The 72089-nt window shown below is 41.0% G+C and overlaps 3 protein-coding genes across 5 annotated transcripts in view; 2 read left to right on the top strand and 1 right to left on the bottom strand.

Moving 5' to 3' along the window:
* The window catches only part of FUCA2 (alpha-L-fucosidase 2), a 14120-nt gene extending 103 nt beyond the window's left edge, over positions 1-14017 (top strand). Inside the window, exons 1-7 of one of the 2 annotated variants that reach the window (XM_075267886.1) lie at positions 1-98; positions 6836-7023; positions 7983-8322; positions 8590-8800; positions 9384-9574; positions 11224-11332; positions 13806-14017. The exon at positions 1-98 is cut by the window's left edge and continues 103 nt beyond it. In XM_075267886.1, the coding sequence (XP_075123987.1) occupies positions 1-98; positions 6836-7023; positions 7983-8322; positions 8590-8800; positions 9384-9574; positions 11224-11332; positions 13806-13982 (1314 nt within the window). In that variant the 3' untranslated portion in view covers positions 13983-14017. Of the gene's footprint in view, positions 99-6835; positions 7024-7982; positions 8334-8589; positions 8801-9383; positions 9575-11223; positions 11333-13805 lie in introns of both variants that reach the window. The other variant, XM_075267887.1, reaches the window with a different exon arrangement.
* A 6817-nt stretch (positions 14018-20834) lies between these two features.
* Positions 20835-57195, bottom strand: PEX3 (peroxisomal biogenesis factor 3). Of its 2 annotated transcripts, none has more exons than XM_075267890.1 (13): positions 57089-57195; positions 55121-55208; positions 44443-44574; positions 40720-40801; positions 38627-38670; positions 37559-37683; positions 33373-33439; positions 33219-33273; positions 32234-32402; positions 29668-29738; positions 28309-28431; positions 24833-24929; positions 20835-20989 (listed from the first exon to the last, which is right to left on the bottom strand). In XM_075267890.1, exons 2-13 carry the CDS (start codon positions 55188-55190, stop codon positions 20906-20908), a joined length of 1119 nt encoding a protein of 372 aa, XP_075123991.1. In that variant the 5' UTR covers positions 55191-55208; positions 57089-57195; the 3' UTR covers positions 20835-20905. The 2 variants fall into 2 exon arrangements, with proteins under 2 accessions (XP_075123991.1, XP_075123993.1); XM_075267892.1 differs by lacking the exon at positions 57089-57195 and adding an exon at positions 55869-55951.
* Positions 57196-57199: 4 nt separating this feature from the next.
* ADAT2 (adenosine deaminase tRNA specific 2) lies at positions 57200-68536 on the top strand. Its single transcript, XM_075267897.1, has 8 exons — positions 57200-57227; positions 58638-58712; positions 59623-59700; positions 62018-62122; positions 63549-63699; positions 65436-65542; positions 68291-68363; positions 68452-68536. Exons 3-8 carry the CDS (start codon positions 59641-59643, stop codon positions 68481-68483), a joined length of 528 nt encoding a protein of 175 aa, XP_075123998.1. The 5' UTR covers positions 57200-57227; positions 58638-58712; positions 59623-59640; the 3' UTR covers positions 68484-68536.
* The last annotated feature ends 3553 nt before the right edge of the window (positions 68537-72089 follow it).

The following is a 72089-nucleotide window of genomic DNA, read 5'->3' as shown; positions in this document are numbered from 1 at the left end:
TCCAGGCCCATTCCTGACTGGTTCGATGACGTGAAGTTCGGCATCTTCATCCACTGGGGAGTATTCTCAGTCCCCAGCTTCGGCAGCGAGTGGTTCTGGTGAGGCGGGGAGTGGTGATGGCAGGGGTAAGGTTAGGTCCCTGTGCCTGCTGGAGTGTGCACTGGTCAGAGCTCTAGTGTACATGTGGGAGGAGCCTGACTCATTACATATATGATATTGCATATTACAGCCAGGTCAGCTTTCTGGAGAAAATGTTCACATGATTATTTATTTGCTGATATGTTTTAACATAATCCACAGCGAAAATCTAAAGTACTGCTGCGCCAGGCTGTCAGGCAGAGCCCAGTTCTATATGGGATCATACGTATCACAACGGTTTTGGTCCATATGCTTACTGTTATTATGGATCCAATAAGGGCTAAAATACATTTAAGCAGGTTCATAAAAAACTGGAAAAGCGGAAACCTGTGGTCCCAGGACTTTTCCTACATGTTACAGAGGACCTTTCACCACCTGGGGCACATGCGGTTTTATATACCGCTAGAAAGCCTACAGTGCGGTTAATTCAGCGCACTATTGGCTTTCACGTTCTGTGCCCCTGGTGAAGAGCTATCGGATATGGTGCGGTAGCTCTTCACTGTCAGAAGGGCGTTCTGACAGTGAGATGCTGGGGTGTAGTTTCCAAAACGGGCCACTTTTGGAGAGTTTTCATTGTATTGGTACTCTAGGGGCTCTGCAAATGAGACATGGTAATTGAAAACATCATCTGCTTTTCAAATGCCAAGTTTCGCTCCTTCCCTTGTCTGCACTGCTGTGTGCTCAAACATCAGTTTACACCCACATTGCAAACTGTGAGATACAATTTTTACTTTAAGGGCCCCTTCACACGGAGTATACGCTCGCTGATTCTGAATATGTAACACGTTCTGAATCAGCGCCGTTAAAACAGATCCCATTGCTTTCTATGGGAGCCGGCAAACGTGCGCTCCCCATAAAAATGAATGGGCTGCTTTTTTCCTTATTGCTTTCAATGTGATGCGCTTTCTATGTCGGCATGTCAAAAGTTTGCCACGGGGCCCCGCTATTCCTAGTTATGTCACTGATGTCATCCATATGCTGTCCATGCTTCCGTGGGGCCAGTGAGCATGGTCCGCAAAACTGACAAAAATAAAACTTTTCTTGAGTTTTACTCACGGCCCCATACATGAGACTGAAAATATATAGCTGTGTGTTTGAGGCCTTACAAATTAATGAGTCAGAGTGATAGCCATGAAAAACACAGCTAGCACACTGACTGTGCACAAGGTCATGTGCATGATGTCTCTGCCTAAGGGCTAGTTCACACGTGGGCAAAGGGGCGGATCTTGACAGCGGATTTCGCTTCAAAATCCGCCCCTTTACAATGGTGGTCTATGCAGACCGCCAGACTTCTTTTCTCCGCTAGCGGCGGGCTGCTGCTAGCGGAGAAAAGAAGCGACCTGCCCTATCTTCAGGCGGAAGCCTCCTATGTCGGCTCATTCATTTGAGCCGACAGCGGAGGGGAAAGCCACAACCGCGATGGTCGCGGCAGGCGGGTTTTGACCAGAGAGAGACGCGTCTCGCCGCGTCTCTCTTGGTGTCAAAACCTGTGCGGGCAGTTCACGTAAGAACTAGCCCTAAGGCTGGATTTAGGCATCATGCACATGACCATGTATAACCAGCAGTGTGCAAAATACAGCTCCATGTTCAGTTTTTGTGATCAGTACGTCATCAATGCTGTATGTCCGCATATGCGGTCAGTATTATATTAGTGTGTCATCCGTATTTGCAGATCTACAAAAATTAATCCATGGGTAGCAAGGTAACTGAAGATTATTGTACTGTTTTCTGTTTCCCAGAGGCTTCTATTGGCTAATCCTTGCTGCTAACACTGAGCAGAATAAGACATGCTCTGAATTTTGTGACACAGACTTGTGACCCACACAAGGACCCATGGGATACACAGTAATGTGTATGGGTCCATTAAAAAAGGAAAAACCAGGATAGCACCTGGTCGTATGCATGAGGCCTTAGGTGACATGCACACAACCATGTGCATGTCGCTGGCCCATGATTGAGAAGCATGTACAGCACACTGATATAATTAATGGTTGTATGACCTAGTTAGACTATTGTTTCCTACTGATGGACGTTTGTGCCTTTAGTTCTGAGTGATTATAACTTTAGTTGCACTATTGCTACATTTAGAATAAGAATGTCCCAAGCTCTCAATTATTAAAAACATAATAAATCTCTATATCCATGACTGCTTTTATTTTAGAGCGATGTTCTAAACCTAGAACTTCTTGGCAGCCTGTACTAGTTTGCATTGGTGGCACCAGACAACTCATTACTTAACATACTGTCAGTATTGTCAGAACCATAGAGTAAGGCTACAGCAAGTCTTTCTGTTTTTCGCAGCTAGCACACTGACTGATTCATTTCTATGGCCAAATACACATGCTGTGTATGAGGCAGTGAGCCACTTTGAGATCTGTCCATTTTGGGGCCCAAGCTCAGTGAGAACTGGGAATGGGCCTGTGGAGTCATGGACAGCAGTCGGATGTCATCCATATGCCGTCTGTGCTGTTCAACCATGGTCTGGCTACATGGATACAAGGTTTGTGGTTGGACGGCACAAAGATAACATTCATGTTCCTCCTGTGGCTCCAGAGCTCTATTCACTGCTCTGTGAACCCGAGCCGCAAACCTGATAGGATTAGGACCTGTCCTGATTTATGCCCTGGACTTGCGCTCTCATAAACGGTTGTGTGTGGTTCCATAGACATTAATTGGTCAGTGTGCTAGCCGTGAAAAATACAGCGAACATACTGACAATACACATGGTTGTGTGCAAGAGCCCTAAAGTTGTGAGAGAATGAGGGGGTCAATATGATTGGTGAGGATCAGGAAAATAAACTATGCAAATCTCCATGAAGAATGGCCATTTTTCATGCCCAATTACACTAATGGGACACAAATACATGTACTGTTTGTCATGGAATACAAATATAATATTTTTCTTCCACAGTATCACAGTAGCTTCCAACAACTGTGTGAAATGTACGGTTGTCTTTTAACACAAATAAACCTGGAATGTGTCCTAGATGTGAATGCGGTATCTTAATTTAGAAGTTTCTATTGGTAACAAGAAATCTATATTTAGATGAACAGATTATTTTCTGTTACTAGGCTACATTATAAAGGAAAATTGTCACCAGGAAACTCGATATGAATCCAACCTCAGTGGATTGCAGAGGATGTAATGCTGAGCACCATTATACTTTAGCTTGTCCAGTGTGCACAATTTCCTTGAAAAACTCATTCTTAGAAATATGCAAATGCACCTCGAATGCATTGGGTGCCATATTTTCAAACCTGACTTAAAGGCTCTTTCTTTAACCCCTTCTGACGCAGCCATTTTTCAATTTCAATTTTTTTACTTCCCCTCTTCCAAAACATTTGACTTTTTAAAAAAAAAAAAAAAATTCTGTCCATAGAGTCATATGATGGCTTTATTTTTGTGGGACAAATTGTACTTAAAGAGGACCTTTCATCAGATTGGGCAAGGCCGTTCCATATACTGCTGAAAAGCCGACAGTGCACTGAATTCATCTGTGCCTCGGGTAAAGCGCTATCAGTCCCGGTACCGTAGCGCTTTAAAGTCAGAAGGGCGTTCTGACAGTCAGTCAGGTACGTCCTCCTTCACAGCAGTGTCTATCGCTCTGTATAGTGTGAGCGGGGAGGAACGCCCCCTCTCTCTGCTCACACAGCTCGTACATAGATGAGTATTATCGGGAGGGGAGGGGGCGTTCCTCCCCGCTCAAACTATACAGCGCAATAGGCGCTGCTATGGAGAAGGACATTCCTGACTGACTGTCAGATATGCCCTTCTGACTGTAAAGTGCTATGGTACCAGGACCGATAGCGCTTTACACTGGGCACAGATCGGGAAAGCCGATAGTGCGCTGAATTCAGCGCACTGTCGGCTTTCCAGCAGTATATGGAACTGCCTGTGCCCAATCTGATGAAAGGTCCTCTTCAATAATGGTAACATTTAATAGTCTGCACAATGTACTGGAAAAAAAAATTCTGAATGGTGTAGAACAGGGGTAGGCAACCTTTTTAGTTCAGCGTGCTGATTTAAATTTAAAAATTGAAAGATAAGGTAAGGCTAACAACCCCTACACTATAGTCATATAGCACAAGCCATAACACAGTGGTGATGTCATACTGTGCTCCCGACACATGCCTTTACTGCTGTTTACCTTTACACACCTGTACTTTTCCATTAGAAGCAATGTAAGTACATTTGTAACCCACAATTAGTGGTAAATATATATGACTGGTAGAAGAGCGAGGTAACACCTGTAGAGAGCTGACACGCTTTGTACCTGGATGCTGTATCTAGTCCCTGTCCCAGGGACTTTCACTTATCTGTAAACGCAGATCAATTTTGGCCACTTTTGAATGCAAAACCCAAGCCAGGAATTAATGAGTGTCACACTTACCCCAAAGTGACAGCACTGGTGCCCGGGAACTAGATTTGGCTATAGCCTACCTGGGTACACAGTGTGTTACCACCCAAAAAGAAACACCCTAAGGCTAAGACCCACATTGCGGAAACGCAGCTTCTTTTGTTGCAGATTTTGCTGTGGTTTTTTTTTTTGAGCCAAAGCCAAGAGTGACTACAGATGGAATTGGAAATCTCTTATACTTCTAACTTCTGCTGAATCTAGTCCTGGCTTTGGCTCAAAAAAACAGCAGAAAAATCAGTAACAAAAAAAGATGCGTTTCCGCAACGTGGGGCCCCAGCCTAAGGCTCCACGTTGCGGAAACACAGCTTTTTTTTGTTGCAGATTTAGCTGCGTTTTTCTGAGCCAATGCCAGGAGTAGATTGATTAGAAGGGAGATGTATAAGAAGCTTCCTAGGTATTTTCCATTCCTTCTGTAGCCATTCTTGGCTTTGGCTCGAAAACCGCAGCAAAATCTGCAATAAAAATTCTGCTTTTCTGCAACGTGAGGCGTCAGCCTTAGGTCTCCTGCACACAAATGGCACGGATGTGGTTTTCACTGATCTCAACATTAAAAATGAATTGATAGGGCCGCAAATGCAGACAGATATAGGGCAGGTATAGGACACATATAAGACCTGCTCCATAATTTTCAGCTCTTCAATTTGGCCAGGACACAAGGCTGCAAAACCGACGGCATCTATGTGTATAGGCTCATTGAAACCCCATATGTCTCATATTAATAGCAGTTAACCCCATCATGTCCCTCACATTAACACCTGTGTGCCTCACATAAGACTTATTGATATGTAAGGCATATGGAGGTAATTAGGTATCTCCATTATTAAGGTCTTTTATTACTTCCATATATCTAACATATATTAGTAACCCTTATTAGGCGCACGGGGGTTAATGTGATGGACATGATGTGGTTAATTGCTATTAATGTGAGGCACATGGAGTTACTAAAACTAAATTAATAATCCCAAATGCCTGACATTACTAGGAATAGTAAGCCTAACATGTACCTGGTGTGTTTTCTTTTCAATTTGCTGTATGGAGCTCTCCGCTCTTCCTCGTCTTTGCAAGAGCTCATCACTGTAGCAGGCAGGGTCCTCGTGCCGCACAGTGTGAGCTCCGCCTCCTGGGCTTTCCTCTCTCTAGCAAGAGAAGGGGGAGCGTCCTATATCACTGCTGTAGCAAAGCACTAAAGGATGCTCCCTCTTCTCTTAATATATGCAAGTCTGGTGCTAGCTGACGTGCCAGCAAAATATGCTATGTGTTGCCGACCTCTGGTGTAGAATTAGAGAAAAACTGCGTTTGTGCAACTTTCTTTTTTTTTAATGTAGATTGTGACCCCCATGTAGGGATCACAATGTACATTTATTTTCCTATCAGTAGGTCTTTGTAGAATGGGAGGAAATCCATACAAACAGTGGGAGAACATACAAACTCCTTGCAGATGTTGTTCCTGACGGGATTCAAACCCAGGACTCCAGCGCTGCAAAGCTGCAGTGCCAACCACTGAGCCACCGTGTTGCCCCTATCGTTTGTGCAACTTTCTTATGGGCATTGTTATTACGGCGTTGACTGTAGCTAAAATGACATGTCCCCCATATTCTATGGTTCGCATAAGGTTATTTAATTTTCCCATTGTAGGGTGCATTCACACTGAGTAAACGCTAGCTTATTCTGAACGTAAAACACGTTCAGAATAAGCGGCGTCTAAAGCAGCTCCATTCATTTCTATGGGAGCGGGGATACGAGCGCTCCCCATAGAAATGAATGGGCTGCTTCTTTCACTCCGTGCAGTCCCATTGAAGTGAATGGGGAGTGCCGGCGTATACGGCAAGCTCTGCTCATGCCGGAGCGTACACACCGGCACTCCCCATTCACTTCAATGGGACTGCACGGAGTGAAAGAAGCAGCCCATTCATTTCTATGGGGAGCGCTCGTATCCCCGCTCCCATAGAAATGAATGGAGCTGCTTTAGACGCCGCTTATTCTGAACGTGTTTTACGTTCAGAATAAGCTAGCGTTTACTCAGTGTGAATGCACCCGTAGTGTGGATTCGCATTGAAAATCTAGCTTGCTTGGTTTTTTTTTTTGTCCTCTTTAACCATTCTGATGTCACATATTAATCTTCTACTGTAGTAGCCATTAGCTGTACTTTTGTGTGTGTGTTTGTTGTCAGTTCTCCCTAAATTCGGTGGTTATATATATATATATATATATATATATATATATATATATATATATATATATATATATATATAGCTAAATTATTTATTTTTCTTTGTAAGGTGGTATTGGGAAGGATGTAAGTCGGAGGCATATGTCAACTTTATGTCAAAGAATTACCCCCCTGGTTTCCGCTATGAAGACTTTGGGCCTCAATTTACTGCTGAATTCTACGATCCAAAGCAATGGGCAGAAATTTTACAAGAGTCCGGTGCCAAGTATGTTGTCCTGACTTCAAAACACCATGAAGGTAAAATATTGACGGTTTATGATTTTTGCTGCAATTTTATTGCCAATTTGCTACAGACTCCTTGCTTAAAACAGTTCAAAGCACTTACAGATAATAAAGATTTATATTATTTTGGATATTGTTTTATTTACATTTTTTTTACTGAGTAGGAAAAATAAAGATTACATCAGAATGTTTCCCTTGAACAGTTGCAGTAGATTATTTTAACAAATTATTGGTACACTGAAAAAGTTCAAGAGGACACTTTCACCAAAGCACATGTAAAAGTATTTCAGAGTTACATATTACAATAGAACAATTAGCATATTCTAAGTGATACAATAAAATGAGCAATGCTCAAGGTAATACTTCCAGATCTAGATCTCGTCACAAACAAATTCAGACAGATACAAAAAGGAAGATTAGACAAGACAAACGTAGAAGGCCATGTTGATCGAAATTTTTACTGTTGCCTCCACCATTTTTGACTAGTCTGAAATCTCAAGCACCATGCCCTTGTCGTCTTCCCACCTTAGCATATAAAACAGTTTTCTTGGCAGGGATCAACAAAGTCCCATATATATTAGAAATGGTGTCCCCAAATCATAGACCACTGAAGACATAAGGATTAAAAAGTTGAGGATATACTAAGGACTCCCTTATCTGTCTTAAGACTGTTAATAAAAAGAGTGATTTACTAAAGGCAGATATTGTATTCTTATGATGATTTATTTATTTTATGATTTTGCTGCAGATGGAAACAGTAAAATCAAAAGTGGAAATCTGCTGAAAATCACCATTTTACGTAAACCATTTTATTGAAGATCTGCAATTTTTTTTTTTTTACCATTTGTTCTATTATGCTTTGTAGATTTTCATTGCAACATATCTACAATCGTGCATCTAAGTATAGCCTTTTGTGTTTGTTTTTTTTCCTCCTAAATTTTAGAAATGAGTATAATTTCTTATTTTCTTTAAAGGTTACACCTTATGGGGCTCCAAATTTTCTTGGAACTGGAACTCCTTGGATGTTGGATCAAAGCGTGACCTAGTTGGTGAGCTGGCAAATGCCATTCGGCAGAGTACAGATTTGCACTTTGGACTTTACCACTCCCTTTTTGAGTGGTTCAATCCTCTTTTTCTGACTGATAAACAGAATGCTTTCCAGACATGCTATTTTCCAAATAGTAAGTCATTACCTGAATTATATGAAATTGTAATAAAATATAAGCCAGAAATTCTTTGGTCAGATGGAGATGGTGATGCCCCAAGTACCTACTGGAACAGCACTGGATTCCTTGCTTGGCTCTATAATGAAAGGCAAGTTAACGGTCTTTATAGTCCCTATAAAGATTTGTTTGGAGTGTAAATTAGATGTGATCTTTGGAGATTCAAAAGCTTAGACTTCCACTCTTCCTATGAACAATGGATATGTTGTGGTGTATACATCGTCACTTTCCATTGATATTGATTAAATATAGGGAAAAAGCAGAGATGATGCAATTTATTTCATGTTTTTTTTTGGCATTAATAAATTGAAATTGTAGCTAATTTTACCCATATCTTTATATTTTTCACCCATTATAGCCCAGTTAAAGATGTCGTAGTAACTAATGACCGTTGGGGATCTGGCTGCATCTGTAAGCATGGTGGCTATTACACATGTAGTGACCGCTATAATCCTGGCCACCTACTGCCTCACAAATGGGAGAACTGTATGACCATTGATAAGCGCTCCTGGGGATATAGGAGGAATGCATTAATATCAGAATTATTGACAATTGAAGAACTGGTACAGGTAGGTCTAAGTCTGAACACATGCAAAACCTAACATGATTGACAGCACATGTAAACTTATATAAATATCAGGGTCTATAATATTGATAGCCTTTCCTGACCATAGATAAGAAAGATCATCAATATCAGAATCTCCACTTATCTGTATGTACTGACTTGTTTATTATTTCAGGGAAAAATGCTTTAATTTATGCTTACACTAGGTTCACTCTAGCGACGGCTCTCCGTCATTCAGGTCCTTCCGGGGACTCAAACAAGGGAAAGTGGACCATTAAAACAGATGGAGCCACGAGGACTCCATTAACTATAATGGAGTCAATTGGTAGTCCGTCGTGTTGAAACTGAAAGCAGGGAGGAAGAAAGTCTTCTGTGCAGGACTTTTTTTTTTTTTCTGCCAATCTTTAGTGGTCCCGCTACAAACAGAGACTCCACCGCAAATGTGAACCCAGCTTTATTTCTCTTTCTTGCCAGTTTTCTTTTTGTTGCTTCTTAAGTATTTTGAAAATGTTTTTAATGGGTTTAGAGTTTGTAGAGTTTTTTTTGTTGTACTGCTAAGCAATAACATGCTACTTGTATTTTAACAGGCGTTAGTTGAAACTGTATCATGTGGTGGAAACCTACTAATGAATATTGGCCCCACTCATGATGGTCGAATTCCTGTTATATTTGAAGAGCGTTTGAAACAGATGGGGAAATGGCTTAAAGTTAATGGAGAAGCCATTTATAGTACAAAGCCTTGGAGAGCACAAAATGATTCAGTGACACCAGGAATTTGGTAGGAGCCATGTTTTCTGAAAATGCTTTCAAATACTTTGGCTATAATTTGCTTAGCTCACCTTTTAAGCACCTTCAGTTTACTTTGTAACCCTGTACGGTACTGTCACAAAGTCATTTTTTGGTTTGCTCATTCTGCAGTAACCCTTTGGAGGCAATCCAGAGAATAAGTGTAATTGTTGTCAGCAATGGCCAAAACACTCAACCAATGCCTACACACCTCCTGAGTTGGTGCACTTTTGAGGGGGTTTGCAGGTACCTGATGGTGTTGGTAGTAGTTCCTCCAGTTTACTTCCAGTTCTAGTTAGTCTTCAGTCTTACTAAGCCAGGTGATGATATTCGGAAGGGACCATGGTGGTAGGTGCCGTAATTAGTTCATAAGATGATGGAACAGCAAACCATACAGCTTTCAGACAAATGGAGAAGTATAATGGGAGTTCCATTGTAGGAAGGGAATGAGCTAGGTAATGGTTCTAGCCAGGGATGCCCAGTCCACATATCTAGTGTCAGATAGCTCTAACTCCACTTTATCTAACTCTCTATAGAGCTGTAATCAGCTATACTCAGAATAACCCTTCTTATCGTGTAGGAGGCTTGGCCTATGGCCTGGGGTTCTGACAGACCTCAGATTTTTTTTCCCATAATGGCATGTGTAGTTTTCCACACCTCTCTAAAAGCAGCATACACTTTATCCCTGTCTCAGGGTTGTAGCAACATGGGCTAGGCACAGTGGCACAAACAGTATGCAACATAAGTAGAAATATTTAAGTGTCCACTGGAATTCTCTAGTTATATTAATTTTCTGCTGTTTATGGTGTGACTAAAACTCATTAGTTTTTTTAGGGCATAATAAGGCTCTGTATACCTGCAGTATTTTCTACATTTTTTTCCCCTCTCGTTGCATTCATGGTTACTGCACATTAAAGGGGTTTTCCCTTAGGAGGATGGATAATATATTTGGTAATGAAACCGTAGCATTCATTTGTGGCCACAACTCCATTCATTTCACTTTGTACTTGGCTATCTTTGTCAGACCTAGAGAAGTGAATGTAGCAGTGACTTGGACACAATACAGAGCATGTACACAATACAACTCCATTCACACAGGGTCCCATGTCTCAGTGAATAAACCCCGGCAATCAGACAGAAATCCTTTATCCTTGCGATACGTGCAAATACGAAAATCCTGTTAATGACCATAGTGGAGACAAAAACAAGCTAGCTGTTTTCTTATATGTATAGACTATAATGGAGAGTGACTGTACATGTGCCGCCAACCTAGTGTAGTTGTTTATTAAAAAACAAAACATAAATATTTTTTTTTCTCTTTCCACTTCCCTACAGTTTGTGCAAGAGATAAGATCAAAGTCATTGAGGTCTGTGGAGGAGAGCAATTTATAAGGAGATGTGCCTGTAGCTTGATAGTAAGAAATAATCAGCTCTGTGGTGAGATCATACTGATCTGACTTTTCTCTATGCTTTCTGCCTTTGCCTTCTCCTCCTCCTCGACAGGCTTGAATGAGCTATGGTTTTCTCCGTGTATGGACATATTCAGAAACAGTGAGGGATAGGGGAGGGATGTAACACAATAAAGAATAATTTTTCTTTAGGTATACTTTGAGAAATACTAAAACAGTGTTTATTTAAAAGGTATACATACAAATCGCAAGAGCAGGCTGTGTACGCAATATTCCTGAAGTGGCCGACCAATTGGAAAATAATCCTTGGAGAACCCAGATCGTCTATTGGGAAAACAGAGGTCAGTAATTGTTTTGGGTTATATGTCCGCTGAGAGGCAGAAGGGCATACTATAGGTGGCTGAATTTTATTTAAAAAAAAAAAAAAAAGGAAGCAAATGTATATAAGTTGACCGTTTAGAAAGATGGAAAGGTACACTTAGACTTTTCCAAAAAACTAATCAGTATTCTGATAACCACCAGATACTGTGAACCATTCCAGTATCTGATGTAAACTGTCTCAGTATCTTTTAACATTAGGAAGTTTGTTAAGGGGTTCCGCTAAATTGCTGCCGCACCAGCACCTCCCACGGCAAGATCAGGGGGTTCTGGTATCCGTATTCTGCAGCCTGGGGTTTGGCCAGTGACCTCAGGCTGCCTGAAGAACCCATTATCTGGTTGATCCTGCCGGGACTAGAAAAAGTCAGCCTATTTCCATCAAATTTCCACATTTTTTAAAAATAAATACAAAAATTTTGATCAATATTTACCACTAACATGAAGTACAATGTATCATGAAAAAACAGTCCCAAAATCACTTGTGTAAGTTATAGTGTCTCAGTTATTGCCATATAAAGAGACATATGTCAGTTTTGAAAAATGAGGCCTGCTGAGGCACTTTTAGACCTGGTACTTAACCAGTTAAAGGGGTATTCACATGAACTTAATTATATTTATAGATAATTAAAAGTTAAACATTTTTGCAAATATAAGTAGTTAAAAATTCTGCAGGGTTTAAAGGGATTCTACCATTAAAACCCTTTTTTTTTTTTTTGTGGATAAGACGTTGGAATAGCCTTTAGAAAGGCTATTCGTCTCTTACCTTTAGAACAGGCTCCAGCGACGCCTCTATCTTATGCTGGATCCTCCCCTTCTTTCGTCAACTTTCTTCGGCGTCACCTCAGACGCCTGCGCAGTTGGCTCTGCCAATGAGACACTAGTAGAGCTGACTGTGCATAATTGCGGCCTCGGAAATACGGCCGCCGGCCGGCATGTGCAGTTGGCTCTACTAGTGTCTCACTGGCAGAGCCAACTGCGCAGGCGTCTGAGGTGCCGAAGAAAGACGACGAAAAAAGGGGAGGATCCAGCGGAAGATAGAGGCGTCGCAGGATTGTGTTCTCGAGCAGCAGTGGGGACGCCCCCATTGCATTTCCAGCGCTGGGACCTGGCCCCATTGCTGCCAGAGAACTAATTTGCATACCGGTAAAAACCAGTATTTCTAAGGAACTGCGTGGCGGAGATCACATCTAAAGGTAAGAGACGAATAGCCTTTCTAAAGGCTATTCCGACGTCTTATCCACAAAAAAAAGGGTTTTAATGGTAGAATCCCTTGAAAGATTTTCTCTAATCATCTGGTGGTGATCGTTATCTTGATCGGTTGCCTGTGGATACGACCACAAATGCAGAAACTTTCTATGGTCTGGGACTTGTCAGGAACCCAGCTATGATTTTCTTATTGTAGCTGGGTTATCGTGCTGCAATGTTTTGGCTCAAAGTGCCTGTTTTAATCATGTTTGAAACAGGCTCTTTGAGCCAAAACATCGCAGCATGAGGCAATAGACATCCTTCACTTTTTCACCACATACTTTTTGGTGTGCCGCCTGTCTTTTTGAAGATATATACATGTCTCTAAATTTCAGGTACTTCTCTTTTTGTCTTTTCTATTATACTTTTCAATAATCTTTTCAATAAATGGTACTAAATGTTAAATAAACCTGGCACTCATTTTGACCATTGGAAGTGATAAGGACATCCCTCTTTCCAGAAGTGCAATGGGTTATTTATTATGGAACTTGGTCCAGAACATACACCCTGGGTACCTGGCGCTATTTTATTTACTGTATGTAGTATCTTTGGTGGACTCTTGGTGTCCTATCATCCATCAATTGTGGCTTGGGTTGATCAGCTTTTAATTTTGTGATATGGCCTTGTAACTGTATATATTACGTTATATTTTATTCATAATCACCCGGTCCTAATGTTAGGTTACATATCTGCTGTAGTCTTCAAAAACAAAAAAACGAAAACAATTTGGTAGAGCTCAGTGACATTCGTAAATTTTGAAAATGTTTTCTTAAAGACGACCTTTAGGTTCTCTAAGATATGGAGTGTTATATACTGTTGCAAGCCTACACTTGTGCACTTTCAGTTGTGCAGGCATCTATCCTAGTTCCAGGGTTACTCATACCATTAGATTTGGCTACTGATATCGCTGCACTATCCCTGGAATGGGGACAGATACCGGCAAAACTGATAGTACACTGAATCTTAGAGGACCTTTCAAGTCCTCCAACTCCCTACAAGGATGGAATAAAAAATGGTTGCCCATTTCCTCCAGTCACAGCACAACTTTAATTTTATTGTTTACCTCTGAAAAATGAATGTTAATTTGTGATTGATTACTATGGGCAACAATGTCATTTGTATTGTGGGATCAATAAGAAAAAAATAGTTCATTATTGAAATTTGATTTTTAAATGGCGTTGTTTGTTCCAGGTTCATCTGGTTGGATATGAAGGAAAACTAAAATGGTTGCCAGCAGGAGAGAAAGGAATGATTATATCATTGCCAACACTCAGTCCTACAGAAATGGTATCCCCATGGGGTTGGACACTGAAGATCACTAACCTGAATGAAACTGTTATAACACCAAGGCACCGGATAAAGTTCTGATTCCTGTAAAGGTTGAAAACTGCAAGTTTAGCACATTAAATGGGGAAAATTTACCTTTTGATATCCAGTGGAACACTATGCTTATAGAATAACGTAATAGTGTTGTACTTTTTTTTTTTTTTTTTAATAAAAAAAAAAAAAAAAGTGGTTTGTTGCTGTTTTTTTTTTCACTTTTCCATCACAGGAGCCCTTTCCAGTGGTATGAAGAACCTTAATCACATATATAAAAACATAAGTGCTTGATTAATACATTTTCCCACACTTGCAAATTTCAGTAACTTAAAAAAGATGGGTTTATTTGTAATATTATGGCAATTTAAGGTATCAACTTCTATACTATACATTTAGGGGCGTTCACACTACTGTTAGTGACACTACTAGCATCTGTTACAAAATGTTAACAATGGACACTTAGGCTAGGTTTACACAGAGGAAACTGCCACTGATTTGGAAGTGGATTTTGTCCCTGAATGGGAGGCAGAGATGGCAGAAAGACGTCTTTCTCGATCTTGCAGCGGATTTGGGAGTCCCTGCTGATTAGTCCCATTTATCCGGGCCTAAACAGCATAAGAAAGCCACAACAGAATGCCAATGCCCTGCATCCCGGCTAAGGGGATCCCATAGGATGCTTTATTAAACCTACGTAGGTGTCCTGTACTTACTGTAGCGCCCAGCTCTCTATTAATAAGTACAGGACACCTAAATACAGGGTTCTAATGAATACTCTTCATAAGTTAATGGAGAGTTAATGACTCATTTGAGGCTGTGTGCTCTTTACTGATATAATCAAAGACACACACTCTCCAAATGAAGTTTTAAGACAGAGGTAGATTTTAGGACCTTCTGTTTTAATCAACTATGATAGTGTAATTGATGATGACTTAGTCTGGAAATGCTGGGACTTGTAGTTCCATGACTCAGGTTCACTGAATACACTACTTTCTTTCCATCAATATTTACCTAGGTACATTCCTCTATGAGAGGATGGATGCTGATTATGATACTACATTACTGTGAGATCACTTAAAAACAGAGATAACAATCTCCTTTAGTCTGTCTGGATGCTCGGACAGCATCCTGGTCACCTAGCCACAAGGGACGGATGTATCTAGTCAATCAGATTGGCCGCTAGCTATGATGTGAGGAGGAGGTCAGGACTTAGGCCCAGGACTGCCCTATTTATACCCGAGCACTACAAACGCTCTGTGTATGCTATTCTAAGTACTTGTGCCCACCACTAGGACACCAGGAACTGCAGTTTTAACTGCATTCATCTATCGGCTTACCTATAGCAGCCTACTGGACTTAACTGCTTCCCTCCATGGAAATACTGAAGCATGTTGGGAGTTTTAGTTTCACAGCAGCTGGAGTGCCAAAGGTTGCTAACCTGGTGTAGAGTTATACTTAGAAAATGTACAATACGGCCGGTCTGTACAAAAAAAAAAAAAAAAGTCTTAGGCTGAAGCCCCACTTTGCGGAAATGCAACTTTTTTGTTGCGTTTTTTTGAGCCAAAGTCAGGAGTGGATTGAGCAGAAGGTAGAAGTATAAGAACTTCCTGTATATTTCCTATTCCTTTTGTAGCCACTCCTAGGTTTGGCTCAAAAAAACACAGCAAAATCTGCAACAAAAGAAGCTGTGTTTCCGTAACGTGGGGTTTCAGCCTTAGGTCGATATTGAAGTATATCATTAGAATATAGGTTGACTAAAACATAACTTTTATTCATTATATTGTATTAAAAACATCAGAACATAGCAACAAGAAATGGTGTTACGTATGTATAAGAATGCAATTGACCACTTGATATAATGCAGTTTCCATAGTATGAGACCATTAACTGCTGGTATAATATAATAGTATCTGAGTAGTTTATAGAAAAAAGACCATCCTCCTCTCTTCCCGTTTAGCCCTTACATTGTCTGGGCTCAGCAGGAGAGTGCCTCTATCAGCTTCAGTTAGAATACATGTACTAACTATAATTCAATGTAAGGCTGGATTCATATCTGCCTTGGAGTCTTCATAGGTCTCTTTCAGTATAAAATCGGCAGAGATATAGCGAACTCCCTTACAGTTTATAGTCATTTTCTGCATGTAAGCGCTTTTTAAATGGATTCTACCATTAAAAACTTTTTTTTTTCTAGTTGACACGTCAGAATAGCCTTAAGAAAGGCTATTCTCCTACCTTTAGATGTCTTCTTCATCCCGCCATTCGGTTAAAAATCTGTTTTTTGTCGGTATGCAAATGAGTTCTCTCCCAGCGCTCAAACACTGGTGGGTGTCCCCAATGCTGCGAGAGAACTCTCTCCAGTGCCGTCTCCATCTTCGTCAGCAATGGCCTCTTCATCTTCTTCTTCTTTCGGTGCTGGGGGTCACACTTGTACGCCTATGCAGTCGGCTCTGCCATCGGGCCGCAGGCAGAGCCAAGTGCACATGCCGGCAGCTGTTTTTTTGTGGCCGCTTACGCGAGCATGCGCAGTAGCTCTGTACATTAAAGGAGCGTACTGCGCATGCTCGCGTAAGTGGCCACAAAAAAATGACCGGCGGCATGTGCACTCCGCTCTGCCTGCGCAAGCGTACAAGTGTGACCCCCAGCGCCGGAAGAGATGAAGAGGCCGTGGCTGATGAAGATGGAGACAGCGCTGGAGAGCGTTCTCTCGAAGCATTAGGGACGCCCTCAGTGCTGTTTGAGCGATGGGGCCTGCCCCCAGTGCTGCAAAAGAACTCATTTGCATACCAACAAAAAAACGGATTTTTAACCGAATGGCGGGATGAAAAAGACATCTAAAGGTAGGAGAAGACTAGCCTTTCTTAAGATGAATCCGACGTGTCAACTAGAAAAGTTTTTAATGGTAGAATCCGTTTAAGCTAAGGCCTCATTGTAGCGGACCACAAAAAACTGCAGCGGGAAAATCTGCAGCAGCAATGCATCATAGTTTTCCCACAGCACTTTTCACTGAAAATATGCAGATGTTTCCTCTGCGGACTCTCCATTGTACCTATAGGGAAACCACCGGTGTTTGTTCAGGTATAATTGACATGCTGCGATTTTCAAAACCTCGACAGGTCACTGCCCATATTTTTCCGCGATGTGTGTATGTGATTCGCTAGAATCCTATCCACTTTGCAGGTACTGTAAAACACTGCAATTTTTTCTACGTTTATGCCACAGCCAAATGCAGCTTTCACGCAATGTGGGCCCCAACCAGTGAACAGGGTTTCCGTCTTTTGAGTCCCCATGCAGATCCAAATGTTTGTGTAAATCTAGCATTAACAAGTATTCATAAATATAGGCATACAATATAAATAAAACACTAATTTATTGAATTATAGACATTTCATTGCTGGATTACCAGCTTTCATTAAAAACATATCTACAGTGAGTGTTACAGTATGCAAAGCTCTCATAATAAATGTAAAGTAACACTCCCACAACAATGTTAAGTCTCTGAGAAAGGGACACTATAAATTCTGAATGCAATCTCACTGGTATTTGTAAGTAATCCACAGCTGTGTCATGTGACCAGCATTTGGACTATGTTCACATGGCAGAAATGGGTGCGAAATTTAAGGCAGACTTCTACCTGAAATTTCTCTCCTTTCTGCGCTCCTCCAGCTTTTCACTGCTGGTTTCTCTCGCTGACAAAGCTCAGATGATTGGGTCTCCTCAGTAGCTCACACTGTGGATTCTGAAGCGGAGTCAGCAAATTCCATTATGTAAACATACCCTAAAGGCTCAATCACACGGGGCAAGAGGGGGCAGATTTTGGTGCTGAATCCACGTCAGAATCCGCCCCCTCACAATGGAGGTCTATGTAGACCGCTAGCTTACTTTTTTCCGTGAATGGCATGTTGTCGCTCACGGAAAAAAAAAAACGAGCTGCCCTTTCTTCAGGCGGATTCTGTGGCTCATTCAGCCCTGGTGTCCGCCTCGCAGCAGCACCCCCCGGACTAGGCCCATTCATTTGGGCCTACTCTGGAGCGGGAAACTGCATCTGCCTGAAGCCGCGACAGGCGCACTTTGGCCCTATTCTGACACGGCTTTCTGCGTCACAATCAGGACCAAAATCTGCGCCCCGTGTGAACTAGCCCTAAGACACCACATCTTGTGCAGATTTGAAGTCACCTTTTCCATTTATTCATATAAGAAACTCAATGTGAGCACCCTGGAATAAACAGAGAAAGTGACTTCCTTCCCACACGAGACACTGTGTGAGGGGGTAACTCCCAAATACAGTTACTTGTAAGATTACCTTCCATACCTTTCTGAAGGATCACAATTTTATTTTTTCTACCTTTAAATACAGAACATAACATTAGGATATTACAGCTCTGAATTATGCAAAATTAAACCAATTGTTTCATTTCAATGCTAAACAGTTAGTTGAAGAAATCTTGCAGGCCACTAATAAATGACATATAATAATCTAGCTTGGGGGGTTAACATGCAGGTTTTTGTTTTTTTTAATCAACCACCACTGTAGCTTTTTGAAACCTAGGCCAAAAATAGATTTAACAGCAAATAATAAAGGATTTGGACTTAATTCTGCCGAATCCACTTCTTACTTTATGGCAAACAACAATACAAAATACTGGCACAAAACTGCAATGTTCTTGATAGCCAATACATTCACAGGTCTTCATTTGTCAGAATTGTCCAACAAGATCTCCCTCTCTGGCTCGTGGTCTTCAGCTGCAAAATATTTATTTTTGGGGAAAAAGAAAGTCCACCAAAGGTTTATAAAATTATTAGACCACTTCTGTATTTTATGCACCAATTTTGAAGCAAATTAGGCAATTTTGCTTGTATTTTCTTCATTGATTTTTTTTCTTTTTTGTTTAAAGGGGTTGTCCCGTCACAAGGATCCTATCTATAATGCTTGTAAATGTGAATGTAAGACTTTTCCTAAATACAATGCTTCAGCAAAACTGCTTTTTGTTTGGCCACTATCTCACTTTATTCATTTTTTTTGTGGCCACAGCCCTGACCTAGCTGCTTCTGAGTCAAGTGATGTGTCTGCCTGCTCTGAGGGGGGAGGGAGGAGGGGCTAAGTACACGGGAGCGAGCCTGGAGTGGGGGGGGGGGGGGGATAGTTTACCCTTTGGGGGACAGGTGAAGCCAGCAACATCGCTATGTGCCTGCCCTGCATGAAGCCAGCAGACGTCGGCACAGGCACATCGCTTGCAGACAGCAGCGGCAGAAGCGATGCTGTTCTGCTCCGGGGTCACATATGCAAAGCCAAGCGGCGAGATGCCGCCAGCCCTGCGTGCAAGCTCATACACCAGTCTAGCCTTCACAATGCGAATACAGACCCGCAGGGTGTCGGGTCTGTATTTGCATTGTGAAGGGTAGACTGGTGTATGAGCGCGCACGCAGGGCCGGCGGCATCTCGCCGCTTGGCTTTGCATATGTGACCCCGCCCACCAATGACGAGACAAAGCCGGAAGACAGAAGAATTCACAGAAACGAAGACTGGTAAGTATGCGACATGGGAGTACCCCTTTAAGATATCAAAGAAAAAAACATTCTTCTTACTGCTTGGAGCAAAAGTGTTGTTTTGCTTCAAATTTATACTATTAGGGAGAAAAAAATAGGAAAATAAGAGATCCACAGATTCTACACATATGGTGGAGTTTAAAGGGGCTCTATCACTAGGAAAAGTCATTTTTAACTAATCACATCTTTGCATAGCCTTTAGAAATGCTATTTCACACCTACCTTTAGTATACAGATTGCCTCAGTGGTTTCTGAATAAGTCCATTTTTATTCATATGCTAATAAAGACTGGTGCACGATACATCGTGCACTCCTCTCCTGTTGTTTCCTATGAGCACAGCACAGGCTGCTGCAGCTTCCTGTTTGCACACACATAGTAGATAATAGGAGAGACGAGTGCAGCTGGGAACTTCCTGTGCTGGCTGAAAACTCATTAGCATATGAATAAAAACGGACTTATTCAGAAACCACAGAGGCAATCTACATACTAAAGGCAGGTGTGGAATAGCATTTCTCAAGCCTATGCAAGGATGTTATTAGTTAAAAATGACTTTTCCCAGTGATAGAGCCCCTTTAAGTATAAACTGGTTTTCTATCGGACTGCATGTAAATATAGAGCATTTATCTTAACTAGCTTTACGGTTCCATAAAAAATTCAGCGCTACTACATTTGCATATTCATTGTAGAGGCAAGTTCCAATGATTTTTGTAAACTTATGAAGATTTGCTGGCATTGTTAACTTCAGATATAACAATTCGCATAATTTCCCCTTGATGCCTAAATTTCAGTACATGTGGCATAAAACAAAATGTACAATGCAAACTATTGATACCCAGCAGCATCGGTATAGTAATCCCAAGCTAAAAAAACTGTAGCTTTGTTTTATTTACTAGTGAAAGGAACATGGTCCAAAAAGAAAATGGTCACACAAGTATACAACATTCTCTTCACAAATACACTGGATGGCCTGAACTTCTTATAGTCATAAAATTATGTTTTATCTAGCATATTAAAAATAGTTACAATTTAGCAATATGCTGGTTAGTAAGGCCCTTTAGAACTGCTCATATCTGTAAAGCTCCCTGTAAGCTATTCATGCCACATTCAATTGTTTTGCACTATAAAGCTAATGGACCTTTCGTACCAAAAATTGTAATAAATATATTTCATATACGATTAGGTAAAGACAGATTTGAAGGTTTCCAATGAATCTGCTCTAAATGGCATCCTGGTGAGTAGAAAGCAGATACTTAATATTGTAGTGACTGAATATGTACTGAAGTCTCTTCTTCATGGTACAGCATTGACATCATACATCCATTCCTCAGGTCCACAAGGGAACAACGTACTTTTGTTAAAAAGGAATGTTATACATAGGCTGTAAACATAGATGTCCCACTGGATTCTCAGGAGACGGTGTCATGGACCATTACTTTTCCAGCTGCTGGGGGGTGCTAAAAGCTTCATACACGTTGGCAGCAAAGTCCTTTACTTGTTCCATGAGTAGAAGATCCTATGGAATAATAATCAATGTACAGACATTATAGACTAACCACCCCAAGATTATGTAGGTGTTTTCATCACATTGTTTCAAAATATTTGATAGACGAGGACACATTTTTACTTTCAAGCCTTACTGCCACAGTTTGGGCCTTTATCAGGATTTATTTAATGGTTTCATCTCCCCTATCAAAAGGGTTGACCGAGATAAAATGGAATTTCTATACTAATCTAAACACCCTCCCCCTGCCTACTTTCTAAATTACAGTGTGTGTGTGTGTGTGTGTGTGTGTGTGTGTGGGGGGGGGGGTATTTAATCAGCCTCCAATTGTGCAAGTTCTCCCACTTAAAAAGATGAGGCCTGTAATTGACATCATAGGTAGACCTCAACTATGAGAGACAAAATGAGAAAAATTCAGAAAACCACATTGTCTGATTTGGAAAAATTTATTTGCAAATTATGGTGGAAAATAAGTATTTGGTCACCTACAAACAAGCAAGATTTCTGGCTCTCACAGACCTGTAAAGCTGGGTTCACACAGGGATTTTTGGACAGGATTTTGATGCAATGCACCGGCATCCAGTTCGGCATTCTGCTCCGGATTAGGCCCAAATGAATGGGCCTAGTCGGGAGGGAGTGTTCACGCCACGGAATCCACGGCAAAAGAGGGCAGGTCGCTTCTTTTATCTGCGAGTGGCACAAAACCGCAAGCGGAAAAAAGAAGTGAACGGCTCCCATTGAAGTCAATAGGAAGCAGGGTTTTTTTTACCGGATTCTGAGGCGGATTCCACGTCAAAATCCAGTCCAAAAATCACTGTGTGAACCCAACTTAACTTCTTCTTTAAGAGGCTCCTCTGTCCTCCACTCATTACCTGTAGTAATGGCTCCTGTTTGAATTTGTTATCAGTATAAAAGACACCTGTCCACAACCTCAAATAGTCACACTCCAAACTCCACTATGGTGAAGACCAAAGAGCTGTCGAAGGACACCAGAAACAAAATTGTAGCCCTGCACCAGGCTGGGAAGACTGAATCTGCATTAGGCAAGCAGCTTGGTGTGAAAATATCCCTCGATCTGAGACTCCACACAAGATCTCACCCCAGGGGGTCAAAATGATCATAAGAACGGTGAGCAAAAATCCCAGAACCATACGGGGGGAACCTAGTGAATGACCTGCAGAGAGCTGGGACCAATGTAACAAAGGCTACCATAAGTAACACACTACGTTGCCAGGGACTCCAATCCTACAGTGCCAGAAGTGTCTCCCTGCTTAAGGCAGTACATGTTCGGGCCAGTCTGAAGTTTGCTAGAGAGCATTTGGATGATCCAGAAGAGTATTGGGAGAATGTCCTATGGTCTGATGAAACCAAACTGGAACTGAGAAAGAATGCAGAGTTGCTTCCAAAAAACACCAACCTACTCTGAAGCATGGGGATGTAACATCATGCTTTGGGGCTGTTTCTCTGCAAAGGGACCAGGACGAGTGACCCGTGTACATGAGAGAATGAATGGTGCCATGTGTCGTGGGATTTTGAGTGCAAATCTCCTTCCATCGTCAAAATATGAAACATGGCTGAGTCTTTCAGCATGACAATAATCCCAGGCACGCTTGTCAGGGCAATGAAAGAGTGGCTTCATAAGAAGCATTTCAAGGTCCTGGAGTGGCCTAGCCGGTCTCCAGATCTCAACCCTATAGAAAACCTTTGGAAAGAGTTGAAATTCTGTGTGCCCAGCAACAGCCCCAAAACATCACTGCTCTAGAGGAGATCTACATGGAGGAATGGCCCAACATACCAACAACAGTGTGTGCCAACCTTGTGAAAACTTACAGAAAGTGTTTGACCTCATTGCCAACAAAGGCTATATAACAAAGTATTGAGATGAAGTTTTGTTATTGACCAAATACTTATTTTCCACCATAATCCTCCTATCCTTCTTCCTATCCTATCCTTCCTCCTATCCTATTAATATTATAATCCTATCCTATATTATTATAAATGTGAAAGTTTGGATATTTGTTCCTCAATCATGCAAAAACGGCTCAATGTTTTTGAATGATATTTGGCACATAGATAAGTTGTAACCTCGATTAAAACATAGGCTACTTTTTTCCCTGTAAATGATATGGCTCCACGACTATATTACACTGCTCCTGCAGCAGCTTATCTCATCCAGGTCTGTTATCTCTCTATGTAAACACTCAGCTAACCCTCAGTCCATTCTGTACTTGCATTTGCATATTATCTGATCTGCTCCAGGCAACATGCTGACACACTGGATGGGAAAACACCTTTAATCCAAATTGGCAGCTTGCTAGCTGTTTTAACTTTCACATTTATATTAGTAGGATACCTCTATATTATAGGATAGGCTCTCTCTATATTATAAAAATGAATTTCTGTCTGTCTATCTGTTCTTTATGCGCGACCTAACAACTGGACCGATCTTCACCAAATTTGGCACACAGATACTTAAGGTGTCTGGGAAGGTTGAAGATGAGGCCTCAACTTGCTCAGATGTACTGTTGCTGAGATACTGCATTCCCAAAACAATGCCCCCCCCCCCCCATTAGCCAATACAAGCCTGCAAGTCTTTCACTCGTATTCCAACTGCCATACAGACGGTCACTCCACATGCACAATCAAACACTGATATCCAAACTGAGATACACGCCTCAGAGGATTAGATATACAGGTCAGCTCACAGTATCACACCCCAGAGCATTAGATATGCACGTTTGCACACAGTTCCACACGCCACAGGATTAAATATGCGTGTCTGCATACAGTACCACGTGCCAGAGGATTAGTTACGTGCATCTGAACACAGTACCACATGCCAGAGGATTAGATATGCACATCTGTACACAATACCACACGCCGGAGGATTAGATATGCGCTTCAGCACACTGTACCACACGCCAGAGGATTAGATATGTGCCCCAGCACACAGTACCCCATCCCGGAGGATTATTTACGCGCATCTGCACACAATACCACACCCTGGAGGATTAGATACGTGCGTCTGCACACAATACCACACGCCGGAGGATTAGATACGTGCGACTTCACAAAGACCACAAGCTGAAGGATTAGATACGCGTATCTGCACACAGTTCCACATGCCGGAGGATTAGATACGCACCACTGCACACAGTACCACACGGGGAGGATTAGATACGCGTCTCTGCACACAGTACCAGACGCTGGGGGATTAGATACGCAGCTCTGCATAGAGTACCACACAGAGTTTTACTCCAGGTTTCCTTAGCAACCCAGACATTTTTCTTCACTGGTGTATGTCAGCTTTAAAGGGACAGGGCGCTGTGGATGACACTGCTACAAAAGGTCACATTCACACAGCTTTACTCCAGGTATCCATAACAACCGATCGCAGGTTTTTCATTGATATCCAAAATGAGATACACATGATCACGTGACGCTTACGGACACACACACAAAATACACCATTGCAAAACTGGGCAATTCTTATGGGGCCACTACAGAAAAAAAAAATAAAAGTTAAATATACCCGTGCAAAGCTGGGTCTTCCTGCTAGTGTGTGTGTGTATGTGTGTGTGTGTGTGTATATATATATATATATATATATATATATATATATATATATATATATATATATATATATATATATATATATATATATATAATGGCTAACCTTTTGAGCTTGGTGTGTCAAAATTTGTAAAAACAAACAAAAAATGCAATTTTCCTGCTACAGACATCTATAGCGTTCCATCCCTGTGGGAACATACACTATATGTCCTGCTAGATCTTACAAAACAATTCTCCTTTCATAAATACTAACTATAGTATGTATAAATATATAGTTCTTACCTGAACAAAGTGACTGGGCATTTCACTGCATATGGAGTGGATCTGTCCATTGACTATAGGGATAATTTTAGCCAGTGGAAGACTTATGTTGGAAAGGCTGTAAAAGAAGTTTATTTTGAGTATTTATCAAAATATTAATGGTTAAGAATGTATGATTAATAGTTGAAACTTTTTTTCCTGTTGAAGAATGTAGAGTAATTCTAAAAAACATAAAATGATATAAATTTTCATTAATGAAATACAATACTCTGGAACCACAGGCTGGGGAGTTTAACCTCAAAAAATATCTGAAGGTTTTCTAAAAGATGCCATACTAGAGTATCTCAATGAAAATACCATCCAATCATAATGTGTTTAAGGGATTTGTCTAGTCAAACCAATCTAGTCAGCTTCTCTAAAGAGGTCAGTTCTAGATCTGTAATGCAGTAGACGTGGTGTTTCTGGACCTTTCAGAGGCATTCAATGTTATACCACATAAAAGGCTGGGGTCTCCTTTTTTTGTATATTTATTAACAGGTGTATGCATGGGGCCATTACAAATATAATGGATCAGTGCACCAGCTGTAAAAAAACAAAACACAGCTTAAACAAGGTATTTTTGTCTGCATGGAACTTTATTGATGTCAGGAAGGATTTTTTCCTCCCTACCATTCAGGAATTTTCTAATTTTTATTAGCCTCCTGGGTCCTCCGAATCAATGCTATAAAGTTATAGGTTGAACCTAATGGACCCTTGTCTTCTTCCAACCTCATGTACTATGTTACTATATAAATGTATTAGGGCAAGAGTCAATATGACTCCTGAAAGATAAATGATATTTGAAATTCAGGATAGTCAATAGTTTTCATCATTTGGTTCCCCAGGTACCAGCTACCAGCCCCCCCCAAAAAATAAAAACATAAAAATACCATTATGTGAGGCGCTATATTATCTTTGAGGCTAATGAGAGGTACATGAGAGGGTTAATCACTATGAATCCCAAGTCACTGTGATGCAGTAAGTTCCATTCAGTCTGGGAAGTATATATGCACAGAGACTGTGTCTCATGGACAGAACAAGTCATTAAAGGGATTTTCCAGGATAATTTTTATTTTTTTTAAATTAGGCTGGGGGATAAAAAAAATAAAAAAAACAACAACAACAAAAAAAACAGAACAAAAAACTATACTCACCTGTCCCTGATACTCCGGTACAGTCCTGCTGCTCCAATGTTTTCAGCGGCCAGAGGAAAGGGTCGCAGAACATTATAGCAGACGAGGAGTTCCACTTCAAGAAAACGTTAGAGCAGCAGAACCATGGGAGGCACCCGGATGACAGGTGTGTGTTGTTTTTTTTTCACCTCCCTCAGCTTAATTAAAAAAAAAATAATAATTTTTTTTTTTTTTTAAAAATGGACGTCTTTAAGACCTAAGTCATCTTATACCTGCTGTGGTTGTCACTAGCCGTACATGCGGACATGTTCTTGTTTGCAACATTCTCCTCCCTACAGTTACACAAAGCAACTCCCTCCCACTGTTCCCAGTACTCGAGAGATCATTGGTTGCAGTAAGGAAAGAAAGGTGGGGTCTTCCTCCCTCCTGTAATGTGTTCAGGGTGGGCACTGAACAGAGAACATGGCCGTGATTGTGCAGCCCTAACACATTTAGAGTTTTAATTTTCAGTTTCTGTATGTGAAATACAGTACTGTATGTATGTGCTAGTTACAACCATTTTACAACAAAATTAAAATGTACTGTATATACAGTCCTATGAAAAAGTTTGGGCACCCCTATTAATCTTAATCATTTTTAGTTCTAAATATTTTGGTATTTGCAACAGCCATTTCAGTTTGATATATCTAATAACTGATGGACACAGTAATATTTCAGGATTGAAATGAGGTTTATTGTACTAACAGAAAATGTGCAATATGCATTAAACCAAAATTTGACCGGTGCAAAAGTATGGGCACCTCAACAGAAAAGTGACATTAATATTTAGTACATCCTCCTTTTGCAAAGATAACAGCCTCTAGTCGCTTCCTGTAGCTTTTAATCAGTTCCTGGATAAAGGTATTTTGGACAAACAATTCAAGTTCAGTTAAGTTAGATGGTCGCCGAGCATGGACAGCCCGCTTCAAATCATCCCACAGATGTTCAATGATATTCAGGTCTGGGGACTGGGATGGCCATTCCAGAACATTGTAATTGTTCCTCTGCATGAATGCCTGAGGATTTGTAGCGGTGTTTTGGATCATTGTCTTGCTGAAATATCCATCCCCGGCGTAACTTCAACCTCGTCACTGATTCTTGAACATTATTCTCAAGAATCTGCTGATACTGAGTGGAATCCATGCGACCCTCAACTTTAACAAGATTCTCGATGCTGGCATTGGCCACACAGCCCCAAAGCATGATGGAACCTCCACCAAATTTTACAGTGGGTAGCATGTGTTTTTCTTGGAATGCTGTTTCTTTTTGGACGCCATGCATAACGCCTTTTTTTATAACCAAACAACTCAATTTTTGTTTCCAAAATGAAGCTGCCTTGTCCAAATGTGCTTTTTCATACCTCAGGCAACTCTATTTGTGGCGTACGTGCAGAAACGGCTTCTTTCTCATCACTCTCCCATACAGCTTCTATTTGTGCAAAGTGCGCTGTATAGTTGACCGATGCACAGTGACACCATCTGCAGCAAGATGATGCTGCAGCTCTTTGGAGGTGGTCTGTGGATTGTCCTTGACTGTTCTCACCATTCTTCTTCTCTGCCTTTCTGATATTTTTCTTGGCCTGCCACTTCTGGGCTTAACAAGAACTGTCCCTGTGGTCTTCCATTTCCTTACTATGTTCCTCACAGTGGAAACTGACAGGTTAAATCTCTGAGACAACTTTTTGTATCCTTCCCCTGAACAACTATGTTGAACAATCTTTGTTTTCAGATCATTTGAGAGTTGTTTTGAGTAGCCCATGATGCCACTCTTCAGAGGAGATTCAAATAGGAGATCAACTTGCAACTGGCCACCTTAAATACCTTTTCTTATGATTGGATACATCTGGCTATGAAGTTCAAAGCTCACTGAGGTTACAAAACCAATTTTGTGCTTCAGTAAGTCAGTAAAAAGTAGTTAGGGGAATTCAAATCAATAAAATGATAAGGGTGCCCATACTTTTGCACCGGTCAAATTTTGGTTTAATGCATATTGCACATTTTCTGTTAGTACAATAAACCTCATTTCAATCCTGAAATATTACTGTGTCCATCAGTTATTAGATATATCAAACTGAAATGGCTGTTGCAAACACCAAAATATTTAGAACAAAAAAATGATTAAGATTAATAGGGGTGCCCAAACTTTTTCATAGGACTGTATTCCTGAACAATTTTTGAAAGTACAGTACTACCTGTAGCCATATGTCTTTATGCATCTTAAATATTTCAAACTACAAGTATTTTCTTAAATTTGTATGTTGATGTGCGGGACAATATAAGAATGTACCTGTTCAATGAACTGTTGTGATTCAATTCTTTCTCGTTTGGTCGAAAGAACTCTGCGATGCTGTCAAGAAGTCTTCCAAAACCACGATTTAGACACGAATTCAACACTGTGCCAAAGTCCTGACTAAAAACACAGATCAGAGCTGTTAGCCTACGTTCATACAAGGTTATTTGGTGCAATTCTACTAATGTTTAGTGAGATCACTTTTTGTTTATAATCCAAACACCACATCTGTCTCATCTGTCCATAGGACATTCTCCTAGTAGCTTTGTGGATTGTCAACATGTAGTTTGGTTATTATTACTTTTCTCAGATTCAAGTTATTTCTGTGACCATTGTGGGTTTTTCTTTCATTGAACGAGGGGTACCAACAATTTTGTCCATGTGTGTATTAGTAGAGATGAGTGAACACTGTTCGGATCAGCCGTTCCAAACAGCACGCTCCCATAGAAATGAATGGAAGCACATGGCACATACACTTTGCCGGCGGCCGGTCGCCGTGCCAGGTGCTTCCATTCATTTCTATGGGAGCGTGCTGTTCAGAACGGCTGATCCGAACAGTGTTCGCTCATCTCTATGTATTAGCCGTGGATAATGTGCTCCTGGCCCAGCAACAGTCTTGATCAGTGAAGAAGCCAAGTGTTGACCCCAAACAATCAGATATTCATGGCCTATCCCAATGGTAGGCCATGACAAAAAGCCCTTGCACATACTACTAGATATATATGCTGATAACACCCTACTGTCCTTTATTCAGACAAAGACAAGGGATCAGGTCCCCCGTCATTATTTCTATGTATACCTCTAGTTGTGCCATGCCCTTGGGTCACAATTGAAGGACAACAGATGCAACATCTCTATTTTTTTTTTCATTATTGCATTGGATTGTCCAAACCAAAAATACTAGTTCCTTTAAACAACAAGGTGTCATCCCCGACCATGTGGTAGAAGCAGTCTGGAAGACTGCCATCCTTGATTTTAAAGAGGAAGGTTGGAGTGAAGCCTTGGGGTCTCACTTACATGTTTCTCCCCAAGTCAACAATATAATAATGAAACTCACCAATATTATTTGACACCCATTAGGTTTTATTCAATGGGTTGTTTGTCTGATATTTGCTAACAGACACTGTACACCAAATGTTAATTTTTGGCACTAAATGTGGGAATATATATATTTTTGGCCTACCTATCAGCAATAATGACAAAACTGGAGTTATGTTAATGGAGTTCTGCCAACATCATGCCTCATACCATACCAAAAGTGCAAATCACTAACAACTACAACTGGCAGCAAAGAGTGCATAAATCAAAAGCAGCTGACAGTTCAGATGGTCCATGGAAAGAAAATTTTTACTTTACCTCTCCAACATGTCTCTGGTTTCATTCAGGAGACGGATGGTGGTGACATCCTTCTCAGTTAGTCCACATGCCTTTTAAATTGCGGGGAAAAAAAAAAAAAAAACACAACTAGAAGGATTTCTTAGCAATGCTAAGGAGATAAAATTCCTGCTTAGGGTTCACAATTCTGATGAGGAAATGCAATAAGGTCAATCAACTAATGCTGAGCTCCACCCCTACATGTGCCCAATATCAGGCATTGAGATTACAATAAAACATTTTTTTAACTTATCTTAAAGGAAGAACAATTGGAAAGAAAATGAAGAAATATTTTGCTGCCTTTACAACTCACAGTAACCTGGATAATGATCTGAATTAGAAATGATTTTTATGGATATGATCATCACACTATAGGTATTTTAACATACGAATAATACAAAATACTCACATACTAAGAATTGTTAAAGTGCACAATTAATGGATACTGTATATACTCGAGTATAAGCCGACCCAAATATAAGCCGAGGCCCCTAATTTTACCACAAAAAACTGGGAAAACTTATTGACTTGAGTATAAGCCGAGGCGGGGAAATGCAGCAGCTACTGGGAAATTTCAAAAATTAAAATGGTCGGAATTTTTGGGTGCAGTAGATGCTGGGTGCTGGGAAAGGGGAGGGGGTGTTTTGGTTGTCTGTCTGCCCCTTCCCTGAGCTTGAGGACTGGTTTTTTTTACCCCCCCACTTGGAATTCAGCCTGGCTGAATATAGGGTATTTGCAGTGCTCCTATTAACCCCTTCCTGATGGAACAGGAGCACTGCAGATACCCTATATATAGTAGACTGGGCACTTTCAGACACAGGGATACCTAATGTGTATGTGTTTCACAGTAATTTTCTACTTTTATATGTATTCTAGGGAAAGGAGGGATTTAGAACTTTTATTTATTTTTTATTTTTAAGTTATATTTATTTAAAGCGTCTTTTTTTTTTTTTTTAACTATTGTATGGGAGATTCTATACATTACTATTGGGACGGTTCATAGACCCCCCCCCCAAAAAAAAAAATAAAAAAAAATTGTTTTTATTTTTTTTTTGCTTGACTCGAGTATAAGCCGAGGGGGGGCTTTTACAGCACAAAAACTGTGTTGAAAAATTCGGCTTATATTTGAGCATATATGGTAAGCTATTTTAAAATAAATAAATAAATATAATATAATATAATATAATATAATATAATATATATATATATATATATATATATATATATACACACACACACACACAATGATCCATTCCACTAACTGCAACGTTTTCAGGAGTTTTTGATATACAGATGTAACAAAGGTTAATATGATGCATAACGATATCGTGACACAGAAATGTATCACGCTGCAGAAAGCCACATTAAACAGTGCTACATCAGTATATAAGCAAAATTCCTGTCATTTCTGTTTAGTGTCAGGTAAGCGGTTCTGTGCTGGAGCAGACCTGAAAATTGAGAGCCTATATCGATATAGCAATATCAGAATTTCAGAAAACTCATTTAATGATGTCTCTCAATGTAATGATTTTAGCATAGGGTCTTGCAAGACATTGAAACCCTTGATGCAAGTAGTGAACCTAAGCATTTAGCCCATAATATCTACTATTACTTTATGGTTATTACAAGGGTTACCACTGTTATCGGTCACATTTATAAATATACCAAGGGACCCCTTGCATAATGTATGAGCAGTGGGCAAGGGAGGCCCATAGTAAATGTAGGAATGGTCGGGGAGGGGGTCCTTAGTAAGGTCTTAGAGTACTTACACACAGCCATTGACATTTTTCAGCCATGAAAAATGGAATGGCTAACACACAGATGTTGGAGTATTTTTTCACAGATCCATACGCTTCAATGTAGAAGTCTAGCCAGAATAGGACATATTCTATAATTTAATAGAAATGATATTCAGATCTGTTAAAATTACATATGTGTGCATGGGTCTGTAGACTTGTAAGTGCTGTCCTTAAAAAAAAAAAGAAAAAAAGAAAGCAAAAGCAAACGGCACACCAAAGAAATATATATATACTTTTTTATTATTACAGACGTGTGCTATCCTGTTCCTCAGACAGCCTGTTACACAGTTCTGTTAATTTTTTGAACATGTTCTGACTATGGTTGATCTGTTTAATGAAAAATGAATCAATCATTTTTTAAACAAATTGCCATTTTCCATTTTATCCCATTCCTTGCCAGGACCTGGTTACTAAAGTGCAGAAGTAAGGGTGGACCCCATTTCAAAGAAAGTCCTAGTCTTTGGCTTCCGAATATAACAAGGCCAGGTATGATAGTCATTTAAAAAATATGGGCTCTCTCTCAACCAAGTACATGGGAGTCAAATTTACTTTGATGGTTACAACTAGACACTAGCATAAAATGTGATGCAATTTGGCACATCTATTTGAGATAAACCTTTTTCAACTTGCTAGACATACAGCCCAAAAAATGACATGTATATAGTCACTATGTACGTAAACCTATACCACGTCAACTGAACATGCAATATTTATGTTAGGACTCTATGAACTTGGTGATGCAGTAATACCTGAGAGGTCAGAGGGTTCTCCTCATCTGGCATCATGAATCGACATAACAATGACTTGTTCTGGGACTCCCCCAGATCTGATGTTGTGTTACAATCTTCTACCACGGTTCGGATTTCTTTAATGTGTTGCTCCAACTCAGTAAGTGAGAGAGTCTGCTTCAGTGATAAACTGGTAAAAGAGGATACACAGGGTTACAAACCTCATTTATGAAACTGGCCATAACAACCCATCACTGCACAGCTTACAATCTGTATTTTGCTCTTAAAAACAAATCTGTGCTGCAAATGGTTCGTGGGGACAAGGGCAGTTTTTCCTTAGAAAGATCAGGGGGGAATTTTTAGATTATTAAAGGATTTACAAACTAGTGACCTATACTTAGGATAGATCTTCAATATGTAATTGTGGGGGTCTGACATTGGAAGCCCACTGATCAGCTGTTGACAGGGCCACATAGTTTGGATGAGTGCTGTGATCTCTTCACTGAATAGCAAACACAGTGCTGTACATTGCATAACTTGAATGGAACTGAGCTGCTCTAATACCATATGACTGATAAACACGTCATCATTGGCACAGGGAAAAGGATGAAGCACTTGTGAGTGCTTCCTAAGGTATTAGGGTCATCCTTTTTGTGTGTAGGTTGTGTGTAGGCTGAAAACTACTGGGCTAGGATAGCACCTAGGCTCCATGTAGCATAAGGAAACAATACATAAGACACCTCCCTTGGAACCAAAGACTTCCCCAACTGCTGTCCATGAGCTCCCATTCTCCTCTATGGAAGTAGTGGGTATCCCATAGAGCAGCACTACTCGGCTGTTCTCATAAGTCCTATCCTAGGGGTCGGGACTTGGGACTAGTGAATCCCATCTTGGCAGGGAATTGCCCTGATGGGAATATTGCTTTAAGATCGAAAAAAAAAAAAAAAAAAGTATAGAAAAAAAAAAAAAAAAAAGCGAGACCTTCAGCGGGTTTTAATAAATTTACCTGCCAAGGACCTTCTGAACAGCCTGCTTCACAAGTGTTATCAGCTCAGTCAGACCTGAAGAGGTAAAGAAATGATAGCTCATGCAGTCTCCGATATCGTGACACTGAGTAATAGTCTTCAGGTCAGCCAGTAAAGAATATATTCATATCTTACCATCTCCTAGGAGGTGCTGAATACTGGACAGATATTGTTGTTGTACCTCGGGGGATGCTTGCAGTCCCTGCAAAAGGATGAACATTTCATTAGACAAAATAAATGCTTTCAGAGGGACGATTTACAATTACATCTTTCCTGGCTCTCTCACGGTAAAAGAACAATATATTTTCCCTTAGTGGAAACTGCTATTGTGAAGTCGTGTCTCAGCACAGACAGAAAACTATAAAATATGATTGCCACGTAAAATACAAAAATAGGTAGCACATGCTAGTAAATTGGAAGTTCTGGCAATAGCTTGGCGGTTATGTTTGCCAGGAAATACGTTGGCACTGGCTTGTTGCTTGTTTTTGCAAACGTGACCACATAAGATGCAACCCTATTAGTTATCACCTAAGGAGAAGCTTTGTAGTAAACTGACTTTGTTATACAGTAATTTGAGCAAGTTGACAAAATTCCAGTTTATCATTAACTGCTGAGATACTCAAAAAACAAAACGCTTCAACTTTCTTTTTGGGGTGCAATACCAGACAAACCCAATAGACAAGAACAGAGCTTCTGGAACATAAAAATTCCGGACGGACGGCTGTTTTTTTTTTTTAGGACATTTAACGCATAAGGACCAATGGCTGGTTTAGTGTGCCACATTGTCCTGACAAATTTAGAAGATTTAATCGTAGTTATAGTTGAAATATGCGTTTGAGTTTCCCCAATAAATGTTGGGTCTTCCCTAGCTATAGATATTAGTAAATCAGATTCACTTATCGAAGGCTGGATTCACACCAGTGCTCAATCTCCGTTGGGGGATTTTGTCCCCATTCTGCTTGAAAAATAATAGTCTATGGGGTCTGCGGTTTTCCACGGGTAATCACTTTTTAAGCAGATCGGATTTCCATTTTTCAGGTCCCCACAACAGGTGTGAACCTAGCATCAGAATGTATTACCCTGGAGAATATATTATGTAATTGGAAGATCGGCTTCGTAAATAATGTTGGGAAATCTTTTGAACCAAATATGTGACTTTAGATTTATATCATACTAAGGTTGGGATTTTTTAAAAATCTTTACTGTACTAGTGTCCACATATGTGGACAATTGAGATGGTAATTCTCTTGAAGATGTGGTTCATGGTTTTATAAGTTGTGGTAAGGGTTATATCGAGTATTAATTTTTATTTTTGCAGTAGTACTAGATTTTATCTTTTGAAAGGTGTGTCGCCGAATCTAATATATTCACTTCTCCCCCTGTGAGTAACTGTTGTAGTTTACATTTCTAATGTCATGAACTTCCACAAGTAGGAACGAGGTCCACGCACCAGGCCAATCCAGAGCCACCAGGATGGCTGGAACCCCCTCAATCTTAAGTTTCTTGAGAACCCCAGGAAAACAAGAAAAAGAAGGGAAGAGGTACAGAAAGCGAAGTCCAACTAGGGAATCACAAGAACGTGGTTCAGTTGGGAGGCGAAAAGGACAATGTCGGGCGTTCCCCAGGGACACAACTGGAGGAAGATCTTCTGATGAATCAAACACACCCCTGGGTCGAGCTTTTCTCAGCTTAGGCAGTCTTCCATGCAATTGTCCAAGCCTGGAATGTGGACCACCGAAAGAGCTGTAGTGTGATGCTCCCATAGAAGAGAACGGGAGGCTTCTAGCAAGGCCGCACGACTCTTGGTGCCCCCCTGATGGTTCGAGTGGTTGACCGCTGTGGAGTTGTCGGTCTGAACTCTGAACAGATGCCCTTGGACGAGAGAGATCCAATGATACAGGTCCAAGAAGACGACCTCCATTCCAGCAGGTTTATCTGGAGGGAATTCTTGGCATTGGCCACAGGACCTGGACGGTCAAAGCACCAAAGACCACTCCGCAAACAGGAAGATTGGCACATGCAGAATCAAAGCGAGCACAGAGAGTTCATCCAAAGGCAAGACACCAGAATGAAAAGCCAGGATCTTGGACTCTGGGAGGAGAATCTTGTTCTGATACGTGTCTTTGATCATGCCCAGAAATTCTATGCACTAGACAGGACTTTTCTTTGTCGATGAGCCAGCAGAACTGGCGAAGGAGGTCCAAGGTGATCCACAAGCTGGTCAGGTTGTCCGTTTAGGAGGAAGGTTTCACCAGAAGGTTGTCTAAGTATGGAATCACAGCAACTCCTCTCTAAAAGAGGATGGCCATACGATATGCCATCACCTTGGTAAATACTCGTAGGTGGAGGCCAGCCTGAAGGGAAGAGCGACAAACAGGAAATGACTTAAACCCACCGCAAAACGAAGAAAGCCAATTGCCGGTCTCCAGGGACTCTATGCAGAACCTGTGTTCACGTACAAAACTGTTGAGCCCCTTCAGGCCAGGAGGGGGCAAAGAGAGCAGACCCTCTTGGAGACGGTGAACAGGTTGGAATAGTAACCTTGGAAATGCCCTGAAGCAGGAACAGCTACGATGTCTCTCTACCGCTGGAGAGTGGAGCCTGCCTGAAGAAAAGCAGCTGCTCTAGTGGGGAAAGAAGGCAAAGTGGACAGAAAAAATCTTCAGTTTAGAAGGGAAGAGAACTCAATGGAGTACGCGGTTGACACCACTTCTTGGACCCAGGTCTCCCATAAGGAGAGCAGTCATCCCCCCACCCAAGGAGACGCAAGTGGGGGAAGATAATCATGCAGAGGAAGACTTGGAAGAGGAAACCCTGGAGGACTTGGTGCGGGACTGCCAAGCAGGTATGGGCTTGAAAGAGGGCTTCTTGGAGAGGGAGTCCCATGGAGACTTGTCCTCCGGAGCAAGAGGTGGAGCCACGGAAGGAGTGAAAATGCTGAGAGCAGTTGGAAAAGGGTGGCTGGCACTTGGAACACCTCTGGGGGAGGAGAGAGCTTTATTTCCCTGCGGCTTCAGAGGGGGCACTGTGGCTTGTTATGCTAAAGTGACACAATTAAACTGGAATTAATTGTAATATTGTAGCAGGCATTAATAAATGCATGGTTATTAATGGGGACTCTGTACTTGTTTACTTACACTGCAGACATTGTGACTTTACTTGCTATGGCAGATACTGAAGTTGTCAATACTGTGTGGCTATCATTGTTCTATTTTAAGCAACTTAAAAGGGAACTTGTCCTGAGGTTCATGTTGCCTGAAACAAGCAGCATGCAGGAACAGTCTAGAATCACAGACAGCTCTGATTTATTCTGAAATGCTGCCATATATAATAGAAACAAAAGGCTTTGTTTTCAAACTGTATTCCCGGATTCTCGGGTCAAAAAGTCACAACATAGAGTTTGTTTGCGCAAAATTCTTACAATATACATTTTTATGCTGTTCAAATAAGGAGTTGTCCAGGAACTGGAGCAAACAGTGTGGAGTCGGGAGTGTGTAAAATGAAAATAAAAATAAAGTATACTCCCCTGTTTCTGTCAATGAGTGACCTCAGCAGTCGTTCTCATACGTCACTGGTTTCTTCACAGGAACTCCTGACTGGTCACAACGGTCAAGGAAGGCCAAGGACTGACCAAACATCGGCATGGGATAATGGAGCGCCAATATGCTTTATTTTTACACCTTCCCCATATTCCACACAGGTTGCTCTAATTCTTTCATTCATTCACTCCAATTTATCAAATGCAATCTTTGCAATCTCAATCCAGTAAGGGGATATAGTAAAATCTCTTGGCAGAAGTGTAAGAATTTAAATTGTACAAAATTTCACAAGTCTGAAGTCATGACAATGCAAACTCTTTTAAACGTCCCTCATGATAAACCCCTTCCAGACATAGGGAGTAGTCAACTGTGCATCTTCTCCCACCCCTGTTTCATTGACAAATCTCTCCCTGTTTGTGTGTGAGGAAAGACCTGAGAATCAAGTAGGGCAAGGAAACGTTGCACAGCGGACTCATCTTTCTGGGCCTGGTTCATTTTTAAACTATATTATCTCTAAAACACCATTGTGTTCGAGAGTAAAACCTAGCTGCTCTCTGTCATGAGGAAGCGTGTTGTGATTTCACCCTGACTTAACCCCTTACTTCATGACAGATGCAGTACATGACTCAGATGAGAAAAGGTTTTGCTTCTTAGCTCAAGGGCGTAATGTTTATTCTATGGTATAAACGCTAAAAGTGTTTTTTTTCTGTGCGGTGTCTGTTAAACATGAAGTTGAAAAAGAAATAACTATTAAAATAAAACTATATGTACATTTTACCTACACTGTCATTCTTTGCCACAGAAGAATTGTCTAGGTAGATGTATCCACCAATTATGTTTAGCTGAACTCTCAGGAGTACAACAAGCATGCACGTACTGTACACTGCTACTATACTTCTAGTAAAACCTGGAAAATGAAAGAGAAAAATACACTATAAATACCAGTATTATTTAGATAGTCACAGTCTTAGACTCCGTTCCCATGTAGTAACGCGCCGCGCATTCAGACACGTAAACAAGTGTCAGAGTGTGAGCGCTCAAAACAGATCCCATTCAATTCAATGTGTACCGGCTTACGGGCGCTACAGATTGAAATCAATGGGAGGCTTTTTAACCCAATGTGTAGCGCGCGTGAGCTGGCACACATTGAAGTGAATGGGATCTGTTTTGAGCGCTCACATGACACGTGTATACCTGTCTGAATGCGCGGCGCGTTACTCTGTGGGAACGGAGCCTTATACAGTACATAAAAGCCTACACAAGTGTTCCAAATGTGCAATACGATACAGACAAATTGTGATGTATTGATGTGAATACCACAAAGCTGTCATGTCAGTATACGCCCTTTCAAAACACATTTTCCATAAAAAATCTCTGATTTTTTGATTGCCAAACAGTTTTAACAAGTTTTTCTTGAATTATATAAATGGCAATAAATATGCATTTTTCATTAACTTCTTGAAGTATTCTTGCTAAAGAAAATGTTTCATTGCAGTAATATTACAAATATCTGCTTGTAATAGCAGCCCATGGTAAAATGTATAGGTCTGTCCAGCCTAATTGATGTCCCTGCTTCTTTCACGGGGAATCCAGCAGAAGCTGTGCTGTATTCTACTATGCAAGCATGACTAATAGAGCCTCACTAAAATGACATGCAAAGACCTATACATTATGAACACAAGAGGGAGCTATTACACACAGATAATTGAGAAATTTCCGCGAGGAAACATTTCTTAATAACCATAGTTTACAAAGTTACTCTATTATCCATATTCAGTTCATTAACTGCCATTCGTATTGACACATTGTATTGGCACACCCATGTTAATATAAAATCAGAATTCACTTACTAATAATTTTTAGATCTTCCCATATTTCTATCTTGTTTGATGGTCTGTAGAACACAAAATGCATCTTAATGTTAATAAATCCATTAAATGTTTTGAAAAATGGAATATACATAACATTAATTCATTATATATAATTCATTCATACATAATCATTAATTCATAAGAAATGCAGAGGTTTCAGTGACCCTGGATTATCCAAAGGCAAGAGAGGTTACAAATGCTCTGCAGGAGCCATTGTATGTTAACTTTACAAAAGACAGTGACCCTGGTCACTTTAGGGAACAGATGTCTGATAAAGTATGGCTTGTCCTTCTGTTCATGTAGCATATCCCCCCCCCCCTAATTCCACTGTAATTGCTGGCAAACACATTTAGTCTGCAGTGACACACCAATGGACATATATGTGTCAATAGGCCCTGCAGTAAATTTGCTAAATCTTTTTCCCCTGCTAATCCAAGGCAGGGAACCTATCATAGAAATTTTGAGACGCTAAACTACCTACAGACTCTTATGGATCAGTGTTTTAGTATCCCAAATAGCTTGATCCTTACTTGATCCATAGTTCGTTAGCGATAAGTCTGATAAGTTTCCTCTCTATCATCATTACAACTTTACCTTCACCGTGTTCAGCCCATGCACACCAAAGCCAAAGTATACTGTTCCCACTTCAGTAAACAATTGTGCATGTGCTGAGAGTAGCAGGCTCTGGGTAAGTATATACCGTATTTTTCGGACTATAAGACGCACTTTTTTTCCTCCCAATATGGGAGGAAAATGTGTGTGCGTCTTATAGTCCGAATGCAGCGTGTGCAGCGTCTGTGTCCCGTCTGTGAGAATCAAAAGGAGAGCAGCACGGTGCCTGCCTGCTCTGCCCCTCCTTCCCTGTCTGTGTCGCATGTTTGCAGGAGTGAGATATGAGAGGCAGGGAAGTAGGGGCGGGCCAGACAGGTGAAGGAAGCGTGGTTTCAAGCTTGCCGAGAAAACCACGCCTCCTTCTCCCGTCTGGCCCGCCCCTCCTTCACTGCCTCTCAGATCTGGCTCCTGCAATGATGCTACACAGACAGGGAAGGAGGGGCGGGCCAAACGGGAGGAGGAGTCGTGGTTTTCTCGGCAAGCTTGAAACCACGCCTCCTTCACCCGTCTGGCCCGCCCCTACTTCCCTGCCTGTGTGGCATCATTGCAGGAGCCAGATCTGAGAGGCAGTGAAGGAGGGACGAGCCAGATGGGTGAAAGAGGCGTGTTTTCAAGTTTGATTAGAAAACCACACCTCCTTCACCCGTCTGGCCCGCCCCTTTTTCTCTTCTTGCATAGCTTCACTGCAGGGTGTCTCTTTCCATCCATGGATGAGAATAGATAGATAGATTAGATAGATAGATAGATAGATAGATAGATAGATAGATAGAGACAGACAGATTAGATAGATATGTTCAAATCACCCCCATATCCCTAGAATACATATAAAACAAAAACATTACTGTGAAACACATACACATTTGGTATCCCTGTGTCCGAAAGCCCCCGGTTCTATTTACATTGGTGAAATATTATATTAGGTTATTAAATATTTCACCAATTTTTTTTTCCTTAACATTTTTTTTCCCCTATTTTCCTCCTCTAAAACCTTAGTGCGTCTTATGGTCCGAAAAATACGGTAATTTGTTTATTTATTTTTTTACAAGAGAACAAAAAAAAGGTATAAAGATCATGTGAAATAGGAAATTACACACACAGAGGGGCTACACCACCATATAGTGATTCAGGGTACGCCACTACAACCATATACTTTGGTTCACTTTTCATTGACTGTTATTGGCCACATGTGTTTGTAAATAAACTGCAGTTTACCTGCAAAACTGTCTGGCCATTAACAATCAAACTGAAAACCAGGCAATTTGAGGTACAACCATAGATTGGCTGAGTTGTTGGCCATGTCTCCACACAGCACAAAGCAGCCGTTTCATGCTATCCCAGATGGAGATGATTGAAGGATCTAATATTGTTCTTACCAGGATCACTAAACTTATCTAGTTGTGTGCAATATACACTTTGTGAGAATTTATAAACTTCTACTAAATGACCATTAGTAAGAATACCTGGTTTTTAGTAGACTTGTTAGGTTTTCTGAGTTTAATTGCTGCATTAAAGCCTCTCTCAGAGCTGGAAGCATTGATAATACTACAAAAAAAAAGAAAAAAAATAGAGGTGAGCAATGTATGTGAAAAGCCAATAAAACATACAAGAGAGATTCATATCATTGCTGTCAAATGCCACTATGTTATTGGTAAAACAGTTCAAGCTTCTGAAGCCCTGATGTTTAGGGGATATAAATTCTCGTGGATTTCATTATACCAGTATGAGAACAGGAATCTGCAGAACAGTAAGCATAAAGTTTAACAATGCAACAATGACACTAGCCGCTATGACATTAAAAAATCATTAAGACACGGTTAAAACACTAAAGGCGTTATTTGTTTGCTTTGAAGGAGAACCCCCACAAAACTTCTATATGAAAGGTCTTTCAACATGCCTTCAAAATGGTATCTTAAATGGAACCTGTTGCCATGAAAATGAAGTCTAATCTGCAGCCATCACGTTATAGAGCAGATTAAAATATAATTTAGTGGGAAAAAAATTATTTTTTTGTACTCACCGTAAAATTCTTTGATGTGGAAGGAAGAAACCACCTTAGGCAGAAAACATAGTGGCGGGCGAAGATCAACCTTGTTCTTATAGAGAACAAGAAAAGGAGGCTTAAAGAGGACCTTTCACCACTTTTGGGCACATGCAGTGTTATACTGCCGGAAAGCTGACAGTGCGCTGAATTCAGCGCACTGTCGGCTTTCCGATCTGTGCCCGGTGTAAAGAGCTTACGGTGCCGGTACTGTAGTGCTCTATGGTCAGAAGGGCGTTTCTGACCATTAGCCAGGAACGTCCTTCTGCCTCGCGGCGCCAATCACGCTGTGCTGTGGAGCGGGGAGGAACTCCCCCCTCCCGCTCCTGATAATGCTCGTCTATGGACGAGCGCTGTGAGCAGAGGGAGGGGGCGTTCCTCCCGGCTCCACAGCACAGCGCGATTGGCGCCGCGAGGCAGAAGGACGTCTCTGGCTAATGGTCAGAAACACCCTTCTGACCATAGAGCACTACGGTACCGGCACCGTAAGCTCTTTACACCGGGCACAGATCGGGAAAGCCGACAGTGCGCTGAATTCAGCGCACTGTCAGCTTTCCAGCAGTATATAAAACTGCATGTGCCCGAAAGTGGTGAAAGGTCCTCTTTAAGATCAAGATCCTAGGGCTCCATGGGAGGACAGTAGGGAGGAGTACAGTGCGTCACTCCCTGCAGGAAAGTGTTCAACTGAGGATGGAAGGCTAGGGTCCTCTGAAGAAGAATGGAAAGGGCAGAAACCTGTCCCTTGGTCTAGTCCAGACTGCAGAAAAGCCAGGATCCTGGGAAGAGAAAAGGAGGGCGGATGAAAGCCATTACTCTCACACCACCTGACGTAGGCCCTCCATGTGGGAGGATAGATCTTAGCTGAATGGGGTTTCCGGAACTTTAGCATGGTCTGGATAACAGGTTCCAAAAAACCAAGACGCCTCAGAACCTTGACTTTAACAGCCACACCTGTTAAATGCAGCTGAGGTAAGGTTGGGATGGAACACCGATCCTTCAGACAGAAGATTGACTTGCAGAGAAAGAGGCCAAGGAGTTTTCACAAAGCAGGAATATGAGGTCTGTCTACCAGGTCCAGCGAGACAAATCAAGGCCACCAGGACAGCTGGGTCCCCTTCAGTTTTGAGATTCTTGAGAATCCGAGGAAGATGCCCTTGGAGGAGAGATGTCCAATGAGAAAAGAGATAAGAAGATGGCCCTCAGTTCCAGCAGATTGATGTGGAGGAAGGTATTGGCTTTGGACCACAGGCTCTGAATGGTCAAGGCACCAAAGACTCCTCTCCAGCAGGAAAGACTGGCATCGGTGGAGATCACTTACCAATGGAGGGGAACAAAGAACTTCCCCAGATAGATTTTTGGGAAGGCTAGCCACCAAAGAAGTTCTCGGTGAACCCAGGGAGGCAGGAGAATCTGATAGTCTAGGCTGGATGGAGACTTGTCCCAACGAGCTAGTATCACCAATTACAAAAGATGCGAGTGGAACTGAGCAAAAGGGACAGACTCGAATTTCAAGACCATCGTGCTCAGGACTCACATGCAAAACTGAAGAGAGCATGGGGTATTCTTCCAAAGGTAGGACACATTGGATCGGTCAAGCAGGATTTTGGATTCCGGAAGGGGGATCTTGCCTTCGAACTCTATGTGTGGAGAAGGCACGAGGCATGATTTTTCCTCATTGATAAGCCAGCCAAACCAGCGAAGGAGGTCCAACATGATCTGCAAACTAGAAAGAGCATTCCCCAAGAAGTCGTCCAAGTATGGAATCACAGCAAATCCCCTGGAGTGGGGGATGGCCATGAGGGACATCATCGCCTTGATAAATTCTCAAGGGTCGGAAGCCAGCCCTAAGGGAAGAATGACAAACTGAAAATACCACAAACCCATCGCGAAACTAAGGAAACGCTGATGGCACAACGTGAAGGGTAAGCATCGTGAATGTTAACGGACAACAGGAATTCACTGGGATGCCACCACCGACCACAGGAACTACATAAATGGGGCGAAAAGAGCTGTCCTTCTTGAGAACGGTAAACATGTTGTAATAAAAACCTGGGAGATGCTTTGAAGTGGAGACGGGGACAATGATACCCTGCTGCTGAAGAGTGCAGTTGACCTGAATAAAGGCAGCTGCTCAAGCAGGGGAAGACAAAGTAGGCGGAAAAAAAACCTCTCTCTTTTGGAAGGGAGAATTGTATGGAGTAGCCGACCCACACCAGCTCTCAGACTCAGGCGCTGTCGATGCTGGCAAGCCAGATCTCCAGGAAGGAGAGAAGCCGACCCCCCACCTCAATAACCCCATGTGGGGGAAAGCCTTCAAACAGAGGAAGGTTCGACCTGCCAGGCAGGTCTGAGCTTGACAGAGGGCTTCTTGGAGCGGGAGTCCTGATAAGACTGTCCTCCGGAGCGAGAGGTGGAGCCAACAAAGGAGTGAAAACGTTGAGAATGGCTGGCGTTTAGGACACCTCTAGGGGACGAGAGAGCTTTTTTCCCCCCTCTAGCCTCATAGATGAGCTTCTCTAGGCCTTTTGCCAAAACTCCAGCCCTGTTCTTGTGTTTGGCTTTAATAAACAGAATTATATTTCTTCATTTTACTTAATAAGTAATGGTCTTCAATTCCACTACTTGGAAAATTATTCTCTTTGGAATCCATGTCCAAGAGAAGGGTAGGGCAATGACCGCTTTCTTAGTGGCAGATTCAGCACTCCATGAACAGATCTAACAGTACAGTGGCAGAATGGCATGCGGTCTCCAAGGAAGCAATGCACAGAAGCATTCAGGATTTCAGAGACAAGCAGGTGTAAATGATGGTAAATCTGGCAGAGACATTAGTTCTGCCAACAGCATGCACCATGACACACTCTTTTCAAGAGTATTGTAAAAACTAGCATAAGGGCTTAATAAATCTGCCCTAATAAATTTTTTGTACTCACATGTTGTGGAAGTTTTCAATCTACATAATGTCACTGTCAAAATGATGGACTGAATAATCTGAAGACTATGAAACCACAGTCAGCATAAAACATGTTTAGCTTTTGGGAGCTATCACTTAACCCCCTCACCCACAAACAACAATAAAAGTAAAAAAACAAAAAACAAAAACCCAAAATCACTTAAAGACAATATCCATTAACAATATAATGACAACCTGTCATGTTACATGTTCTCTGGTTGCTCTCAAAATGATACTGTCTCCTTGCTTGTGCAATGTATTCAGCAGCTTCTCTTTCTTGAATTTCGCGAATTTTCTTTTGAGCATACTTTCCCAGAACATACACACCTAAAAATAAAGATAATAACAAAGAGATAAAATCATGTAATGATCATGGCACAACTATGTTCTATTTCATAATAAAGTTCACTTCTCACGTGCATATGATGGGGACTAGAGATGAGCGAGTACTGTTCGGATCAGCCGATCCGAACAGCACGCTCCATAGAAATGAATGGAAGCACCTGGTACTTCCGCTTTGACGGCGGCCGGCCGCTTAACACCCCGCGTGCCGGCTACGTCCATTCATTTCTATGCGAGCGTGCTGTTCGGATCGGCTGATCCGAACAGTACTCGCTCATCTCTAATGGGGACCCTTTTGCACTTGTGTCATGGCTTCAAATCACAACCCAATTGCAGAATAAACTATCAGCACCTACAGTACTACACTACTACAGTACTATGCAGAAGTTTTAGGCAGGTGTGGGGAAAAAAATGATCTGATCTCATCTAAATTACATCAATTTTTGGTTTGAGAACACTTTGCCTTCAAAACAGCATCAACTTTTCTACATACACTTGCACACAGTTTTTGGAGGAAGGGAGATCTTTCCTTGGGAAACTAACCACAGTACAACAATGAGCGTCTGCAGGAAAAAGAGCAGTCAGTTTTGGACATTCAATCCATAGGATGTGGAGCACAAAATTGTATTCCCACCAATCTAATTTCTATACCTGTACACTGCTATTTTCTGATTTCAGAGATGTCTGTTTGGACCTGTAAATGATCTTATTTAAAGGGGAATAAGATGAGATTGATATTTCTACAATCACATTATTGGCCACCTTAATCCTTAAATATAATTAGTCAATGGACCCATTAGAAGTAATGGAGGATGGTAGGCAGATCCAGTAAACATACACAAACCAAAACAATAACAAATACAGCTGTTACTTACTAAAGATGAGCGAGTAGTATTCGCTTAAAAAGCGGTTATACACAAAAACTCATGGACACCATAGAGTATAATGGGTTCTGTTGGGTTTTTCACGATTTATACTGATTACTGCAAACCGGACTTTTGGGGCGAAGTACCCGAACGCTAGTGTGAACCAAGCGTGAAGTGTAGCTTGCAGCTTTTACTTCAACCAGTGTGCCGGGAAAGGAGAATGGACATTTTGTTCAAGTTATCAAACCCTCCCGTTATCAGAGACCATACTTACTGTTTAATCCCTTAGATGCTGCTGTCAATGCCGACTGCAGCACCTAAATGGTTTTACAGAAAAAAAAAGTAAAACTATACAATTTTTTCAATACACCTAATAAACACCACTGTACCTCTAAAACACCTAATGCTTAAAATTCTATAAATCTTCTCACTGTTAGCCAACTTAAAGTAGACCTTTCATGTACTCGGTCACATGCAGTTTTATATACCACTAAAAAGTCGACAGTGCATTGAATTCAGCACACTGTCGGCCTCACCGTTGTGTATCCTGGGAGAAGATATATTGGTGCAATTACCGATAGCTCTTCACTGTCAGAATGGCGTTTCTGACAGTCTAGCTGAGAACGCCTCTCCTGACAGTCTGTCTGTAGCTCTATTCTGTTAGAGGGGGCGTTCCTTACTGCCCAGACATGACACTGAGCGGTGAGGAACACCCCCCTCCTGACAGTACTCGTCCATAGACTAATATTGGGTCGTTCCTCAGCATTCAGCGTCATGGCTGGATGGTACGGTATGCCCCCTCTGACAGTATAAAGCTATGGACAGACTCTCAGGAGGGGTGTTCCTAGCTAGACTGTCAGGAACGCCCTTCTGACAATGAACAGTAAATGCACCGATATCTCTTCTCCTGAGGAAAGCACTCATTTCACTGAATCCACTTTGCCCATATATGCAATGAGAAAGAATCAGGCAAATGTTGCCCGTCAAGAATTGGAAGAGGAAAAAGTCCTGTGTGGAGGACTTTTTTCTGCCATTTTCAGCTTAAAAATGGTGGACACCCGACAGACCCCATTGTAGTAAAATTTAAAGAGACCCAATCATAGACTTAGACTCCAGACACAACAGCAGAACTTTCGTTCATTTATGTAAGCCAAATAATAAACCTACCATAATAAACCATTTAAAAAAAACACTTAATAAAAAGAAAATATAATATTTTTAAACAAATATATAAAATAAAAATATTTCATCAGATTAAACTCATTTTACTCTACCAATACATGGGAAAGTCATTTAAAACCTAAACAATTCCATCTAAACCTGCCGGTGCTAGCGTACCCAAATTAAAGTTCCACTTCGTTTTACTACATGGCATTTTACCTATACGATTACTTTTGTGACAGCTGGGTTTCAGCATCTTAACACCACAAGATTCTGATCCTTCAATTTTATTCTCATGTTTTGAAACGGGGTGTCACTAAAACCCTTTATTGATCTCTCTTAAATGCTCCCCATACATTGTTACATTGCACGTACCAGATATATGGCATGTAATATAATCATTAAAGTCACACTACTCAGATCTATCCTTACTCCCAAACTGGTATATCTGATTCTGAGGCCATTGATTCAGTGCTCTACATATTCTCAATCTTCCATATGGGAAGAAAGAAACCTTTTTTTATTATTCATATTGCCCAATACAGATTTTCTTGGGGTCGTCTCAGGACCGCCATCTCTCACTGTGTGGACAACCAAATTCCCCAGTGTTATGGTCTCCCTAACCATAAAATGTTGGATGCAGTTCTCCCACCATTTTATTTTGGCGTAAGCAAGACCTTTATCTACTGATTATCTTCTTAAAAATAATAATCTGCTCATTATATTGAGTAACAAAGGGAATTTTAAATTCACTTTGTTCTCCCTGAACAATAACTTTTTTTTTTTTTGTAAATAATGTTTTATTGAATTTTTAATATGACAACAACAAAAAAAACCTTATATATCGTTGCAAACAATAAGTGTGGTGGTACAGACACAGACAAATCATTCAAAAGTGTTTGTAAATATCTGTAGATTGAGCAACGAAAGACACAATGGGAAATTTTGTTCCTATTTTCAAAGTAGTTGTCCCCTCTGCATATTCCCACCCTCCGATGTATAAATTGGTAGAGTTTAATCCTCAAGTTCAGAAGAGAAGTGATTTTCTTTCCTGCAATCTCTCTTGGATGGAGTGGTGCCGTGTGCACCAGAAATAAGTTTATTTGCTCTGCTTCCAGAAGAATTATGGTCGTACCACACCTGTATATACTTCTGAGAGAAACCCTTTTTCCGGCATGGAAAGACATTGCTATGCACTGGATTGATAAACACCTCCCAAGCCTCTAAATGGAAGAAACTGGTTAACACGGTTTTATCCTATAAACCTATAATTTATATACACTATAATTGTCCACAGAAGTTTCAACAGCTATGAGAGTTCTGGCTTCATACATCTCCTTCCTCTATCACTACAGAAGACCTACTATGGGCAATAGAAATCTCATGCTCATAACCAGTCAATTCAAGCTGTTTTTATGCCCCGAGTGACTATGGGCCCGTATGACTCGCTGCTACTAGCCCCCAGACATCAGAGCACATAATGACGCCTAATGTTTTTTTTTCTTCTTTCTACATTGCTATAATCTTTAGCTTCAACAAAATCAAAATATATACGAGTACACTGTTTCCTTTGTTGAAAGGTGTTGTATGTCACGTACACAATGTTGTCAACACTCCTGAATTTTAAACCAATACTATTTTATGTTTATGTCTGTGCTATGGTAGCATTTGACATACTATGTCACAATGTATATCATGTACTGTTAATCCTTTATACATAGATGTGATTAGATCTTGATTTTAATTCAAGTTAACCCTCCTTTAATAAATGAGGTTTTTAAAAAATTGGTAGAATTTAGGGTGAATTTGGTCCCCCATGTCTGGAGGTAAAATTCTCACCCATACATGAAGTAATTGAGTTCTAAAATTAACTGTGTGTTCATCATCTTCTGAAGATGTTGCGCTCCTCTATACTTCTGTGTGTAGTATGGTGTAATTGACACATGCTCGCTACACCCACTCCAACCTGATACGTACATATAATAATAATGAAGATCCCAGAACAGAAGCTAATGGGAGCATGACAGGGCTAGGCAAAGATTCCCAAACTCTCACCTGGCCCTGTCATTCTCCCATTAGTGGATATGAAGGGGACGCAGCTTGAAGCATTGGAGGCGTCCTCAGTACTCCAGGCTGACAATTTGCATATTAGGTTTTATAAAGATAAATTTAAAATAGCGTATCGAATTTAGACAAGAAATAAAGGTTATACTCACCTGACCCTAAGGTATTTTATTGAATGTTTTGGCACAATCTACACATTCCAGGTGAAAGACGCCCTTTAAGGCTAAAATACTTTGGACTGATAAAGGGTTAAAACGCACATAAGGCACTAGAGTTATGTGCCAGTTAGATTTATTTGAGCCATAAATTTACAATGTGTAATAAAAAAAGGAACATTTTTAGGGTATTTTTTGTGATTTTAATGTGATGGTTAGGGGGTTAAACAAGTGTTCCTTTTTTTTTTTTTTTTTTTTTAAATGTAGATTGTGAGCCCCACATAGAGCTCACAATGTACATTTTTTCCCTATCAGTATGTCTTTTTGTAATATGGGATGGAAATCCATGCAAACAAGGGGAGAACATACAAACTCCTTGCAGATGGTTTTCTGCCCTTGGCGGGATTTGAACACCAGGACTCCAGCGCTGCAAGGCTGCAGTGCTAACCACTGAGCCACCGTGTGGCCCCTTACAGGTGTTCCTTTTAAACTGAAGATGATGAAAAATCTCTCTCCTACTAATGCACCACTAGCTCAGATACCCAGTTCAGCTAAAGCAGCAGCAACAGTATCCCCAAATTACAGATATGCCTATTTAAAGGGGTAATGTCCAAGACTAACAATTAAGGACCTATACTTGTCAACTGGGGAGAGCAGTATAAAGGGTGGGATTCACTGGGGAGAGCATTATATACTGTGGGAGGAGACCATTAACAATAATGTGTGGAGGTATCACTAGGTGTACTAGGACATGGGTTTTTTTCCCCACAAAATCATAGTGTCTTATTGATGTGATATGACAGGGTTAATATCTTACTGATCAATCTATATGTGTCTGTTTTGTGTGTATATACATTTATTTATATTACTATACTTTATTTACCATGTGGGGTAATTGTAGTTCTTTCATGTGTGTTTATGGTAGTTCTTTGCTGCTCATTCAGTTTATCACCCTTTTTACGGCCCTAGTTAGGTTTCCTGTTAATCCACATTGTCCAAGGAATGTGTGCGATTTATTGGTTCTTTCATGTTAATTACTTTTGTATCTTGGTCCTTTCATGGATCCTATCTATACAGGTAGTTTATTTAAATTGAAGACTTTTCCTAAATATATTGCTTTAGAAATTCTGCCTTGCTTGCCTGCTATGTGACCTTATTCCTCCCATTGTTTACACAGCGTTGCTATAACCACAGACCTAGAGGACAAGTGAAGTAACTCACTTGCTGCTCTTACTGGCAGGACAATCATTCAACCAATGATTATTATCTGATCTGTATAAGGGTCAGTTCACACGTGAACTGCCCGCGCGGGTTTTGACACAGAGAGAGACGCGTCGAGCCGCGTCTCTCTCTTGTCAAAACCCGCCTGCCGCGACCATCGCGCTCGCGGCTTTCCCCTCCGCTGTCGGCTCAAATGAATGAGCCGACATAGGAGGGAGCTGCCGGGGGCGTGTCGTTTCTTTTCTCCGCTAGCGGCAGCCCGCCGCTAGCGGGAAAAAAAGCCCGGTTGTCTACATAGACCACCATTGTAATGGGGCGGATTTTGAAGCGAAATCCGCTGTCAAAATCCGCCCCTTTGCCTACGTGTGAACTAGCCCTAAGTGTTGTGAGACTTCTCTGGCCCATTTAGCAAGAGGGAGGAGAAATACAGGAAGTGAGATGAAAAGACTGCAGCCAGACTGCTGAAACACTGAGATGGGAAAACCCTTTTAATACTTTTGTCCAGACAGACAGCTGAAAGCCCCTAGTTTAGATATAAAAGTTATAAAGACCCGGGAATTATGGTTTAGATCAGCATCAACCTTGGGCTAGGCGCACCATGCAAGATTGGAAGTTGTCGATCAATGGGTATATATAAGTGCATGATATATAATGGGCCTCCCCATCCAGTGAACTATTACATAATTGGTAACCACAGCTAAGTGTTATCTCTTTTCATGTAATAAACACTTATTATTTTATTACATTCTTATGTGATTATAGTCATTGTTTGACCATCTTTGAGTTAACTTGTAAAAAGAAAAACCCGTTTGATTACACTAGGGAAAATATTATACTAGGTGGGAGGGGCTACTGGCAGGAATTATATGGTTTGGTGACTAAAAATTTGTTTTGGCTAAATTTTTCAGTTTAGGAGACGATGTCTCCTAGGTACTTGTTTTTAGTCTGGAGCACTGAACCATGTAGGTCTGACTCCTGGGCACTGCATCAATCAGCACAGAGTATGGAACCAGAACCAGACAGCTCATTTGAATGGGATCTGAGTTGTAATATCGTAGCCGGTCCATTAAGCATTATACAAAGCCATCTGCGTCCGACTATGTGCACTGTGCTAAAAACAGCTGATCCGTGCTGTTTCTGGATGTTTGACCCCCAGAATTTGAAGTGAATGCCCATCCTATGGATAGGTCATTAATTGTCAGTATTGGATGACTCTTTAAAAAGTACATCTGTCTTATGAAATCCTTCATCATCATCATCATCAATTCTCATTTAAATCCTATTAGAAATTTACCTAACTGCAAAGCCTTCATTGCATTCGCATTCTTGGATCTACATTATACATTATGGTCATATTGGTTACACACAATGTAGCATTAATAATGGGCATTAAGCTGATTAATACCACAATTCCTCACAAACTCGATGCGTTATAATAAGCCATTTAGAATAATAAATCATTATTTTCTGTCACACTGGTTAAAGCTGCTAAAAGCCATCACACTCCACATCTGGTCGGGTTTTGACTATAGAAATAGGCCATAGTAAAATGGAGAGCAGTCAGCTATTGCAATGAATGACTAAATCCTGTCCAATTGATTATGAGGTCTTGGCGGTCAGTCATCTTGTTGGCTTTGCCAATGAAAGTTCTGCCAGAATAGCAATTAGCTTATGTCCATAAAAACGTTCTGCCTGCTCAGTACTGTCACATGTAGATGACGCCTGTATGATGCTTTCTTCGAATATTCTATTGTTATAGACCAAAACGCTTATCTAGTGTCTAGGTAGGTGCAAAGGTCTCAAACACGGCCAGGCAAATGGGTGACACACTGTTTAAATGTGAAACCGATTGGCCACTTTCCTTTCAAATTCTATACATTTTTTTTAATTAAATAACCACTGTAGTGGCCCCATACAGTTTAATGTCACTTAGCAGTAGCCCCACATAGTTTAATGTTGCACACTAGTGACCCCCAGAAAGTACTTACCTCACTGTTCCCGTGTGCATTCCTTCCCCGTCTTTCTAGGTAATTGATAACAGTAACCCAGAAAACCGCTCTAACAAACACGTATGACCAGCTTTAGGGCCCCTTTACACAACGTTATTTTCTAGCCTTTTTTCTTTTTCAATCAAGTAATTTGTAGAGATTTTTTTTCTCAACAATACATACAAAACAAACCAAAGTCACTAATAAAAACGGTACATACAACAGCAGGTGCATTTAGTTACAGTTTCATCTCCCATTATCACCCTTACCTCCCACCTCCCTCTTTCCTGCATAAGGAAAGGCAGAACAAGGTATCAAACAATAAACAACGTTCTAAAGCTATTCCTATGTGCTATTAGTTTAAATCTGTTTTATTAATGACAGAGTCCCTTTAACAGGGACATTTATTGAGATGAATTCACAGTACTAAACAGTTTTCACTATTGTCCTATTATTTAAATATATTCTCTGAAGAGATTGATCAAATCTCAAAAATAGGATTAAAAAATGATAAAATATAACCTTTATTAATGTATGCTATTAAAACTTTAGCACAAACAACACACCTTTTTGTGGGACACAACTTGATACCAGGGAGAGAGTATGACACAAGTGTCCAATCACACTAACTCCCAAATATAGCCGGACTAGCTCTTAATCTAACTCCTGCAAGGGACTCTCAGTAATTCTCAGCATATCATTCCCCAGCGTTCTGGAGTGCCGGCCACCTGCCGCGCCAACCAGGGGGGGAAGGGTTAAATGCTGTTTAAGACCCAGTACAGACAGGTACGCCGACTATAATAAAAAAAAAGCGTATTTTCTTTGACCCTTTACAGCCGGACTAACTCACAATATTAATCCTGCAAGGGACTCTAAATAGTGTTTAGCATATCGTTCCCCAGCCTTCTGGAGTGCTGGCTAAAATGCCGCGCCAACCAGGGGGGGAAGGGATTAATGCTAGTAAAGACCCAGTACAGATTAGTAAACGCTGACTGTAGTAACATATGCATATTTTCTTTGACCCAACGCGTTTCGTTTGACTCATCAGGGGTCACTCATAATATTTCTCCCTCTGTCTATTAGCAGTAGAGACTGCTGTCATAATTGTGAAAAAAAGTGCGGTTGATATTCTGACCGCCAGCAGGACTGCCGCTCCCTTTGCCAGCGGTAGATTGCCCGGCTGAAAGGCACCTTTTTATCGTGCCCGGGGTCCCTCCCACTCCTCCTCGCCCGCCAATGGCCACTGCATACCATGTCGGCGGTGAATCGTCACAGGACTGTACCGCCCTTGATTACTATTGGCCGAGAACAAACACATGTCGCCCACCCGTTATTACGCGCATGCGCTATGAAACTCACCCACGCATGCGCGTATTGATATCATGCCTATTCAGGCTAATTTACGGAGCTCCATGCTCCTTTCATATTCCATGCACATGCGCACTAGAAACACAAGCCCGTGTCCATCGGTGAACCCTGTGACGCGAGTAACTCGCGCCTGCGCACGAACTTAGAGTTTTTGTAGAGCCTCTACGTACCCAGCGCTTCACCTAACAAGTAGGTGAGACTCCATATAGGATTATCGATCTCCTCAGAGTGGGCTCTTCTTCCTAAATTGCCATTTGAAGTGGGGTAAAGGGGAATATTTCCTCCCCAACTAATAAATTGAATAAGGAAAATACAGCGGCAAACGCCACTGGGAGGTATTATGTTACATGGCCTAACTCAGCCACGGATGTCAGTAGGGACCGCAGCGAAGTGGAGCCTACTACTAAACAGCATCTATACTCAACAGTTTACACGCCATATTACAACTGGCATCATATTAACATTAGATTTAGTGTCCTGCTCTTATTAAGAGGGACTTACTGGGAACCACCTATGAAAATTGTACTCTGCATATCTACTCATTCTAGAAAGCAAGAAAAATCCAATTGTTCATTTAACCCTAATGGTACCATGCTTCCCATTCTGTAAATCCATTGAGTTTCTTTCCTTAAGAGAAACCTGTCCCAGTCCCCTCCTCTCCGTGGGGGTTTAACAACTTCTACAACCTGAACAGTCAAATCTCGTTTCCCCTGAATGTTGATTAACAAAGTGCCTAGCCACCGGAGTATCCCTTTGGTTTTGCATATCACAAACATGCTCTCTTATTCTTCTCCTTAGTTGCCTACGAGTCTTGCCCACATAATTAAGGGGGCATGGGCAACTTAGCAGATACACCACCCCAACAGTCTCACAATTATAGTCGGCGTACCTGTCTGTACTGGGTCTTAAACAGCATTTAACCCTTCCCCCCCTGGTTGGCGCGGCAGGTGGCCGGCACTCCAGAAGGCTGGGGAATGATATGCTGAGAATTACTGAGAGTCCCTTGCAGGAGTTAGATTAAGAGCTAGTCCGGCTATATTTGGGAGTTAGTGTGATTGGACACTTGTGTCATACTCTCTCCCTGGTATCAAGTTGTGTCCCACAAAAAGGTGTGTGTTGTTTGTGCTAAAGTTTTAATAGCATACATTAATAAAGGTTATATTTTATCATTTTTTAATCCTATTTTTGAGATTTGATCAATCTCTTCAGAGAATACATTTATTGAGATGCTAGGAGATGGCTCAGATTTGAGTAATAATTTATGCCAGTCTCAAGCATAGATGATACTAAATTTGCAGGACCGTGTGAGGCCACATCCCACCTGCTAATTCCAACTCATTTTTCTGAAAAATGGGGAGCAGGGCACACAATAGTAAAAAGCTTAAAACTTTAAGCAAAGCAGACTTGGGTAAGAATTTGCAACTTTTTAATAGAAAGCAGACCTAAACAGTTTAATAAACCCCCTTTTTGAGAATTCAGCCTAAGGCCAAATTCACGCGGTCAGTATTTTGCATCAGAGTTTGTAAGCCAAAACCAGCCAAATACAATTAGTAACCAAAATATTCCCATGTGAAAATGGTCTAATGGGAATCATTACTATTAGACAGGTCCACACTTTTCTGAATCCTGAACAGGCACAACTTGAGAGGAAGATAGCTTGGAGGGAGGTAGAAAGCAAAGTAAACAGTTTTCATATAAAGAAAATTACCTCCGACAAATGCGCCAAAAAAGATGAATTTTCTCTTGTGACGCTTCAAGAAATTCCAAACAGAGAGCATGACTATGGTAAGGCTGACCTGAAAATATAATAATAAAAAGAAAAGAAAAGTTATAATTATGAAAACTAAACAAGTTAAGCTGTAAGAAAACCCATTGTGACGAGATCTCAATAAAACATCCACATAATACACTCTACACGATTCTGACTGATAAAAATCAATAAATGGAAGCCTGATGTTATATTATTACCACTGAATTGGTAACATCTGCAGTCCATCAGCTATTGTGCTTTAAATGTGCTGAAAATCAGTCTGTGAACTGAGTAAAACCGAGTCCAGTGATGGTGTCAGATCCCAAAAAGATTGCATACTGATGACAGATTCAATGCATAGGTCATTGGGATGAAAACTTGATTTGAGGCCATAAAACCCCTTCAATCATTTTAAATTTAAAATGCCGAGTTTTAAAATTTTCTCTAAATACCTTAGCGAGACAATCTTTGTCTTTATAGGTTCCCATTGAATATTACCATTAGTGCAAGAACTTTATAGGTGTTGTGGATGTAGCAGGTGGCTCTGCCTTGGCTCCAGGAGTATTAGCTATGAGAACTGGTGGGCTCTGTTCACCAGCCCATCACAACTAACACTCCCAGAGCCTCTAAACTTTCAAGTGTTGCATTGTTAAAATACACTATATGACAATGAAATGTTCTATTAGGGCATGTGTACAGGGGTTACCTATTGCATCATAAATTCCCTGGTGGTTCAGGGTAGTGGTGGTTTACATACGACCATCTTGGGTTGATCCTGAGGGTCCAGTGCTAGAGTGTAGGACCATGCTTTCATCACTGGTATATAGTGGTTCCCCCCCACCCCAAATATTACTATGTGCAGTGAGGGGTGATGGCAATGCCAATAACACCCTATTTCAGAAATGAATGGGCTATTCTGCTTATAATAAGTCATTACCTAGTCACTCTAAAGCTAAGGCCCCACATTAGGGAAAAGAAGCTTTTTATGTTGCAGATTTTTCTGCAGCTTTTAGATGAAAGCCAGAAGTGGGGTTTGGGCAGAAGGGAAAAGTATTAGTGCATCCTATATATTTCCCATTCTTTTTGCAGCTACTTCTGTATTTGGATTTAAAAAAAATGAAGTAAAATCTGCAAAAACAGCAGCTTTTTCTGAAACATGGGGCCTCAGTCTAAGGGCTAGTTCACACGGGGCTAGTGACCGCGTATTTTGGTCCTGATTTGATGTGGGAAGTGCATCAGAATCAGGACCAAAATGCGTCTGCCGCGGCTTCCCACAACGGATTAGGCCCAATTGAATGGGCCTAGTCTGGAGGGATTGTCTTGACGCGGAGCGGCGATTTCCACCGTGGTGTCCACCTCAAGAAAGTGCAGTTCGCTTTTTTTTTTTTTTTTCCACGAGCGGATTTTGAGGTGGATCAAAATCTGCCCCATCTTGCCCCGTGTGAACTAGCCCTAAGACTGGTAGGAGTCACATAACTGAGAACCATCACTGACCGCCAAAATGGTCATCCTAAGTTCCCTGTTACCCCAGCCACAAGACCACAACCAGTAGTGGAAGTAGAGCAAGTGCACTGCACTCTATTGAATCTCCATAGGTACAACTGTCCACTCAATATTATACACTAAAATAGTGTAAAAAATGAATCACTTATAAATCATTAGAAAGATCTATTCAATAAGACAAAGGTTTCATGCCCTGAATGGCAAGTCTGACACTGGGCACTAGATCCATATAGACTACAGACCGTGGAAGAATCCGCACGACCCGGCTAATCTATGGTTAATTGTACAATGTGCAGGTGCCGTCAGCTGTACAGTACTACGGGGCAGGGATGCCAGTGTGTGAATATCATGCCATGCATTTCCTGTGGGCATTATCTACCACTGGCTGCCATATAACCGCCCCGGCATACGTGCCCTACATACTCAGCTCTCAGCCGATGTGTTCCGCCTCCCCGGGACAGACACAAGTGGACACAGCGCGGCGCACCCTGTAACCAGTTCCTCCGGATACAAAGAAGCAGCTTCCTGGTTCCGGCACAACGTGAGTGCGCAGTCCAAGCAGGTGAGCGGAGGGAAGCGAGAAGTTATAGAGCTAGTCATGGAAGTGTGTGATGTAATGATAGTGGGGAATGCTGGGCTGGAGCTCTGCAGGCAGGACACTCCGAAATACTACTGCCACACAGTGCCCTAGTGTGTACAGTGTCTGGAGTGTGTACAGTGTCTGGAGTGTGTACAATGTACTGCCCAGAGCTTCCCAGTACTCATAGTCTTTGACACTGGTGCTGTTTGTACATTGTGCCTGCCCACGTGGACTATGTTACTGGGAACTCAGTCATTTAGAGATTATAGGACCGAGGAAGTGTTATCTCTTTATCTTTTACTTCTATAGCACAAGTACTGTGGGGGCCACTGAGGAATATTATTGTTATTTTTCTGGAGACCACTGGAGTCTGAGGGGACACCAGAGTATAGTAATCATAACAAAGCAATATTCAAGATATTTTGTGGGGTTCACCTGAAGCAGCTCTAGGGGAGCTTTTGAGAGCACATTATACTGTGTGGGGGCCACAGTGGGGAGCACATTATACATACATCCCAACTTTCAAAAGACTAAAAGAGGGACAGAAGTGCGGCGCTCCGTGACAAATGTAGCTCCCCCCACTTTTATATTGACTCCATCCCCTCCAATCCATTTTCCTATGTGCCCTCACACACTATAATGTTCCTACAGTCACCCATTATATACCCCCACAATAAAATGTTCATCTCGAATTACCCCACAGTATGTATTCCCTCCCTTGGTGCCCCAGTTTAAACTGGGGGAAGTAGAGGGGGACATTAAACTGGGGTCATTTAGAGGGGGACATTAAACCATGGGGGAACTGGAGGGTGATATTAAACTGGGGCCAATTAGAGGCAGACATGTCCCCCTTCAGTTAACCTCACAATTTAATGTCCCCCTCCATTTGCCACCAGTTTAATGTCCCGTTCCAACTTGCCCCCAATTTAATGTCATGCTCTATCAGCCCCCCCTTTATCTATCCCAAGTTTAATGCCCCCTTGATCTGTCTCTAGTTTAATGTCCCCTTCTATCTACCTCAAGTTTAATGTCCCTCTCCATCTGCCCCAGTTTAATGTTTCCTTCAACTGCCCACAGTTTAATGTCCCCTCCTTCATCTGTCCCCAGTTTAATGTCCCATTTTCATTTGCCCCTAGTTTAATGTTCCTCCTCCGTTTGCCCCCACAGTTTAACATAATAAAACCCTGATTCTTACCTCTCCTTGTTCCCTTGCTGCTCTGTCTGAGGTCTGCCCCTCCGGACTGTAGAGGGAGCTACAGGCGCAATGTGAGTGATGTCATTACATCACGTCTACAACTCTCAGTGCATACAGGAGAACAATGATAAAGCATAGTCTGTCCGCGGACAACTCATGCTTGATCGCTGTATTTAACTCATCTGCATCCTCTCTAGATGAGTTGATTCTGGGACATACCTCCTGCCATCCGGGACCGCAAGACAGGACTCACAATCCAGGACGGTTGGGAGGTATGCATTTTACTGTGTGGGGGCTCTTTGCTATTACTATAAGCTGTAATAACATTGCATGGTGATAATAAAAAAGATCCTGGGCAATGTAAATAGTGAAGGGGTCACGGCACTCACAAAAACACCACAGTATCTTCAAAGAGTTGATCAGCAGGGGCTCTGGATGCTAAACACCCACTTATCTCTTAGGCTGAGTTCACACAGAGTTTTTTGGTCAGGAATTTGGTGAGGAATCTGCCTCAAAATCAGCCTACAAAAAAAAAGCATTTTTTTTGGAGGCGGATTCCTGACTAAATTCCTGACCAAAAAAACTCTGTGTGAACTCAGCCTAATCAGCGTCCCAAGCTCCTTTCTTGCCAATCTCTCCTACACTTCTAAGCCAGCCTAAGACAGGTCCAACTCAGCATGTTTTTAAAGTGGCCTATTTTGGCCTGATTCTAGCTTAAAGAAATTGTCTTTCAAAATGCCGCCCCCCCCCCCCCCTCCCTGAGTCTCCACGTCTAGCACCGCCTGAAGCAGCCACCTCATGTCCCCTTATTATAGGTGTGCCCCTGTCTGGGTGCCACTGGGGGTATTTATTACTTGCCTGGGAGCCCCTTTCAGAGCATTATACTATGCAACTTTTTTCTGTGGTGCATCATGCTTGTCAACCTTACTGCTTTTTGGCACAAAATCCTGAATGTATGCCTCAGGACCCTCCCCACATTTGCCACATATGCTCTAGGTGTCCCTGGGAGACCTGCCTGCTGTACTGTTTGTTTTACCAAAGCAACAATAAATGTAGTAGTCAAAATACTTTATGCCCCCCTTTATAATCTTTATGGTGCAGTTACGCCACTGAGACTGACTCCCGTCTTGTGGATGGATCAAGAGCATTTTCATCTAGACTTATTACAATTTGTTATTTTAGTGTGTGCTATAGGGAAGAATGGAACCAGCAGAGATGACAGAAGAGATGAAAAGTTGGATGGAAAGGGCCTTTCAAATGGTATGTCATGAGAAGAGATACAGGAGAGAACTTGTTACTTTATGGCATCATTTTCAAATTCTAATTTAAAGTGTACCCTTTCACGTGACTTTTCAGTATAATCTGCTATGTGTGTGTCTCTTTTATTCTGTATTTTAGCAGATTCCTGCAGTCGGTTTCGTCTGAATTAGTGGGCAGAAAGTTGCTGTTGTGATATTTCCCCTATATAGCACATTTTGAACACAGAAGCTTTTGGTCCCTAAAACTCTTTTCAAATGGCTCAGATGATTCCCCCATTTTATGTTTAATGGATTTGTGTGGGATCTGTTATTTTCAAGAGCCCATTCGCCTAAATGGGACTATAAATATGGTACGCTCTGCTGAGAAGCTGAATGTGTACTAAAGATACAGGGCTTCTTAATCTCCTTACATGCTGTGGTCCTAGTAAAATTGCAGTCTATGGTACAAGCATTTTAATGATTGCAGGTTCAAACTCCCTAAGGTGGGCTAAAAAAAAGTTTTCAAAAATATATGTAAGAAAATTCACCTCGCCCTCCCCTTCACTCTAATACATAAAAAAAATCAATAAAAACAAATTAGCCATCCTTGCGTCACAAAATGCCAAGGCTAGAATCTCCCATAAAATAGTGCAAAATAAAAGTTCTAAATCCCTCCTTTCCCTAGAATACATACAAAAGTAGAAAATGACTGTGAAACACATACACATTAGGTATCCCTGTGTCTGAAAGTTCCCGGGCTACTGAATATAGGGTATCTGCAGTGCTCCTGTTCCATTGGGAAGGGGTTAATAGGAGCACTGCAGATACCCTATATTCAGCCAGGCTGAATTCCAAGTGGGGGAAGAAAAAACAGTCCTCAAGCTCAGGGAAGGGGCAGACAGACAACCAAAACACCCACTCCCCTTCCCCAGCAACTACTGCACCCAAAAGCTCCGACCATTTTAATTTTTGAAATTTTCCAGTAGCTGTTGCATTCCCTCCCCCCCCCCCCCCGGCTTATATTCGAGTCAATAAGTTTTCCCAGTTTTTTGTGGTAAAATTAAGGGCCTCGGCTTATACTCGGGTCGGCTTATACTCGAGTATATACGGTAAGTATAAAATGCAGTAAATCATTAAATGTGGCAGCAATATTATTTATTTAAGGCATAGATTCAAAATCTGCAATAAAAAAAATAGTATTAATATATAATTTATCAATTTATATATTTTGAGGGTTCTAGCAATTGTGATTGTTATGCTGTTAATGTGACTGTTATGCTGAGTTCACACAGAGTTTTTTGGTCCGGATTTTGACGCAGAATCCGGATCCAAAAAACACCTCCCGCGGCATTCCAAATGAATGGGCCTAATCGGGAGAGAGCCTTACGTCGCGGACGCTGTGACTGATTCAGCCACGGAATCCGTGGCAAGATAGGGCAGTTTGCTTCTTTTTTCCTCAAGCAAATAAAAAAACACTAACGAAAAAAAAGAAGTGAACGGCTCCCATCGAAGTCAATGGGAGGCGGTTTCTTGATTTGGATTCTGAAGCAGATTTCGCGTCAAAATCTGGAACAAAAAACTCAGTGTGAACTCAGCATTAGAGGGTTAATGGAAGCAGTATCTGTAACCCTGAAGCATTTTAAGTACTATTTTGTAGAACCAGACAGAGTTTAGGTGATGCAGCCGTTATGGCCATACTGCTGGAAAGCTGACAGTGTGCTGAGTTCAGCGCACTATCGGCTTTCCCGATCTGTGCCTGGTGTAAAGCGCTATCGGTCCCGGTACCATAGCGCTTTACAGTCAGAAGGGCGTTTCTGACACTTAGCCAGGAACGTCCCTCTGCCCAGCAGCGCCTATCGCGCTGTACTGTGGAGCGGGGAGGAACGCCTCCTCCCTCTGCTCACACAGCTCGTCCATAGACGAGTATTATCAGGAGAGGGAGGGGGCGTTCCTCCCCGCTCACACAGTACAGTGCGATAGGCGCTGCTGGACAGAAGGGCGTCCCTGGCTAAGTGTCAGAAACGCCCTTCTGACACTAAAGCGCTACGGTACCGGGACCGATAGCGCTTTACACCGGGCACAGATCGGGCAAGCCGACAGTGCGCTGAATTCAGCGCACTGTCAGCTTTCCAGCAGTATATAAAACTGCATGTGCCCGATCTGATGAAAGGTCCTCTTTAAGATACCCATCACCTTGCAGGCTGTTGTTAGATGCTAAATAGAGGTTAATGATCTGTAGCTTATTTATGGTTTCCAGGTGATAATGTGGTTTGGGCTTGTTTGTTTTGTATTTGCCTATAATGTATAATGTTGTTTTATATTTTCTAATCAATTTTTAGGCTCAGGATGCCCTGGATAATGGTGAAGTTCCTGTTGGATGTCTCATGGTCCACAACAAACAGATTGTGGGGCAGGGAAGGAATGAAGTTAATGAAACAAAAAACGTATGTTTATACAATATATTAGAATTGATTTACAGCTGTTATTATAATTAGAGATGAGCGAACAGCGTTCGATCGAATTGGTGTTCGATCGAATATCAGGCTGCTCGAGATATTCTATTCAAATCGAATACCACGCGACAAACGCACTAAAAATTCATATCCCCTCCCACCTTCCCTGGCGCTTTTTTTGCACCAATAACTGTGCAGGGGAGGTGGGACAGGAACTACGACAACGTAGGCATCGAAAAAAAACCTTAAAAAGTAATTGGCTGTCTAAATCAGGTGACCTCCACTTTATACGACGAGTGGATTTCAGATTCGGTTAATATGAGACTGCTACACCGCTATATCTCAGGTATAGCAGAGTTGACACAGCGCTGCTACATCTCAGATGTAGCAGCGTTGAGCGAACAGCACTGCTGCATCTCAGGTGTAGCAGAGTTCAGCGCACGGCCAGCTCTGCTGCATCTCAGGTGTAGCAGGTTTCAGCGCACGGCCAGCTCTGCTCCATCTCAGGTGGTTATTATATCTATTGCCACCATGTAAGAAAAATGAAAGCCATGTGAAAATGATTTGTGTTTTGTTGTAGTGATTCAGTGGTGGTCCTAAAAAGTGTAGTATAATGAAATTCAGACCACAAAGTCAGGGTTTCCTACAAATGGTAACAGTGTAGAGTCTAAAATGATCTTCAGATGTATTGTAGGGTTGAAAAGTTTAGTGATGTGTGATATAGACTTCACCAATGTGGCTTTTAGTATGATAGGGCTCTTTAGATTGCTGAACCCCTTTTCATAATACTCATATGTTTTGTTACTAAAAATGTGTTATAAAATTATCAAAAGAACGTTCAAATCAGTAATGGTCTGCTTTGAATATTGTGTCAGATCTCTAGTAACATTCTGGATATCGGTGGTGATCACAGGCTTTTCTGTTATGATCTATTTACAGTCATGGCACCCCTGAAATTTTTCCACAAAATATTCGCAAAAGAAGAGTGGTCCAAAATTCCAGTTGATAGGTGTAAAATGCTTGTTATAGGAAGCGATTGATTTCAGTTATTTTTTCCAAAGGGTGTGCAGCCAAATATTAAGTTGAGGGTGCTAGTAATTTTGTCCAGCCCATTTTTTGAGTTTCACATGAAATTATATAAATTTTTGGACTTTTGTTCCAACACACACAAATGAATTAAACATATATAACATAATGTATAATTGCAATAATTTTCTGTGAGAAATATTTTATTTTCTGCAAAAAATTTTGGGGTGCCAACACTCAAGTCCATGACTGTACGTGTTTCCATAACAGATCATTTGACTTGCATTTTTTCATTAAATGATTAAATGTAAAATATGAGTTCATTGTTGTAATATCTGAAAATGTATGTCACTCAGAATACCAGCTTCATTTCTTGTTCTTTATCTCACAGGCTACACGTCATGCAGAAATGGTGGCGATTGATCAAGTATTAGACTGGTGCAAGAGAAATGACAAGAACTCTGTTCAAGTATTTGAGAATACCGTCTTGTATGTGACAGTGGAACCATGCATCATGTGTGCTGCTGCCCTGCGCTTACTCCGTATCCTTCCTGTGTTAAAGACACATCATTTTTAGCATTAACGTGTTAACAAGCTGTAAAGTTCCCACTAAGCATTGACAGAGATAGTCAGGTGAGTCATTTGTCAAGGAGGGGATGGTCACTTCAAATGGCTGCCTCTCCACTGGTTTTATACCACCTAGAAAGATGGTTCTGGTATCACAAGAAAGCTTTAAATACTAGCTGTAAAAGGACTAGAGAATACTACTTAAAACAAATTGGAGCCTGTTTCTATTAAAAGGAAGTTAGATAGGTTAATTAAAGGGGTATTCCCATGACGCTTGTTCACTAACCTGCAGGCTGTTGTGCTCTCTTCACTTCCTGCTTTTCTCGGCACATAGGTGGGCGGGGTTTCACATGCACGGGATTGGTTGTAAATGAATTACCACAGTGTGAAGCTGATGTAGCAGACCTGGATTTGAGTCAGTTTGCATTACATACAGAGGTACCACACTCCCTATCTCAGCCCTTATCAGCCAAATTCAATTAAACCGACTGATAATAGCTCAGAAATCCCAGAGCTCTCACCTCCCCTATCTGAGAAGCTCCGCTACTTAAAAGACACAAACAGCTCAGAGCTGCTCCCAGCCCCTCCTTCTCCCCCTGAGAGCAGGCAGCTACATCACTTGACAAATGAGCAGATAATCCCAAGGGCCATAGAAACTGAGTGTAAACAATGAAGTGAATAAATTAAGATAGCGGCCAAACAAAGCAGTTTTGATAAAGCAATGCATTTAGGAAAAGTCTTAAATCCACATAAAGTAGCAGTATAGATAGGATCCTTATGATGGGACAACCCCTTTAAGTATATTACAAAAATGTTCATCAACCACCCTCTGACACAATAGCAAGAAAAATTAATGAAAAGAAGTTACACTTTAACTGGATTTTCATTGTTCATTTACCAGTTTGCAGTTTTCCATTTCTATTGATTTAGACATTGAGTCTTTTTCTGGACATTTTGCAAGGCTGGGAACCAAACACATAGAGGCCATTACCTAACAACCTAAATCCATAGTTATAGTCTGTTTTGGAAATTAAAGTGCATTATAATTCACATTGCCTGCAGTTCCAGAAGATTTTCCCAGAAAATATTTTTCTTGTTTTATTACTGCTTCTGAAAAGTGCAAGTGAGGATGATGCACCCCTTAGAGAAACATCAGATTTCATCTTCAGTCTTGGAACTTCAACCTCTTTTTATTGCAGATCTAATCAGTCTTTTGGCCTTGGTAACTGCATTTACAGCATATTCACCCACAAACTTTTGTTAACCTTTAAACTATTTATCAACCTGTATTAGGTTAATTATTACAAACAAAAATCAGAAAATCTCCTTTCACAAATATTAAGCAACATTTTATACATTTCCTTAAAGGGATTTTCAGGGCAAAAAGATATTTAATAAAAAAAAGGCTGTTAGTGCTATTATGGGTTAATAAGTGTACCCAAATACCTTTTGCAGTGTTTTGAGTGATTTCTGGGTTTCTCTGGGAGCTCCTAGCATCCTCTGCATTTGTGTACATGGTGTAGCTTCCTGTGCTCTTATCCTACAACTCCCTCACACCCCTTCCCTGTCTTCCAAAGCTATCCAACCCACTACTAGCCCTTCCCAACTAACTCATCCGGCCTCCGGGCCTTCACAATAGACCTCATCCAGCAGCTTTTAATGACTATACCCAGATAAAATGTTTGGGACTGCATCCTTAGCATTGACTCAGGAATTCCATTGGTGGTGTATGGTTGCTGTAATGAGCGGTTTGGTGGATGTGGTTCCATACTTAATGTTGCTGAAAATCTTGTACCAAACACAGGAACTCCATTCAAGGTATGAAAAATACATTTTTTTAACATTGTAATGAAAAAAAAAAAATGTATTGAAGAAAAAAAACATCTACAAATTGGTGACTTTTTAAAGTTTCACAACAACGTTTGTGGTACAGGATCGGCCGAGGGAGATTAATCTTAGATATGGATTCCATTCATGGCTGATTGATATCACACCTTTATTCCTCCGACCCTGGGAGAATCGATTTCTGCATACAATCCCACTCACCTCCCTGCATACAAGTGAAACTTTCTTATCTCAGCAGAGAAGCTCCTGGAGATATGTGTATTCAAACTTTTCTAGCAGACGCGATGTCCCCAGCAGATCATCAAAGAAAATATAGTAACAATTATGATATTTTATCAGGGGAGCATCCTTCAAGGTGTGTTTGCATCTGACTGTTAGAGAGGCACCTGTATATGTGAGCGAGGTTTCTGCTGAGCGCAAAGTCAGTAGGGGTGGTGGCACTTATTTTGGGGACTGAGTTACGCTTTATATACAGCCTGAGTGAAGGGTGAATGCAAGACTCAGTGAATGAAGTGAATTGACCCGTGACAACTACACCCACATCACATCCTAGGATGCTTCATACGTGACACCTCTAGTGGGAATTTTAGAACCTGTTTTCTATTAGTAGGAGGTTAGGTTAATTAAGAATATTCCAAAATTATTCATCAAATACAATAACACAATAGCAATAAAAAGTTACATTGTGAAGGAAACCTGTCAGTTGTTTGTCTTGGGATTGATTGACTTCTCCATTGTCATTTGAGGGAGATGTCAGTTACCCAACTCCATAACTCCAATAGGACAGTGTGACTGGACTGAAGCTCTCCGCTCACCATGACTATTTAGGATAATTTCGATATGACCTTTTTATGCTTTTAAACATTTCTAACTTTACTTTTCTGCAACAGTAAGATTACGGAAGGACATCATTGCTGGATTTTCTGTAATTTTATCCTAGTGAAGGGTAAAATCTAGGATTAAAAACTCGCAATTGCCTTACTACATGCCTAGAATTCACACCTTAGTTAAAGGGATCCTATCATTAAAACTCAATTTTTTTCTGCCTACAACTTAGGAATAGATTTAAGAAAGGCTATTCTTCTCTTACCTTTAGAAGTCTTCTCCGCGCCGCCGTTCTGTATATAATCTGTTTTTCATCTGTATGCAAATGAGTTCTCTCGCAGCACTGGGGGCGGGCCTCAGTGCTCAAACAACACTGGGGGCATCCCCAATGCTGCGAGAGAACTCTCCAGTGACGCTTCCATCTTCTTCAGCAACTGGTCTTCTTCGTGTCTGCTTCCGGCAGTAGCTAAACGTATGTAGTTAAACTGTTCTTTGTTAGCATAGCTAGCAGTCGTGCTCTAGGGCTGTTATCCACAACCTTTTTTTTGTACCAAGTACCACTTTCCTACAAGCTAATTTTCCCATGGACCAGCAGGTGACGGCTCAGGGTTGGGGTGATTGGGCGCCTCATAAGAAAACATAATACAGTGAATATTTAATTACTACATTTATACACTTATACGTTAAGAGATATCTGTCTCCATATCTTGCATAACTTCTTAGTGGTATTGAACGCTCTTTTAATGAGTACTGTGATAGTGCCCCCACATTTAATTTTACCTGTGTGGGGTACTGCTAGGACACTACTACAATAATAGTGCTCCCACTACAGTTGATAACATTACGTGTGTTTGGGGGGCCTGTTATTAACTGTGGCACTATTATGGTAATGGTAGCCTAATAGTTCCCCCTCCTCCCCTATTACATTATACTTACTTAGCTATTAATGCAGCTTCTGGGACCGGTTGTGTATCTTCTATTCTGCTCCCCAATAGCAGTAGCACCATGACAAAGTTTTTGGGAGCAGAATAGAAGATGCACACATCCTGCAAAAACATGTCTTACGAGCTGTATTAGTAACCAGGTAAGTGGAAAGGTCCTGTGGATACTTAGCAGGTGTCTGCCGATGATCGTATGCTGCAGGTATTGCTGGAGGTATTGCTGCATATTACATGTAGCATAGGAGCATCAGGTGACACCTTTTCAACCTCTACCCACAATGAATAGTGTTGCGAGCCTCATTAATGGTGGATCCTAATGCCAGGAAAGTCAGATAAACTAAAATCCATAAGCACGTTTTGTCAACATTTTTAAAGAGGACCTTTCATATAACCTTGACCGTGTTATATACTTCTAGAAAGTTAAGTTCAGCGTGCTGTTAGATTTGCCTGTATCTGCACCAGTTGCAGAGATATACGTGTAGTTTCAACAGTGATATAACTACACTGTCAGAGGGGCCGGACTTACAGCTCAGCGTGATCAGAGACACAGTGAAGAAATGTCATTTTTGGTGGGTTGTTTTGGGGTTTTTTTATTTCCCATTTTTAAAACAGAAGTGTGTGTGACTTTTTATAAATGTATGGTTATACTATGACTATGAGAAATAGGTGGGTTTAGAGTGCTAACAGATTTACTATAATTTTATACAAACTCGTAGCTGGCATAGATTTTCTTGAGTTCCATGCATCTTCAAATATTTGTTTTGGACTATAATGGGGTTCAGATATGACATGCTGGTCTTGTTAAATTGACCTCTAATTGTTTCAGTAGATACTTTGGAAGTAAAAGTGAATTCCCTCATATATATTCATTGCAATCACTAAGATGGAGTAAGACAGGAATTCCTGTCCTCTGCTGGTCTTCTGTCAACTCTACTTTTATATATTATTTTAACAGTGCATACCAGGATATGAAGCTAAAAAATCTGTGGAGCTATTGAAGACATTTTATAAGCAAGAAAACCCTAACGGTTGGTACCTTTCCATTGGTTTAGACATGCTAAGAAGGTGATCAAACAACTCTAATTTCTCTTTCTCTTTTTTTTTTTTGGCTTATAGCACCAAAGTCAAAAGTCAGAAAAAAGGAATGAACCATTTTTTTCGTGTTTGGATTGTGCGTTATTCCATGACTGTTTTTCCCCGATCAAGTAAAATAGTCACAAAACTCCCTGAACAGTTACATACATCCTTGTTATCTACAGTACTTTGTTTTTCCTTTGGCAGCTACCTTATTTCTGAATGACACAACTCTAATTTTGTCTTTTTTTTTTTTTGTGCATACACAAAAAAATAATCTAAGTAAATATATCTTTGAATTACTTGAAAACCTGACTGCAACACGAAAATACTTTAGACCAGAAGAGGTCACCACTGCTACATACACACTTAGTCTCACATGCAGAATGATGTAGATCTTTCACCAATAATTGTAAATAACTATTATTGTGTATATTATTTTATAACTGGTGCATTTTCCTTACCGTAATGTGATCGTAAATTGCAGAGTTCAAGTTTTGATGATTCATATACATAATACATTATTTTTCTACTAGAGATATTTTGGGATTAAAGGAGTTATCTAACCTTTTAATATTGATGGCCTAGCAGTATCTGACTCTTTAACTCTCCCTCTCAATTGTTTGAATGGGATATGGAGCTCACCCATTTTTTTGTAGGGTGCAAAGCTGTAGTACCATGTATCTCAACTTCTAAAAGTACACAGTTCAGTAGTACACCGTACTAGCATTGCACTCAAGACTGTGGACTTGTTAAGCCAAATCGCCAACTCCTCTATTTTTCCAAGTCCAACTCCTTCATAAATGGTTGACAGCTATGCTCAGACAACCGCAGTGCTGCTCCTCTAGTTTCTCAAAAAAGCTAGTGATTGAATTTCTATGAAAGTAAAAATTCAACAAACTATGCGTATATACTATTATACCGCATTGATAATTGTATAATATAATTTAAAGGGAGTCAGCAGTAAATTGATTTTGCACCTAATCACAGTACCTTGTAGAGATGATTACAAATGGACCTCTGTTGTTTGGTTTTCAGCCCTGTTTACATGTAAATCAATGTTAGCTTAGCTTGTTTGGGCCTCAGTCTCTTCTCTAACTCCCCATGCAAGAAAATGGGGCTACAAAGTCAAATAACAGAGACTTATTTGGAAATTGTAGAAGCACCTCTACTAGGTACTAGAATTAGGTATATAGCGAATTTACTGCTGACAGATTCCCTACAAAGCAATTAATCATATTATTTTGAAGCTAGAGTAATGCTGACTCCACAACTCCGACAGCCCTGGTAGCAAAAGGTGAAATCTCCTGTTAAAATCTCCATTATATTCCTCAACATATAGCATCCTGTGACTAGAAAAAGCAGATATTTTTTGTCTGATGTGAATGGTGTTTGTTTAACCCTCATTCACTGCCATTATAGTGTACTTTGCTGCTGAATACAATGTACATATAATATGAGAAAATAGTGTGTAAATTAACTTTGCACACAGATGTTGTCTGTGTTATACACAGTATATGTTTTAATTATCATTAATGTTACTGTATTAGGAATAAACATATGTTGGACTTATATTTACCTATCGCACTGACATTACTCATTGTGCTTGCGTGTCCTTGTCACAGCATTCCTTCACCCTGAAGGAGTATCACAGAGGGCTATGGTTGTGGATGATGCCTGTGAATGACAATATGCACATAGAAGTTTGATCCCAAATGCAGTTTGACACCTTTTCCTGCAGATAACAGGCTTTGCTGTCACTTCTAAGTTGTCTGCTTGCATACTGGAGAACAAAATTGCAGAAGGTTTTATGACTGACCTGCAGAGCATCCTCACCACAATGCCCAGACACATAGGGAGGGCATATGTGCACAAGATAAACACATAAATCTTGTCCTTCTGTATAGTCCATTAAAATAATCAATCCTAATGAAAAATTATATGACAGTCTCTGTGAGATGCAAATTGTTCCATTTAAATAAAGCACTAAGCCGTAACCTTAGAAAACATCTGTACTGAAAAGAATTTTACTTGTTATAGGAAATGAATTAAAAATCAAAATAATTATATCAACTGTACATTAAAATGCCAACCAGTGCCCTGGAGAGGCGCAGCTTTCCTTTACAACCAATTTGCATGCATTTAAAGAGGACCTTTCACCATCTGGGGCACATGTGCAATTTAATACACCAGCAGTGCGCTGAATTCAGCTTTCCCGTTCTGTGCCTCCGGTGAAGAGCTATCTGTGCCGGTACCGTAGCTCTTCACTATCAGAAGGGCGCCCTATAGCGCTGTACTGTGAGAGTGGTTGTTGCTTACCGCCCAGTGAGGACGCTGAGTGGTGAGGAATGCCCCCCACCCAGACGTCCTAGCCAGCTTCAGGCCTATATGGTAATATCCCAGATGTCACGTGGTCTGGGATACTACCATATAGCCCCAAAGCCTGTGGTAGTAGTAATAGCCTGTTACTGCTAGCACAGGCTTTGGGCCTGAATGACAACAGGCTGCTACTGCAACCATAACGCTTTGGGCTTGTATGATAAATACAAGCCCAAAGCTTTAAGGTAGCAGTAGCAGCCTGTTGTCATTAAGGCCCAAAGCCTGTGCTAGCAGTAACAGGCTATTACTACTACCACAGGCTTTGGGCCTATATGGTAGTATCCCAGACCACGTGACATCTGGGATATTACCATATAGGCCTGAAGCCGACTAGGATTAACATGAGCACAAACAGAATGTCATGCATTTTCCCCCCTCGGCTTATACTCGAGTCAATAAGTTTTCCCCATTTTTTTTTTGTGGTAAAATTAGGGTGGTCGGCTTATATTCGGGTCGACTTATACTCGAGTATATGCGGTATATATACGTGTAAAAATAAATAAATAAATTATAAATATGTGAGTGAAAAAAAAAAAAAAGAATATACATAAGTGATGAAGGTTATATAATTATGAGTGAAAATAAAAAGTGTAAAAAATACCAGTGAGGAAGAGATACAGCAAAATTTCTATATCAATAAGACAGCAAAATAAATTTGCTCAAAAAGTGACACAAACACAACTATGATAAAAATAATATATTAAAACTATGTGAAATAAAAAGATGGCATAAAATATTCAAATAAATAATAACATATTTATACATTTATTTGTATGAAGCACAATTACATTAAAAATACTTTATTGTGAATAATTCAATTCTAATAGGTATTATACATAATTTGTAGCAGATCCAATATATCCAAATGTAGATTTTATTCTTGTTCTTCAAGCAGTTGCTAGGGTATATATCATGTCCAGAAAGGATCAGGACACTCCACCAGAGAGTAAGTAACTGCATAGACAAGTAGATAAAACAGATAAATATAAATACAACATAGAAAAGAGAGAAAGACCGCCATGATGCTGAACAAATCATAATTAAAAAAAATAAAATATTAGAAAAAAAAGAGGGGACACACAAATTTATAGAAAACAGCCAAAGTTCATGGCTTCATTGAGCCCATGTGGGGATGCCGTATTGAGTGTGACAATCCATCTCACTTCCTTTTGTAAAGGGGATATTGTCACTCCTTGGGGAGCGACCATCATATAGGTGTGTGGAGACTTATTAAGCCTTTAGCACTCCACTTCGCAAGGGACCATGGGAAGAATATGCAAATCTGTCTTCCATGATGTAAT

The sequence above is a fragment of the Leptodactylus fuscus genome, chromosome 3, assembly GCF_031893055.1.
Source record: "Leptodactylus fuscus isolate aLepFus1 chromosome 3, aLepFus1.hap2, whole genome shotgun sequence".
NCBI classification, from domain to species: domain Eukaryota; kingdom Metazoa; phylum Chordata; class Amphibia; order Anura; family Leptodactylidae; genus Leptodactylus; species Leptodactylus fuscus.
This window is presented reverse-complemented; position numbering and strand designations above follow the sequence as displayed.

Bases quoted from the DNA above. Each gene is read 5' to 3' on its own strand.
- ADAT2 (XM_075267897.1), top strand. From the start codon at position 59,641: ATGGAACCAGCAGAGATGACAGAAGAGATGAAAAGTTGGATGGAAAGG. The intron at 62,123-63,548 runs GTATGTTTATAC...TTTATCTCACAG, and splicing joins AAGTTAATGAAACAAAAAAC to GCTACACGTCATGCAGAAAT. The intron at 63,700-65,435 runs GTATCCTTCCTG...GCATTGACTCAG, and splicing joins TGCTGCCCTGCGCTTACTCC to GAATTCCATTGGTGGTGTAT.
- PEX3 (XM_075267890.1), bottom strand. From the start codon at position 55,190: ATGCTCTCTGTTTGGAATTTCTTGAAGCGTCACAAGAGAAAATTCATC. The intron at 37,684-38,626 runs GTAAGTGAATTC...TTCATTTTCCAG, and splicing joins GGAAGATCTAAAAATTATTA to GTTTTACTAGAAGTATAGTA. The intron at 20,990-24,832 runs GTAAGAACTATA...ATTATTCCATAG, and splicing joins TGCCCAGTCACTTTGTTCAG to GATCTTCTACTCATGGAACA.